The sequence below is a fragment of the Triticum aestivum genome, chromosome 3D, assembly GCF_018294505.1.
Source record: "Triticum aestivum cultivar Chinese Spring chromosome 3D, IWGSC CS RefSeq v2.1, whole genome shotgun sequence".
Lineage (NCBI taxonomy): Eukaryota > Viridiplantae > Streptophyta > Magnoliopsida > Poales > Poaceae > Triticum > Triticum aestivum.
Genome location: NC_057802.1, coordinates 376,216,994 through 376,289,082, shown reverse-complemented (window position 1 = coordinate 376,289,082; position 72,089 = coordinate 376,216,994). Strand labels below are relative to the sequence as shown.

The window sequence follows — 72,089 nt, the reverse complement described above, 5'->3', positions numbered from 1 at the left end:
CGATTTGGTGGAGCAGTTTGGTATTGAGGAGATCATCACGTTCCACCTTGACTATGACCCGGAGACTGTGGCTCAGTTTTTTGCTTCTGTCCACTTCCACTCGGATGTGAAGCGGAGCATGACTTGGATGACAAATGGAAAGAAGATGACTGCTGAGTGTAAGGAGTTCATGGATCTGTTGCACGTTCGTGATGAGGGACTAGATGTGCCTGTTGGTATCCGCCTGCATGCCAACCCAGAGTCTGCTTCCAAGAACAAGCTTCAACCATACCTAGTTGAGAAGACTTTACCCAATGGCAAGAAGTCTTATGTGCTGAACCCGTTTCTCGACATCATGCACCAGATCTTTCGCAACTCTCTTTTTCCTCGCATGGGCGACAAGGACAAGGTGCATTCCTATCTTGTGGACATGATGCTTATTTGTGAGGAAGGGCGTCTTCAACAACCTGGACCACTTGATGTCTCTCACATCATGTGGTGTGAGCTTCAGTCTGTTGTGTTCCATCGTAAGGTTCCCATCTATGGACCCTATTTGTACATCTTGATTCAGAAGACTTGGGAGAAGCTCTTTCCAGGTGAGGAGTTTCATGCTCCCAGCTGGTTTCGCCATGAGCCCATTAAGCTACCGTAGAAGTGAAGGAAATATGCCCTAGAGGCAATAATAAAGTTGTTATTTATATTTCCTTATATCATGATAAATTTTTATTATTCATGCTAGAATTGTATTAACCATAAACTTAGTACATGTGTGAATACATAGACAAACAGAGTGTCCCTAGTATGCCTCTACTTGACTAGCTCGTTAATCAGAGATGGTTAAGTTTCCTAGCCATAGACATGGGTTGTCATTTGATGAACGGGATCACATCATTAGAGAATGATGTGATGGACAAGACCCATCCGTCAGCTTAGCATTACGATCGTTTAGTTTATTGCTATTGCTTTCTTCATGACTTATACATGTTCCTATGACTATGAGATTATGCAACTCCCAGATACCGGAGGAACACTTAGTGTGCTATCAAACGTCACAATGTAACTGGGTGATTATAAAGATGCTCTACAGGTGTCTCCGATGGTGTTTGTTGAGTTGGCATAGATCGAGATTAGGATTTGTCACTCCGTATTTCGGAGAGGTATCTCTGGGCCCTCTCGGTAATGCACATCACTATAAGCCTTGCAAGCAATGTGACTAATGAGTTAGTTGCGGGATGATGCATTATAGAACGAGTAAAGAGACTTGGGTAACGAGATTGAACTAGGTATGAAGATACCGATGATCGAATCTCGGGCAAGTAACATACCGATGGCAAAGGGAACAACGTACATTGTTATGCGGTTTGACCGATAAAAATCTTCGTAGAATATGTGGGAGCCAATATGAGCATCCAGGTTCCACTATTGGTTATTGACCGGAGATGTGTCTCGGTCATGTCTACATAGTTCTCAAACCCGTAGGATCCGCACGCTTAACGTTCGATGACGATTTGTATTATGAGTTATGTGTTTTGATGACCGAAGTTTGTTCGGAGTCCCGGGTGAGATCACGGACATGACAAGGAGTCTCGAAATGGTCGAGACATAAAGATTCATATATTGGAAGGCTACATTCGGACACCGGAATGGTTTAGGTCGTTTCGGATAAGTTTCGGAGTACCGGGGGTTACCGGACCCCCCCCCCCCCGGGAAGTTATTGGGCCTCATGGGCCTAGTAGAGAAAGAGAGGAGGCAGGCCAAGGAGTGGCGCCCCCCTAGCCCAAACCGAATTGGGCTAGGGTTTGGGGGGCGGCCCCCCCTTTCCTTCTCTCCTCCTCCTCCTTGCCCCCTTCTCCTTGTGGGAATAGGAAAGGGGGCGAATCCTACTTGGAGTAGGACTCCCCCCCTTGGGTGCACCACCCTCTGCCGGCCTCCTCCTCCCTCCCTCCTTATATACGTGGCCAAGGGGCACCCCATAGACACACAAGTTGATCTTTTAGCCGTGTGCGGTGCCCCCCTCCATAGTTACACACCTCGGTCATATCGTCGTAGTGCTTAGGCGAAGCCCTGCGCCGGTAACTTCATCATCACCGTCGCCACGCTGTCGTGCTGATAAAACTCTCCCTCGGCCTCAACTAGATCAAGAGTACGAGGGACGTCATCGAGCTGAATGTGTGCTGAACACGGAGGTGCCCTACGTTTAGTGCTAGGATCGGTCGGATTGTGAAGACGTACGACTACATCAACCGCGTTGATAAAACACTTCCGCCTTCGGTCTACGAGGGTACGTGGACACACTCTCCCCGCTCATTGCTATGCTTCTCCTAGATAGATCTTGCGTGATCGTAGGATTTTTTTTTAAATTACTGCGTTCCCCAACAGTGGCATCCAAGCCAGGTCTATGCGTAGATGTTGTATGCACGAGTAGAACACAAAGAATTGTGGGCGATAATAGTAATACTACTTACCAGCATGTCATACTTTGATTCGGTGTTATTGTTGGATGAAGCGGCCCAGACCGTTCATGAGACTGGTTCTACCGCCGTGCTTCGCACACAGGTGGCTAGTGGGTGTCTGTTTCTCCAACTTTAGTTGAATCGAGTTTGACTACGCCCGGTCCTTGTTGAAGGTTAAAACAGCACACTTGACGAAAAATCGTTGTGGTTTTGATGCGTAGGTAAGAACGGTTCTTGCTAATCCCGTAGCAGCCGCGTAAAACTTGCAACAACAAAGTAGAGGACGTCTAACTTGTTTTTGCAGGGCTTGTTGTGATGTGATATGGTTAAGACGTGATGATATATAAATTGTTGTATGAGAGGATCATGTTTTGTAACAGTTATCGACAACTGGCAGGAGCCATATGGTTGTCGCTTTATTGTATGAAATGCAATCGCAATGTAATTGCTTTACTTTATCACTAAGTGGTAGCGATAGTCGTAGAAGCAATAGTTGGCGAGATGACAACGATGCTTCGATTGAGATCAAGGTGTCAAGCCAGTGACGATGATGATCATGACGGTGCTTTGGAGATGGAGATCAAAGGCACAAGATGATGATGGCCATATCATATCACTTATATTGATTGCATGTGATGTTTATCCTTTATGCATCTTATTTTGCTTAGTACGACGGTAGCATTATAAGATGATCTCTCACTAAATTTCAAGGTATAAGTGTTCTCCCTGAGTATGCACCGTTGCTACAGTTCGTCATGCCGAGACACCACGTGATGATCGGGTGTGATAAGCTCTACGTTCACATACAACAGGTGCAAGCCAGTTTTGCACACGCAGAATACTCGGGTTAAACTTGACAAGCCTAGCATATGCAGATATGGCCTCGGAACACTGAGACCGAAAGGTCGAGCGTGAATCATATAGTAGATATGATCAACAGAGTGATGTTCACCATTGAAAACTACTCCATCTCACGTGATAATCGGACATGGTTTAGTTGATATGGATCACGTGATCATTTAGATGACTAGAGAGATGTCTATCTAAGTGGGAGTTCTTAAGTAATATGATTAATTGAACTTTAATTTATCATGAACTTAGTACCTGATAGTATTTTGCATGTCTATGTTGTTGTAGATCAATGGCCCGTGTTACTGTTCCTTTGAATTTTAATGCGTTCCTAGAGAAAGCAAAGTTGAAAGATGATGGTAGCAACTACACGGACTGGGTCCGTAACTTGAGGATTATCCTCATTGCCGTACAGAATAATTATGTCCTAGAAGCACCGCTAGGTGCAAGACCCGCTGCGGGAGCAATGCCAGACGTTATGAACGCCTGGCAGAGCAAAGCTGATGACTACCCGATAGTTCAGTGTGCCATTCTTTATGGCTTAGAACCGGGACTTCAACGACGTTTTGAACGTCATGGAGCATATGAGATGTTCCAGGAGTTGAAGTTAATGTTTCAAGCAAATGCCCGGATTGAGAGATATGAAGTCTCCAATAAGTTCTACAGCTGCAAAATGGAGGAGAATAGTTCTGTCAGTGAACATATACTCAAAATGTCTGGGTACCACAATCACTGACTCAGCTGGGAGTTAATCTTCCGGTTGATAGTGTCATTGACAGAGTTCTTCAATCACTGCCACCAAGCTACAAAAGCTTTGTGATGAACTATAATATGCAAGGGATGGATAAGACAATTCCCGAGCTCTTCGCGATGCTAAAGGCTGCGGAGGTAGAAATCAAGAAGGAGCATCAAGTGTTGATGGTTAACAAGACCACTAGTTTCAAGAAAAAGGGCAAAGGGAAGAAGGGAAACTTCAAGAAGAACGGCAAGCAAGTTGCTGCTCAAGTGAAGAAGCCCAATTCTGGACCTAAGCCTGAGACTGAGTGCTTCTACTACAAAGGGACTGGTCACTGGAAGCGGAACTGCCCCAAGTATTTGGCAGATAAGAAGGATGGCAAAGTGTAAGGTATATTTGATATACATGTTATCGATGTGTACCTTACTAATGCTCGTAATAGCGCCTGGGTATTTGATACTAGTTTTGTTGCTCATATTTGCAACTCGAAACAGGGGCTACTGATTAAGTGAAGATTGGCAAAGGACAAGGTGACGATGCGCGTGGGAAATGGTTCCAAAGTTGATGTGATCGCCGTCGGCACGCTACCTCTACATCTACCTTTGGGATTAGTTTTAGACCTGAATAATTGTTATTTGCTGCCAGCGTTAAGCATGAACATTATATCTGGATCTTGTTTGATGCGAGACGGTTATTCATTTAAATTAGAGAATAATTGTTGTTCTATTTATATGAGTAATATCTTTTATGGTCATGCACCCTTGATGAGTGGTCTATTTTTGTTGAATCTCGATAGTAGTGACACACATATTCATAGTATTGAAGCCAAAAGATATAAGTTTAATAATGATAGTGCAACTTATTTGTGGCACTCCTGTTTGGGTCATATTGGTGTAAAGCGCATGAAGAAACTCCATGCTGATGGGCTTTTGGAGTCACTTGATTATGAATCACTTGATGCTTGCGAACCATGCCTCATGGGCAAGATGACTAAGACTCCCTTCTCCGGAACTATGGAGCGAGCAACAGACTTGTTGGAAATAATACATACTAATGCACTGGTGCGCGTCGGTCCTAAACAAACGGTTTTTTACCCCTTTCCGCGACGGCCTTCGGAACCGTCGCCAAGTGAGTGTGTGTGTGATAGGGGGTCCTTCCCACACGACCCAGAAACTGTCGGGGATATGGAACAGTGATCCAGAGGCCTTCCAAAATGTAATCGTGTGCGATGCAGCACACACTAAATTCTTTCGCACGTGCGGTATCGGTGATTAAGCGTTTCTAATGGTGCAGTGAAACCATACGGTATATCGTAATGAACCGTTTGGGAAACAGTATGTAAGGCACATGGGCCAACATATGAACTGTGTGTGATTTGTGCCCTATCGCACACGAGTTTTCTATGTAACCCGTCTGCCATGCTAGACTCCATCGCACACATTTTCCAACAATTGCCATCTGCGATAATGTTCTATCACAAACGGTTCAGGAGCCCCTTCGCACACATACAATTGCTGCAGACCGTTTGTGATTTGTTAGGTATCACCGACGGTTGCCGCAATAGTGACGTGTGCTTTTCGTTTGGGATCCCACACATTTCCTGAAAAAAATATGACTGGGATTGTATTTTGCATTGGGCACGGTTTACTCCGAGTTCTCGTGTGCGAGAACGCGACATCACAAACGGTTCCGGAGAACCTACGCACACGTAGTAGCGCTGTGAATCATTTGCGATCTATTGTGTATCACCGACGGTTCCAATACGATTGACGTATGCTTTCCGATGTGGATCGCACACACTCATTTAGTTGAACCGTGTGCGGAGCAATTGCCAGGTTAAAAAAATATCCCAATTTGACTTGGCACGCAAAAAGCAAATTCGCCACAATATTCAATTGAACAAATAAACAAAAATATCCCATTTTGAATCGGCAGCAAAAAGCAAATTCACCACAATATTCAATTGAACAAATAGTGTCCACAGGAAGAACATTCATCAGATTTCGCAACAATTGCAATTGAACATATGGTAGCTAAGTTCCAATGATTTGTCCACACATATATGCATTACATAATTAATCATAGTGTACGAAATACGAAGACCTCATCAGATGGAAAATAATGGATCCATGCGTTATATGTTTAGCGGCTAACTCTTACTCAATGTTTCAGGAGAAACCATGCTGAAATCTTCATCATCACCAGTGGGATTGACGTAGTAATCCAGGAAGAAGTCGTTGATAAATCTCCGAACCATCAGCAATTCACCAGCCAGGAGCGGTTCAGGGGTCCTCGGTTTTAAGATGAGCTGCAGTATTTTTAAGATCAGAATGTGCCATATGAGTGGAGTAGAAGATATTAATTAAGATAGACTTACTGGTACTAATTCGCGAGGATCGTCACAACTATCAGCAGATTTGCAGATGGAGATCATGTGTATGCAAACATAGTATCCACAAAGGTTGGTCCCTGCTTCTTGCTGAGGACAATGAATTTTTTTGTAAAAAATTAGTCATGTATTTGTCCTGTTAGGAACAACCTAACCAGTGTTAGATGTATTATTTTTTCTTTGGACAAAATAGAAAGAGGTTTATTTAGAAGCTTGAACATTTGACTAGCGTAAGGAAAGGTATTTGCAGACTGTTGGATAAATTTTCCGAAAATAATGGATTTCGGTGTGTTACCGGAGAAACGATCTCGTGCTACAAAGGTAGTTTCCTCTTGAACAGGTTCCCTGTTTTAGTTTCCCACAATGTGAGCACACTGCAAATGATGATGAATTTTGACAACACCAATTATTGAACCAGATATGAATGCAAATTAATTTCAACATCATAGAATTCAATACCTATCCAAGAATTGCTGAAGATGTGTCAGATCCTGAGCGTTTGTTGACTCTCTGAGAGAATCGATGTAGTAAACTATGTTCTTGTTTGGAACAATGAATACCAATATCCAGTGATTGTTGCATATTAAGAAAGCCATGAACTTACGAATGATGTCGAAATCTGAAAGACAATCAGTGTATGCGTGGTTGTTTACTTGACTTACCGTTCATGATATGGCCAGAGAAATGATTCTGCATGGGACGTGTTTTCGAAGATACGGACGACCGTGTTAACGGCCCAGTCCTGTTGGTCCTTTTCATGTAATGTTGTGCCATTTCCTAATGCAGGATCTGTGAAATACACACTCTCACTTTGTCTTCTCTGCGCGTTCAATCCCCTAAGAGGAATAAAATGCAGTTAGCTGTTAATCATTTACAGCCTTGTATGGAGAAGTTGATCAGAGTTTGTTAAGTACTTACAAAATCACGCTTCTAACAAGAGTGGCATCGAGCACGTTGAGGTTGAAGAAGAGATGTAACTCCTCGAAACTCACAATGATGGAACCAGCATCGTGTCGGAAATGGTCTCTGTTGTAGTGGACTAGCAAATGGTGATGACCTTCTGACATTTGATCCATGCAATATTCATGTAACTCGCGGCAACTGGAGCTGCACTCATCAAAGTATTCGCCAACAAGAAATGGCTGACCATGGACGTAATTGCGTGCTTCAAGTATGTCTGCTTTTCTTTTAGCAAGCAACAATTCTACTTGTTCATCATCCATGGCGTCAGAAATAATATTACTCCCCGATTCAAACAAGTTGTTGTTAATTTGGTTCTGGGCGATGAGTGCTTTGAGTAAGAGGTAATCGTTCTCTTTCCTCTTCACTTTCCCGCTGCGCTTCCTCGTGGTCGTGGGTGTAGCCTTTTTGGCAACTTCCTTCTTGGTACTTGAAGCATTTCTGGCAGAACATCTGGTTGCCTGCACGGTAGACTGCCGAGCAGACGGTGAAGCTTGGACGGACTTCTTAGCAAACTGTTTATCTATGCCGGACCGCTGAGCTGGCAGTGCTGCAGTGACGGACTGCTGGGCTATAGGAGTAGAGGCATCAGACTGCTGACCATGCGTTGAAGCTATGTCGGGTTTCTGCGCAGGTGGTGCCAACTTATCGGTGTGCTGAGGAGGTCGTGCCAACGCGTTGGTTTGCTGAGCAGGAAGTGCTGACGCATTGGTATGCTGATCACGCGCCTGCGGACTGATGGACTGATGAGCAGTCGGTTCTGGACCTACAGACTGCTTAGCAGGCGGTTCCGAAGCATCAGACTGCTTAGCAGTGTGTTCCACCAGGTTGGTCTGCTGAGCATGTGCTGCAGCTGGGTCTCCCCCTGCTACTTCAGCGGCCGGCAACTGAACTGGTGGTGCGTCATCAGCAGTTGTAGGCCTTGCCACTGGCTGCTTTCGGGCGGAGGATAACATGGCATGTACGCCACAAAGTCGGTCCGGCTGATCACAGGTTGATGCATCAGCCCGCGAGAGCTGCTCTAGCAAGGAGAGCGTCACCGGTTGTGGGGCGACAGTGGTTGCTCTTGGCGGGGCTTCAGGAATCTCATCAATGAACTCTATTTCCTTTCATGGCCACTGATGTGATGTAACAGTGTTTCTCCTAAGGTCCTTTCCTCATCGAAGTCTCCTAGGACATTCTTCAGGGCAAATTCATTGAATCCAGGCTTTACTTCAGTCATGTAGCACTTCACATAGCCCGGCTTCAATGGCACATTGTCCAAGAAGAGGCCATCTTCCAAGAAGGGTGGGCAAACCCAGGCTGTTGCACATTTTAATGTACCTTCATAATGTGTAAGCACGCCCTTCAGTCTGTCTTTCATTCCAGATAGATCAGATATAGCATCATCACGAGCAGCTGCAGTCTTAGTGTCGCTGGTGTCAGTTGATGTACATCTACTCTTATGCAGTGTTGTGGCACAATAAGCAACATCATCCATGCCCGCCTCCCCTCCCATCTGCTGGCTATCTGTCAGTGTTAGAGTCTTCTGCATCATCATCATTGACTCCTCAACATTCTTTCGAACAGCCGGATAAATCTCCTTCTTCAACTTTTTAAACAATGCATTCTGCTTCATTTCACTCCTCACTTTTTTCATGTTGAGCCTCTCTTCTTTGCTGAGTGTGAAAGCCCTCTTGTGCGGGACATTAACGCCTATACCCCTTGCATGGCCAGGGGGCTCTTTTGTTTCCAGAGCAATGGACAGAATGTCACATGGCCCTGAGCTCCTGTAGAACCTTCCAGGGATCTTGGAAGCCTCTACCATCACTTCATACAGTTTGGCGTCACGTGCGTTTTCAAAGTAATAAGTTTCGTCGTCACGCCTCTTTGCACGTGCACGCAAGTAGTCTCTGGCGCGTTCGCCCTTGATTTCACTAAAGGCCGGACTCCCACCCGCCGCTACTGCTTCTTTGTCCTCCTGTTCACATATCAGTTTCATGCCGTAGTATCCTGCCACACCCATACGGTGGGGGTGTATGTTCTTCTTCTGAAGTTCCGATTGCTTGAAACTCTTCGCAGGAAACTCTGGAGTTGCCCTGACCCTTTTGAATTCTGCCCAGTCTGCCTTTTTAATTTGGGGGTATGCGGGGATTGGGTCCTGGCCTTCACTCAAGTACTTCTTGTACAGCACGTGCTTCCAGTTTCTCCAAGCATCCCTAGCCTTCTTCAATGCAGCGTGTTCCACCTGCATTCTCCTAAGTTCCTTGAGAAAATTTAGTTGAAAGTTGATAGTAGCAATTATGCGGACTGGGTCCGTAAACTGAGGATTGTCCTCATTGCTGCACAGAAGGCTTATGTCCTTAATGCACCGCTCGGTGTGCTGAACCTCGAGCGTCATGTGTAGATGTTACGGAACATCTAACATACATGTTTTGCTGACTACGTGATAGTTCAGTGTGTGATGCTAACGGTTTAAAATTGTGGCACCAAAGACGGTTTTTTGAAACGTCGCAGAACATATGAGATGTTCCAAAGACTGAAATTGGGATTTCAGACTAATGCCCACGTCAAGAGGTATGAGACCTCTGACAAGTTTCTTAAGCCTACAAACTAAGGGAGAAAAGCTCAATCGTTGAGCATGTGCTCAGATTGTCTGAGTACTACAATCACTTGAATCGAGTGGGAGTTAATGTTCCAGATGAGATAGTGATGGTTCTCCATAGTCACTGCCACCAAGCTATTAGAGCTTCGTGATGAACTATAACATATCAGGGATAGACATGATGATCCTTGAGCAACTCGCGATGTTTGACACCGCGAAAGTAGAAATCAAGAAGGAGCATCAATTGTTGATGGTTAGTAAAACCACTAGTTTCTAGAAGGGCAAGGGCAAGAAGGGATACTTCATGAAACGACAAATCAGTTGCTGCTCTAGTGAAGAAACCCAAGGTTGAACCCAAACCCGAGACTAAGTGCTTCTGAAATGAGGGGAACGGTCACTGAAGCAGAACTACCCTAGATACTTCATAGATGAGAAGGCTGGCAAGGTCGACAGAAGTATATTGGATATACATTATATTAATGTGTACTTTACTAGTACTCCTAGTAGCACCAGGGTATTAGATACCGGTTCGGTTGCTAAGTGTTAGTAACTCGAAATAAAAGCTGCGGAATAAACGGAGACTAGCTAAAGGTGAGATGACGATATGTGTTGGAAGTGTTTCCAAGGTTGATGTGATCAAGCATCGCATGCTCCCTCTACCATCGAGATTGGGGTTAAACCTGAATAATAATTATTTGGTGTTTGCGTTGAGCATAGACATGATTGGATTATGTTTATCGCAAAGGAGAATAATGGTTACTCTGTCTATTTGAATAATACCTTCAATGGTCTTGCACCTAAAATGAATGGTTTATTGAATCTCGATCGTAGTGATACACATGTTCATGCCAAAAGATATAAGATAGTAATGATAGTACCACATACTTGTGGCACTGCCACTTGAGTCATATTGGTATAAAACGCATGAAGAAGCTCCATGTTGATGGATCTTTGGACTCACTCATTTTTGAAAAGACTGAGACATGAGAACCATGTCTATTAGTATATATGCATGAAGAAAGTCCATACAGATGGATCATTTGGACTCACTTGATTTTGAATCACTTGAGACATGCAAATCATACCACATGGGCAAGATGACTGAAAGGCCTCTTTTTCAGTAAGATGGAACAAGAGAGCAACTTGTTGGAAGTAATACATTTGATGTGTGCAGTCCAATGAGTGCTGACGCACGCAGTGGATATCATTATGTTCTTACTTCACAGATGATTTGAGTAGATGCTGAGAATATTTACTTGATGAAACACAAGTCTGAATTATTGAAAGGTTCAAGTAATTTCAGAGTGAAGTTGAAGATCGTCGTGACAAGAGGATAAAATGTCTGTGATATGATCATAGAGATGAATATCTGAGTTACGAGTTTGGCACACAATTAAGAAATTGTAGAAATTGTTTCACGACTAATACCGCCTGGAACACCATATTGTGATGGTGTGTCCGAACATCATAACTGCACCCTATTGGATATGGTGCATACCATGATGTCTCTTATCAAATTACAACTATCGTTTATGGGTTAGGCATTAGAGACAACCGCATTCACTTTAAATAGGGCACCACGCAATTCCGTTGAGACGACACCGTATGAACTATGGTTTAGAGAAACCTAAGCTGTCGTTTCTTAAAAGTTTGGGGCTGCGACGCTTATGTGAAAAAGTTTCAGGCTGATAAGCTTGAACCCAAAGCGGATAAATGCATCTTCATAGAATACCCAAAACAGTTGGGTATACCTCCTATTTCAGATCTGGAAGCAAAAGTGATTGTTTCTAGAAACGAGTCCTTTCTCGAGGAAAAGTTTCTCTCGAAAGAATTGAGTGGGAGGATGGTGGAGACTTGATGAGGTCATTGAACCGTCACTTCAACTAATGTGTAGCAGGGCACAGGAAGTTGTTCCTGTGGCACCTACACCAATTGAAGTGGAAGCTTATGATAGTGATCATGAAACTTCAGATCAAGTCACTACCAAACCTCATAGGACGACAAGGATGCGTACTACTTCAGAGTGGTACGTAATCCTGTCTTGGAAGTCATGTTGCTAGACAACAATGAACCTACGAGCTATGGAGAAGCGATGGTGGGCCCGGATTCCGACGAATGGCTCGAGGCCATAAAATCCGAGAGGATCCATGTATGAAAACAAAGTATAGACTTTGAAAGAACTACTTGATGGTCGTAAGGCTGTTGGGTACAGATGGATTTTAAAGGGAAGACAGATAACGATGGTAAGTGTCACCATTAAGAAAGCTCGACTTGTCGTTAAGATGTTTTCCGGCAAGTTCAAGGAGTTGACTGCGATGAGACTTTCTCACTCGTAGCGATGTTAAGAGTCTGTTACAATTATATTAGCAGTTACTGCATTATTTATGAAATCTTGCAGATAGGATGTCAAAACATTGTTTCCTCGACGATTTTCTTGAGGAAAGGTTGTATGTGATACAACCAGAAGGTTTTGTCAATCCTGAAAGATGCTAACAAGTATGCAAAGCTCCAGCAATCCTTCTAAGGATTGGAGTAAGCATCTCGGAGTTGGAATGAACGCTTTGATGAGATGATCAAATATTTTGGTTTATACAAAGTTCATGAGAAACTTGTATTTCCAAAGAAGTGAGTGGGAGCACTATAGAATTTTTGATGAGTATATGTTGTTAACATATTGTTGATCAGAAATGATGTAGAATTTCTGGAAAGCATCCAGGGTTATTTGAAAAGTGTTTTTAATGGAAAACCTGGATTAAGCTACTTGAACATTGAGCATCAAGATCTATAAGGATAGATCAAAAACGCTTAATAGTACTTTCAAATGAATACATACCGTGACAAGATTTTGAAGGAGTTCAAAATAGATCAGCAAAGAAGGAGTTCTTGGCTGTGTTACAAGGTGTGAGTATTGAGTAAGACTCAAGACCTGACCACGGCAGAAGAAAGAGAAAGGACGAAGGTCGTCCCCTATGCTTTAGACGTAGGCTCTACAATATGCTATGCTGTGTACCGCACCTGAAGTGTGCCTTGCCATGAGTTAGTCAAGGGGTACAATAGTGATCCAGGAAGGGATCACATGACAGCGGTCGAACTTATCCTTAGTATCTAGTGGACTAAGGAATTTTCTCGATTATGGAGGTGGAAAAGGGGTTCGTCGTAAAGGGTTACGTCGATGCAAACTTTGACACTAATCCGGATGACTCTGAGTAGTGAACCGGATTCGTATAGTAGAGCAGTTATTTGGAATAGCTCCAAGTAGCGCGTGGTAGCTGCATCTACAAGATGACATAGAGATTTGTAAAGCACACACGGATCTGAATGTTGCAGACCCGTTGACTAAAACCTCTCTCGTAAGCATAACATGATCAAACCCTAGAACTCACTGAGTGTTAATCACATGGTGATGTGAACTAGATTATTGACTCTAGTAAACTCTTGGGTATTAGTCACATGGCAATGTGAACTTTGAGTGTTAATCACATGGTGATGTGAACTAGATTATTGACTCTAGTGCAAGTGGGAGACTGTTGGAAATATGCCCTAGAGGCAATAATAAAATGGTTATTATTGTATTTCCTTGTTCATGATAATTGTCTGTTGTTCATGCTATAATTGTATTAACTGGAAACCGTAATACATGTGTGAATACATAGACCACAACATGTCCCTAGTAAGCCTCTAGTTGACTAGCTCGTTGATCAATAGATGGTTATGGTTTCCTGACCATGGACATTGGATGTCATTGATAACGGGATCACATCATTAGGAGAATGATGTGATGGACAAGACCCAATCCTAAGCATAGCACAAGATCGTGTAGTTCGTTTGCTAGAGCTTTTCTAATGTCAAGTATCATTTCCTTAGACCATGAGATTGTGCAACTCCCGGATACCGTAGGAATGCTTTGGGTGTACTAAACGTCACAACGTAACTGGGTGGCTATAAAGGTGCGCTACAGGTATCTCCGAAAGTGTCTGTTGGGTTGGCACGAATCAAGACTGGGATTTGTCACTCCGTATGACGGAGAGGTATCTCTGGGCCCACTCGGTAATGCATCATCATAATGAGCTCAATGTGACTAAGGAGTTAGCCACGGGATCATGCATTACGGTACGAGTAAAGTGACTTGCCGGTAACGAGATTGAACAAGGTATTGGGATACCGACGATCGAATCTCGGGCAAGTAACGTACTGATTGACAAAGGGAATTGTATACGGGATTGATTGAATCCTCGACATCGTGGTTCATCCGATGAGATCATCGTGGAACATGTGGGAGCCAACATGGGTATCCAGATCCCGCTGTTGGTTATTGACCGGAGAGTCGTCTCGGTCATGTCTGCATGTCTCCCGAACCTGTAGGGTCTACACACTTAAGGTTCGGTGACGCTAGAGTTGTAGAGATATTAGTATGAGGTTAACCGAAAGTTGTTCGGAGTCCCGGATGAGATCCCGGACGTCACGAGGAGTTTCGGAATGGTCTGGAGGTAAAGATTTATATATGGGAAGTCCTATTTTGGCCACCGGAAAATGTTCGGGATTTTTCGGTATTGTACCGGGAAGGTTCTAGAAGGTTCCGAAGTGGGGCCCACCTGCATGGGGGGACCCACATGAATGTGGGTAGTGGGGGCAAGGCCCCACACCCCTAGTCAAGGCGCACCAAGATCCCACCTTAGAAGGAATAAGATCATATCCCGAAGGGATAAGATCAAGATCCCTAAAAAAGGGGGATAACAATCGGTGGGGAAGGGAAATGATGGGATTTCTTTCCCCCACCTTTGCCAACGCCCCAATGGACTTGGAGGGCAAGAAACCAGCCCCCTCCACCCCTATATATAGTGGGGAGGCGCATGGGAGCAGCACCCCAAGCCCTGGCGCCTCCCTCCCTCCCGTGACACCTCTTCCTCCCCGCTTGCGCTTGGCGAAGCCCTGCCGGGATCCCGCTACTTCCACCACCACGCCGTCGTGCTGCTGGATCTCCATCAACTTCTCCTCCCCCCTTGCTGGATCAAGAAGGAGGAGACGTCCCCACTCCGTACGTGTGTTGAACGCGGAGGTGCCGTCCGTTCGGCGCTAGGATCATCGGTGATTTGGATCACGACGAGTACGACTCCATCAACCCCGCTCTCTTGAACGCTTCCGCGCGCGATCTACAAGGGTATGTAGATGCACTCCCCTCTCTCTCGTTGCTAGATGATTCCATAGATTGATCTTGGTGATACGTAGAAAATTTTAAATTTCTGCTACGTTCTCCAACATGAACTAGGTATGAAGATACCGACGATCAAATCCCGGGCAAGTAACATACCGATGACAAAGGGAACAACGTACATTGTTATGCGATTTGACCGATAAAGATCTTCGTAGAATATGTGGGAGCCAATATGAGCATCCAGGTTCCGCTATTGGTTATCGACCGGAGATGTGTCTCGGTCATGTCTACATAGTTCTCGAACCCGTAGGGTCCGCACGCTTAATGTTCGATGACGATTTGTATTATGAGTTATGTGTTTTTATGACCGAAGTTTGTTCAGAGTTCCGGATGAGATCACGGACATGACGAGGAGTCTCGAAATTGTCGAGACATAAAGATTCATATATTGGAAGGCTACATTCGGACACCGGAATGGTTCAGGTCGTTTCGGATAAGTTTCGGAGTACCGGGGGTTACTGGAACCCCCCCCCCCCCCCGGGGAAGTTATTGGGCCTCATGGGCCTAGTAGTGGAAGAGAGGAGGCAGGCCAAGGAGTGGCGCGCGCCCCCTAGCCCAAACCGAATTGGACTAGGGTTTGGGGGGCGGCCCCCCTTTCCTTCTCTCCTCCTCCTCCTTCCCCCCTTCTCCTTGTGGGAATAGGAAGGGGGCGAATCCTACTTGGAGTAGGACTCCCCCCCTTGGGCGCGCCACCCTTGGCCGGCCTCCTCCTCCCTCCCTCCTTTATATACATGGCCAAGGGGCACCCCATAGACACCCAAGTTGATCTTTTAGCCGTGTGCGGTGCCCCCCTCCACAGTTACACACCTCGGTCATATCGTCGTAGTGCTTAGGCGAAGCCCTGCGCCGGTAACTTCATCATCATCGTCGCCACGCCGTCGTGCTAACAAAACTCTCCCTCGGCCTCAACTGGATCAAGAGTACGAGGGACGTCATCAAGCTGAACGTGTGCTGAACACGGAGGTGCCGTACGTTCGGTGCTAGGATCGGTCGGATCGTGAAGACGTACGACTACATCAACCGCGTTGATAAAACGCTTCCGCTTTTGGTCTACGAGGGTGCGTGGACACACTCTCCCCACTCGTTGCTATGCTTTTCCTAGATAGATCTTGCGTGATCGTAGGATTTTTTTTGAAATTACTGCGTTCCCCAACAAGAAGAACAAGTGGGCTAACACCACTACCAGAGCTGAGGCAAAGGCTACCCGCACGGATGTTGATGAAGATGAGATTGCGGAGGAGGAGGAGGACAGTTCTGAGGAGTATGCACCTCCCTTTGCTGAGCCATCTTCGGCTTCGAAGCTCAAGGACAGGGTGAAGACTCTGTTCTGCATGCAGGCCAAGGGGCAGTACCAGACTCAAGTTGCTCAGAAGGAGAGTCACCAGCGCGACAAGCGGATTTTGAGGAAGCTTGGCGAGCACGTCTTGAGTGGGTCTGAGAAGATCATCACACCTGAGGCTGCTTGGATGAAGAAGAAGGGCTATCAGTGGGTTGAGTCAGATGAGGAGTCCATTCCTGCTGCTTCCGGGGAGGAGATTGTTGGGTGATCACTACAGTGAGAGCTACCACCTGTGTCTTAGGTGTCCTCTCTGCCTTTTTGGTGTCTCGATGCCAGAGGGGGAGAGAGTGTAGGATTTGTGAGTACTATTTTTGTCTCCTTGCTTTCGTTGAACCTTCGTCGTTGCTTTGGTTTGTGTTATTTGCGTGTGAGACCATGAGACTTATTCTATCATATGGTGTGAGACATATGCCTTCACTCTTATCCTTTTATTGTCAAGTATGATTAGTAGCTTGTGAGTTTGTTTTTTCTTGTGTCCTTATCATCATGCTCACTTGCTATACCTTGCTTCCGTGCTTAGTGCCACTTATCTTGTTGCAAGGATTGCCTTCTCTATAAAATATAGGGGGGTGTTGATCCTAGTGTGTGTGTGTTTTGCAGTCCAAAGCATATCTATAGAATGCACACATCTAGGGGAGCCTGTCTATATTTTATAAATTTTGGGTTTGCTTATGCTCATTATATATCTCTATGTGCAAATCCCGTATTGTCATCAATCCACCAAAAAGGGGGAGATTGTAAGGGCATATTTCTCCCTAAGTGGTTTTGGTGATTGATGACAGTGCATTTGCGGACTAATCGTGTGCATTGAGCATTTCAGATATGTCATGTCTAGGCACAAGATGATTCGGTGCCCCTCGTAACCTATCGAAGACGATTGTTCTCTTCGTTTCTTTTCGGTGGATTTGAGTCGTAGGAAAGCCGTACTATTAAGAGGGGGTCCGCTTCGGAAAGGTTAGGGTGGAATCAACATGTACACATCTGTTCCCTTGCACCACCTTTCCTTCACTTCGATGGAGCACCGTCCGTTTATCCTTGTCTTTGCGATATGAAGGCTGCTAATTGCTAAAGCTTCTGTGGCGTGCGGTAGTACTGCTGAAGGGAGCGGTAGTACAGCAGGGGCCGGCAGTAGTACCACTCCTGGTGAGCGGTAGTACTGCTGCCTTCAGCCCTGAAGATGATACATGCGAAAATAGGCGCGGATGTAATTTTTTACATCCGCCCTTATGCGGTAGTACCACGACTGCCGCACTTTTGCACAGTTCCAACCTCAGCGGAAGTTGTTACAGACGTAATTTATTACTTCCGTGCATTTCCAGTGCCAGTTGATACCTGCCTTACTGTTGTACCGTAGGGGCGCGCGGTAGTACCGCTCCGGCGGTTCTACCGCTCATTGCCCTGTGCAACAGGCCCTCATCTGGTCACTACCGCACAAGCGGTAGTACCGCAACCCTATGCAGTAGTACCGCGGCCGAGTGCGGTAGTACCGCGCCGTGCGGGCAGAGAGAGGGGATAACGGTTAGATCTTTTTCCCCACTATATAAAGGGGGTCTTCTTCCCCAAGAAGACTATCTCTTCCCTCCCCAAGCTCCATTGTTGCTCGAACCTCCATTTTCGCCCTATCTCTCTCCCTAGCCAATCAAACTTGTTGATTTTCTAGGGATTGGTTGAGAAGGCCCCGATCTACACTTCCACCGAGATAAATTTGATTCCCCCACTAATCCCTTGCGGATCTTGTTACTCTTGGGTGTTTGAGCACCCTAGACAGTTGAGGTCACCTTAGAGCCATATTCCATTGTGGTGAAGCTTCGTGGTGTCGTTGGGAGCCTCCAATTAAGTTGTGGAGATAGCCCCAACCTTGTTTGTAAAGGTTCGTTCGCCGCCTTCAAGGGCACCAATAGTGGAATCACGACATCTCGCATTGTGTGAGGGCGTGAGGAGAATACGGTGGCCCTAGTGGCTTCTTGGGGAGCATTGTGCCTCCACACCGCTTCAACGGATACGTACTTCCTCTCAAAGGGAAGGAACTTCGGTAACACATCCTTGTCTCCACCGGCTCCACTCTTGGTTATCTCTTACCTTTACTTGTGCAAGCCTTTATTGTGTTGTATCCCTTGCTAGCTTGTGTGCTTGTTGTTGTTGCATCATATAGGTTGCTCACCTAGTTGCACATCTAGACAACCTACTTTGATGCTAAGTTTAGTTTGCTCAAGAAAAGCTATAAATTGTTGGTTGACTATTCACCCCCCCTCTAGTCGACCATATCGATCCTTCCAAAAACGTAACTGGGTGATCATAAAGATGCTCTATAGGTATCTCCGAAGGTGTTTGTTGAGTTGGCATAGATCAAGATTAGGATTTGTCGCTACGTGTTTCGGAGAGGTATCTCTGGGCCCTCTCGGTAATACACATCATAAGCTTGCAAGCAAATGATTAAGGAGTTATTCATGAGGTGATGTATTACGGAACGAGTAAAGAGACTTGCCGGTAACGAGATTGAACTAGGTATGAAGATACCGACGATCGAATCTCGGGCAAGTAACATACCGATGGACAAAGGGAATTACGTATGTTGTCAAAACGGTTCGACCGATAAAGATCTTCGTAGAATATGTAGGAGACAATATGGGCATCCAGGTTCCGCTATTGGTTATTGACCGGAGAGGTGTCTCAATCATGTCTACATAGTTCTCGACCCCGTAGGGTCCACGCTTAACATTCGACGATATAGTGTTATATGAGTTATATGATTTGGTGACCGAATGTTGTTCGGAGTCCCAGATGAGATCACGAACATGACGAGGAGTCTCGAAATGGTCGAGAGGTAAATATTGATATATAGGACGATTGTATTCGGACACCGGAAGGGTTTCGGGATGCACCGGATAGCCATCGGGTCACCGGAAGGGGTTCCTGACACCCCCGGTAGGTGTTATGGGCCTAATGGGCCAAGGGAGGGACATACCAGCCCCTAGTGCACCCCTTCTTTGGACAGTAGGCCCTAAGGGAAGGAAAGGAGGGAGGGCTAGCCCCTCCTGCCTTTCCCTCTCATGGGAGAAAGGAAAGGGGGGGCGCCACCCTCCCCTGCCTTCCCGCCGCACCTATATAAGGCAGGAGGGGGATGCGGCTTGGGAGGGACTCCAAGTAGGATTCCTCCTACTTGGGAGCCTCCCTTGGCTGCTCCTCCCTCCCTCCCACCTATATATATGTGGGAAGGGGGCGCCTAGCACACAACAGACAATTGCCTAGCCGTGTGCGGCGCCCCCCTCCACCGTTTACAACCCCGGTCATATTTTCGTAGTGCTTAGGCGAAGCCCTGCGGAGATCACTTCACCACGACCGACACCACGCCGTCGTGCTGCCGGAACTCATCTACTACCTCACCGTCTTGCTGGATCAAGAAGGCGGAGGACGTCCCCGAGCTGAACGTGTGGAGAACGCGGAGGTGCCGTGCATTCGGTACTTGATCGGTTGGAGCGCGAAGAAGTTCGACTACATCAACCGCGTTGTCAAACATTTCCACTTACGGTCTATGAAGGTACGTACACACACTCTCCCCCTCGTTGCTATGCATCTCCATGGAAAGATCATGGCGTGTGCGTAGAATCTTTTTTGTTTTCCATGCAACGTTTCCCAACATTTGGTACCGTCAAAGACAAGATTCGTAATTGTTTTCACACAATGCCTACTGTATCTTATCATTTCCACAATTTATATCACTTAATATAAGCTATGGAAACACTAAAACAAGCAAACTATGCATTGATAACAGAATATGTCAAAAACAGAACAGTCTGTAATGATCTGAACAACAACCATATTTCTGCTACTCCAAAAATTCTGAAACATTAGGACAGCGTAGGAAATTTGTATATCAATCATGTGTAAAAAATTCAGAATTTTATCACGCTCCAGAGAATTTAAACAATTCTGTTACTGGAAGCAAATGTTTCTGTTTTTGCACAGAATCAACTCAACTATCATCCACACTATCCCAAAGGCTTTACTTGGCACTTTATTGAAACAAAAGCTATAAACATGATTACTACAGTAGCTTAATCACGTGAACACACAAAAACAGTAGGGGTAAACATTGGGTTGTCTCCCAACAAGCGCTTTTCTTTAATGCCGTTTTAGCTAGGCATGATGATTTCAATGATGCTCACATGAAAGATAAGAATTGAAACACAAAGAGAGCATCATGAAGCATATGACTAGCACATTTAAGTCTAACCCACTTCCTATGCATAGGGATTTTGTGATAAAACAATTTATGGGAACAAGAATCAACTAGCATAGGAAGGCAAAACAAGTGCAACTTCAAAACTTTTAACATAAAGAGAGGAAACTTGATATTATTGAGATACGTAGAAGCATATATTCCTCTCTCATAATAATTTTCAGTAGCATCATGAATGAATTCAACAATATAGCTATCACATAAAGCACTCTTTTCATGATCCACAAGCATAGAAATTTTATTACTCTCAACATAAGCAAATTTATTCTCATGAATAGTAGTGGGAGCAAACTCAACAAAATAACTATCATGTGAGGCATAATCCAATTGAAAATTAAAATCATGATGGCAAGTTTCATGTCATCACAATAATCATCATAGATAGCAACTTTGTTCTCATAATCAATTGGAACTTGTTCCAAAATAGTGGATTCATCACTAAATAAGGTCATGACCTCTCCAAATCCACTTTCATAATTATTACAATAAGATTCAACACCCTCCAAAATAGTGGGATCATTACTAGAGTTGACACTCTTCCAAACCCACTTTCATCAACATAATCATCATAAATAGGAGGCATGCTATCATCATAATAAATTTTCTCATCAAAACTTGGGGGACTAAAAATATCATCTTCATCAAATATAGCATCCCCAAGCTTATCGCTTTGCATATCATTAGCATCATGGATGTTCAAAGAATTCATACTATCAACATTGCAATCATGCTCATCATTCAAAGATTTTATGCCAAACATTTTATTGAATTCTTCTTCTAACACTTGAGCACAATTTTCCTTTCCATCATTTTCACGAAAGACATTGTAAAGATGAAGCATATGAGGCAACCTCAATTCCATTTTTTGTAATTTTCTTTTATAGATAAACTAGTGATAAAACAAGAAAACTAAAAAATTCAATTGCAAGATCTAAAGATATACCTTCAAGCACTCACCTCCCTGGCAACGGCGCCAGAAAAGAGCTTGATGTCTACTACGCAACCTTCTTCTTGTAGACTCGTGTTGGGCCTCCAAGCGCAAAGTTTTGTAGGACAGTAGCAAACTTCCCTCAAGTGGATGACCTAAGGTTTATCAATCCGTGGGAGGCGTAGGATGAAGATGGTCTCTCTCAAACAACCCTGCAACCAAATAACAAAGAGTCTCTTGTGTCCCCAACACACCCGATACAATGGTAAATTGTATAGGTGCACTAGTTCGGCGAAGAGATGGTGATACAAGTGTAATATGGATAGTAGATATAGGTTTTTGTAATCTGAAAATATAAAAACAGCAAGGTAACTAGTAACAAAAGTGAGCAAAAACGGTATTGCAATGCTTGGAAACACGGGCTAGGGTTCATACTTTCACTAGTGCAAAGTCTCTCAACAATGATAACACAATTGGATCATATAACAATCCCTCAACGTGCAACAAAGAATCACTCCAAAGTTTCTATCAGAGAACGTAGGACGAAAACGTGCATCAACCCCTATGCATAGATTACGCCAATGTCACCTTGGGAATCCGCGAGTTGAGTGCCAAAACACACATCAAGTGAATCAATAGAACATCCCATTGTCACCATAGATATCCAATCGCAAGACATACATCAAGTGTTCTCAAATCCAATACACAATCCAACATAACGAAACCTCAAAGAGCAAGACTCAATTCATCACAAGAAGGTAGAGGGGGAGAAACACCATAAGATCCAACTATGATAACAAAGCTCGTGGTACATCAAGATCGTGCCAAATCAAGAACGCGCGCGCGAGAGAGAGAGAGAGAGAGAGAGAGAGATCAAACACATAGCTACTGGTACATACCCTCAGCCCCGTGTGACGGCCCCGATTTGACCGTACACTAATCATGCACGCAAAGGTGTATGATCAAGATCAGGGACTCACGGGAAGATATCACAACACAACTCTAAAACATAAAAGTCATACAAGCATCATAATACAAGCTAGGGGCCTCGAGGGCTCGAATACAAGTGCTCGATCATAGACGAGTCAGCGGAAGCAACAATATCTGAGTACAGACATAAGTTAAACAAGTTTGCCTTAAGAAGGCTAGCACAAACTGGGATACAGATCGAAGGAGGCACAGGCCTCCTGCCTGGGATCCTCCTAACTACTCCTGGTCGTCGTCAGCGGGCTGCACGTAGTAGTAGGCACCTCTAGTGCCGTAGGTGTCTCGTCGACGGTGGCGTCTGGCTCCTGGACTCCAGCATCTGGTTGCGACAACCAGGTAGAAAGGAAAGGGGGAAAAGAGGGAGAGAAGCAACCGTGAGTACTCATCCAAAGTACTCGCAAGCAAGGAGCTACACTACATATGCATGGGTATATGTGTAAAGGGCCATATCAGTGGACTGAACTACAGAATGCCAGAATAAGAGGGGGATAGCTAGTCCTGTCGAAGACTACGCTTCTGGCCATCTCCATCTTGCAGCATGTAGAAGAGAGTAGATTGAAGTCCTCCAAGTAGCATCGCATAGCATAATCCTACCCGGCGATCCCCTCCTCGTCGCCCTGTTAGAGAGCGATCACCGGGTTGTATCTGGCACTTGGAAGGGTGTATTTTATTCAGTATCCGGTTCTAGTTGTCATAAGGTCAAGGTACAACTCCGGGTCGTCCTTTTACCGAGGGACACGGCTATTCGAATAGATAAACTTCCCTGCAGGGGTGCACCACATAACCCAACACGCTCGATCCCATTTGGCCGGACACACTTTTCTGGGTCATGCCCGGCCTCAGAAGATCAACACGTCGCAGCCCCACCTAGGCTCAACAGAGAGGTCAACACGCCGGTCTAAATCCTATGCGCGCAGGGGTCTGGGCCCATCGCCCATTGCACACCTGCACGTTGCGAGGGCGGCCGGAAGCAGACCTAGCCTAGTGGCGTTCCAGTCCAATCCGGTGCGCGCCGCTCCGTCGCTGACGTCAAGAAGAGCTTCTGCTGATACCACGACGTCGAGTGCCCATAACTGTTCCCGCGTAGCTGGTTAGTGCGTATAGACGGGATGGCCAGACTCAGATCAAATACCAAGAACTCGTTAAGCGTGTTATGTTGAAGTAACCGCGGACGCTGTCCAGGGCCAGGCCCACCTCTCACCTCGGCGGTCTCAACCTGCCCTGTCGCTCCGCCACAAAGATCCACTTGCGGGTACTCCTATGAGGCGACCCGACTTTAGTCACCACCGGTATCATGTATAGAGTATATAAGTATATACCCGTGATCACCGCCCAAGTGATCACGGCCCGATAGTATAGCACAGCAGACGGACAAGAATGTAGGGCCACTGATGGAAAACTAGCATCCTATACTAAGCATGTAGGATTGCAGGTAAAGGTAACAACAGTAGAAGCAAGGACAGGCTATGCATCAGGATAGGATTAACGGAAAGCAGTAACATGCTACACTACTCTAATGCAAGCAGTATGGAGAAGAATAGGCGATATCTGGTGATCAAGGGGGGGCTTGCCTGGTTGCTCTGGCAAGTAGGAGGGGTCGTCAACTCCGTAGTCGAACTGGACAGCAGCAGCGTCGGTCTCGTAGTCTACCGGAGAGAAGAGGGGGAAGAAACAGTAAATACAATGCAAACATAAGCATGACGATGCGTGACATGACAATGAGCGGTGCTAGGTGTGCCCTAACGCGGCAGTAGGTGGTACCGGCGAAGGGGGGAACATCCGGGAAAGTATTCCCGATGTTTCGCGTTTTCGGACAGACGGACCGGAGGGGGAAAGTTCCATGTTCGCTATGCTAGGAACGTGTGACTGACAAACGGACTACGTATTCGAATTCGTCTCGTCGTTCTGAGCAACTTTCATGTACAAAGTTTTTCCATCCGAGCTACGGTTTATTTTATATTAAATTTTAAAGATTTAAATCATTTTTAGAATTTAATAAATTAATTTAATTCGAAATTTAATTAATGCATCAGCATGACGTCAGCAATCAACGTTGACCGTTGAACTGGTCAACCTGACAGGTGGGTCCCACCTGTCAGGGGCTGTTAGCTAATTAATAGTAGTTAATTAGGTTAATTAGTTATTAGGTTAATTAATCTTAATTAGTTAATATTAACAGGATTAATTAAGTTAATTAATTATCTTAATTATCTATTTATTTATTTATTTTATTAATTTAATTAATTTTTTAATCATTTTTTAAACGTTCTCTGGGCGGGGCCCATGTGTCATAGGGCCGGGGGGCACTGGCCCAGTGGTCAGTGGCCCATAGGCCAAAGCGGGTCGGGCGCAACGAGCGCCAGGAGTGGGCGCTCGCTCGCCGGGAGCGCGGCGGGGCGAGGCCAGTGGCCAGGACGGCCTGCCAGCGGCGGGCACGACCGCGCGTGGAGGGGGAGGGGCCGTGGCCGAGCCAGACGGGCGCGAGCGCGTAGAGGGAGAACGGGGGGAGCGAATGGGGCGCGGGGTGAGCAGGGGGCAGCCACGCGCGAGGCGCGAACGGCGCGGGCGGGCGTCGAGCGCGGCAAGGACGGCGAGGTCGGGGTGGACGAGGGAGTAGCGGGACAACGCGGCGACGGGCGTGCACGGGGCGCAGGCGTGCGGTGGTCGCGGCGACGAGCGCGCGCAGCACGGGAAGGCGGGCAGGCGCGAGGGAGAGGGGAGGAAGCGGGGCACGGCGTAGGGCTCGGGTGCGCGTGTGCGGCAGCAAGCCGGCGCGAGGCACGGCAGCGGGGCAACCAGCGCGGCGACGGCGCGCGTGGGAGGCGGGCGAGCAGCGGCAGTGGGATGCGCGGTCGGGGTGCCGCGAGCGCGGGTGCAGGACGCGCACGGGCGCGGCGAGGCGTGCGCGAGCTCGGGCGCGGGTCAGCGGCAGCGGGCGCGGTGAGCAGGGGCATGGGAGAGAGGAGGAGGGGCGCGGGGCGTGCTCACGGGGGGGCGTAGGGATCGTGGCAGCGGTGCCCGAGGAGGGTGACGGGGACGACGGCGCCGGAGAGAGAGCAGGCCGGCGAGGGAGCGCGGGCTCCAGGTGGCGGCGTCCAACGGCGACGGGCGAGGGGGCGGCCTCGATCCCCTTCCCCGATCCAGATCGAATCGGGAGGTGGGGGGCTGACGAGGGGGAGTGAGTGAAGTGGGGGTAGTGGGTTAGGGTTTGCGGGGGGAGTGGATAAGGGGAGAGTGGGGGTGGGCCGGCCGGCTGGGCCTTTGCCCAGTTGGGCTGGCCAGCTGGGCCACAGTTGGCCCAGTGGGGGGGCTTCTCTTTTCTTTTCTTTTCTTCTGTTTTCTGTTTTGCATTTCTTTTATTTATTTCTCTTTTCTGTTTTATTTTATTTTAAATTATCTAGGCATTTTATAAAAATGTGTTTATTACACCATATTTACTTATCCAAAATATGGCACCATTTTGTTTTAAATTTTGAAAAACTTTTATTATTGACATTAATTGAATTTAAATTATGAAACGGTTTTGAATCATCGCACAGTTAACAACAGTAACCGAGGTGACGTGGCATGATTAGCGGGGGATTACTGTAGCTTGATTATCCGGGCGTTACAAAACTCCTCCACTACTAGAAATCTCGTCCCGAGATTTAGGAGGTAGAAGGAAATAGTGCGGGGTATTCATAACGCAGGCGATCCTCGCGTTCCCAAGTGGCTTCATCTTCAGAATGGTGCGACCACTGGACTTTGAGGAACTTGATCGCCTTCTGACATGTGCGGCGTTCAGCTTGGTCGAGAATGCGGACCGGATGCTCCTTATAGGAGAGGTCCTGCTGCAATTCGAGCACTTCATGATCCACTGCTCGGATTGGGTCCTTGAAGCAACGGCGGAGCTGTGACACATGGAACACATCGTGAACCTGAGAAAGGTTCGGCGGAAGCTCCAGTTGGTATGCCACTTTTCCACGCCTTTCGAGAATAGTGAATGGGCCAATATATCGAGGAGCTAGTTTGCCCTTGATTCCGAAGCGGTGAGCACCCTTCATTGGTGTGACTCGAAGATAAGCCTTTTCGCCAGGTTGATAGACCATGTCTTTATGATGACGGTCATACTGACTTTTCTGACGTGACTGAGCAGTCTTGAGATTCTCACGAATAATGCGGACTTGTTCTTCGGCGTGTTGGATAATATCCGGACCGAAGAGTGGACGTTCCCCGGTTTCTGACCAGTTCAGAGGGGTTCGGCACTTTCGTCCATATAACACTTCGAAGGGGGCCATCTTCAGACTAGCTTGATAGCTATTATTATAAGAGAACTCAGCATACGGGAGAGATTCCTCCCATTTCTTGCCAAAGGAAATAACACAAGCTCGAAGCATGTCTTCGAGAACTTGGTTGACGCGTTCAACTTGCCCTTGCGACTGAGGATGAAACGCAGTACTGAATGACAAATGAGTTCCCATAGCTTCTTGGAAACTTGCCCAGAATCTTGAAGTGAATAAGCTGCCACGGTCTGAGCTGATAACCAATGGAATACCGTGGAGTGAAACAATCCTGGACATATAGAGCGTTGCCAGCTGACTAGCAGTGATCGTTTCTTTGACTGCTAGGAAATGTGCAACTTTGGAAAGCCGGTCAATGACGACAAGAATAGCATCATTACCTTTCTATGATTTGGGAAATCCAGTGACGAAGTCCATCTCAACATGGTCCCATTTCCATTCAGGAATAGAGATAGGTTGCAGAGTTCCAGCAGGCCTTTGATGTTCTGCTTTGATACGAAGGCAAACGTCACACTCAGCAACATAACGAGCAATGTCTTGCTTCATATTAGACCACCAGAATCTCTGACGGATGTCTTGGTACATCTTTGTACTACCAGGATGGATACATAGAGGCGTATCATGAGCTTCTTTCATAACTTCCTGTGTCATATCCAGGTTTTTCTCTGCACATGGCACCACTAGGCGGCCCTTGAAGTACAAAGTGCCATCTTCAGCAATAGTGAAGAATGAGGGCCTTCCTTCTGCGAGGTAGCGCTTAATCTTGTGCGCTTCAGAGTCATATCCCTGTATTCTCCTGATGGAGTCCAAGAGATCTGGCTCGACAGCCAGGGTATTGAGGGAACCCTGGGGAACAACACGGAGGTTCATCTTGCGAAACTCCTTAGGAGGGGGAGCGAGTGCACCCGGAGGAACAATATGGAGGTTCAGCTTCCTGAATTCTTCGACAAGGGAGGGCTGAACTTTGTGAACCTGGAGGTGGTTGCAGTAAGACTTGCGGCTCAAGGCATCAGCCATTACATTAGCCTTGCCTAGCGTATAGGAAACACCCAAGTCAAAGTCTGCAACAAGCTCCATCCATCTCTGCTGACGGAGGTTCAGGTCTGGCTGAGTAAACAGATACTTCAGACTTTGGTGGTCAGTGAAGATCTCGCAACGATTATCGAGAAGGTAATGTCGCCACTGCTTCAGCGCATGAATGACAGCAGCAAGTTCGAGGTCGTGAACTGGGTAGTTCTCTTCGTGAGGGCGCAATTCCCGAGAGGCATAAGCAACCACTTTGCGGTCTTGCATTAGGACACGGCCTAATCCTTGACGGGAAGCGTCGCAGTAAATGACGAAGTCCTTCTTAGTATCAGGTGGAGCTAGAACTGGGGCAGAAGTCAACTTGTCTTTGAGTGCCTGGAAACTTTCCTGACATTTGTCTGTCCATTGGAACTTGACTCCCTTATGCAACAGGTTAGTCAGAGGCCTGGCGATCTTGGAGAAGTTCTCGACGAATCGACGGCAATAGCTGGCGAGACCGAGAAAACTTCTGACTTGCTTAACGTTCTTGGGAGGAGTCCAATCAAGGATAGCCTGGACTCGTTCAGGGTTGACGGCAATACCATCCTTAGAGATGACATGCCCAAGATAGGTTACTTCGGGTAGCCAGAATTCACATTTGGAGAACTTGGCATATAGTTGATGCTCTCGTAGCTTTTCCAGCACAAGCCGAAGATGTTCAGCATGTTCCTCTTCGTTCTTGGAAAATACCAGGATATCATCCAGATAAACCACGACGAACTTGTCGAGGTAATCCATGAATATATAGTTCATCAAACGAGAGAAGGTGGCTGGAGCATTGGTTAAACCGAAAGACATGACGGTGTACTCGTATGAACCATACCGAGTCACGAAGGCGGTCTTTGGGATATCCTCTTCGCGAACACGGATCTGGTGGTAACCCAACCTCAAGTCGAGCTTAGAGAACACTGACGAACCCGCCAGTTGATCATACAGATCATTGATCCGAGGAAGAGGGTATTTATTCTGAATGGTAGCTTGGTTTATAGGCCGGTAGTCTTGAACTAATCGGTTTGTCCCATCCTTCTTCTTGACAAAGAGAGAAGGTGCTCCCCAAGGAGAGCAACTTGGGCGAATGAATCCTTTGCGAAGAGATTTGTCGATTTCCTCCTTAAGCTCAAGGAGTTCATGCGGCGGCATCTTGTAGGGTCGCTTGGCTATAGGAGTGGTGCCTGGTTTCAAGTCGATGATGAATTCGACAGCTCTAGCAGGGGGAATCCCTGGAAGTTCTTCAGGAAAGACGTCGAGGAATTCACGCACGACGGGAATGTTTTCAATGCCCTCGAGTGGTGCAGCGTTCAATGCATTAATGCATAGAGCCTCGCCTCGGCATTTTGCACCAGATGGGCTTGGTAAGTAACTATTTCATCTGAAGGGTGTAGCAGATGGACGATCTTAGTGGTGCAAACGATTGAAGCAGTATGCGCTTTTAACCAATTCATTCCCAGAATGAGATCAATGCTACAGGACTTCAGTACGATGGGAGAGACAAGAAATTCCAGTCCTTCGATTTCAACGGGGACGTCGTTGCAAATCATGGAGGTTCGACATTGGCCCACAGGGGTGTGTACTAATAGTGAAGCATTCATGTCTTCGCTTCTAATGCCATGCATGAATGCAAAATCTTCTGACATGAATGAATGCGATGCACCTGTATCAAATAAAACGGATGCTGGTACTGAATTTACGAGGAGTGTACCCATCACAGTAGCAGGCTGGTCTTGAGCTTCGTTGAGATCAATGTGGTTGGCATGAACACGACCATAAGACTTGGCCTTGTTGCTGCGGGGCTGGTTGCTTCCATGGCCAGTTGCTGGAAGGGCCAGTTGATTCTGGTTCTGGTTGCATTCTCTAGCACGGTGTCCTGGTTGACCACACCTGAAGCACAGGCCATTATTGGGAGTGGGAACAGGAGCTTGGGGTGGTGGAGCTGGAAGTCTTGACTGCCTAGATGGTGGTGGAGGCAGACGAGGTGCAGCACAGGTCTGCCTTGGGGCAGATGCATTTGGACGGTACATGCTGTTCGGGATCCATATCTTACGCTTCTATGAGGGCGGGCCCGAAGATGAGCCCGTGTCACGGTTGTGCCTGTGAGAGCTCTGGTATTCCTGCAGACCAGTTTCAACATTGATGGCCTTGTTCACCAAGGTGGCAAAATCAGCAAAGTCATGCACTAGAAGTGCGAGCTTGATGTCAGCTTGAAGGCCATCACGGAACTTCTCCTGTCTGCGTGCATCAGTTGCAATGTCCTCTTCAACATAGCGAGACAAGTCCAGAAACTCCCACTGATAAGCTTCAACAGTTTTGTTGCCTTGGGTGAGGTTGCGGAACTCACGCTTCTTCCGGTCCATGACTCCCTGAGGAATGAAGCGGGCACGGAAAGCAGCTTGGAAGTCTGGCCAGGTGATGATTGTTCCAGCTGGCAGAGTATGCCTGTGGCTGTCCCACCATTGAGCTGCGGGTCCCTTCAGGAAGAAGGAAGCAAAGGTGACATAGCTGGCAGGGGCTACATCGGCAGACTCCATCTCATAGGTGATGTCACGGAGCCAATCATCAGCATCCAGAGGCTGAGTTGAACTGCGGTACACAGTTGGATTGAGGCGCATGAAATCCTGTAGAGTTATTGGGGTTGGTTGCTGGTCCATATTGGGACGAGGAAACTGAGCCATCATATTTTCCATGAATTGGCGGTTCAGTTCGAACTGTTGGATCATACCAGCCATGTACTCAGGTGGTGGTGGGGCATTGCCACCACTACCACGACCACCTGGCCTAACCATCCTGCTAATATATAACAGGGGTAGTTCAGCATTGAGAAATTTGCAAAGACAAGAATCATTCATGATGAAACATGCATAATGAAAGGAGCACGATAGCTGCTACATAGTAGTCGGCATAACTTACAAAAGGGGTCATGCATAGAGTTCAGTACACAGAGTTCAGTACACAGAGTTCAGTACATAGACTAAAACAACATAGGCGGCACACAGGCTCGCGGCGAATGCATCTAACACTAATAAGCAAGCCTACATCAGTCCCAAGAGGTACTGTGGAGGTAGGTGTAGCCTGAAAGCTGGTAGTGTTGCATCGGGAACTCCACATCAGCAACCTGGGGTCCGCGAATACTCTGGTGCAGAACCTGACGCTCAGGTGGCAGAAGAGGTCCAAGTGCGGGAGAGTGGCCTCCCACACCTGGCCAGCCGACACCCTGGGGCATCACAGTCCTGGCTGGGTAGATCGCAGAACGGGGCAGCTCCCTAGATCGGACAAAGGGGTGCAACAGCGTCAGAGCATGGTAAAGGTGCTGACGGTGGTGTACAACTCGTGGCGAAGAGCTCGGTTAGCTCGATCCAGCCCATCAGCATGCAGAACCAGGTTCTGATGGTAGAAGGGCTCTCGGGTGACAGTGGAGTAGGCAGCAGTATAGTATCCCTCCGCACCAACATCAGATGCGATAGCAATGTGCCTGAAAGGGGAGGTGTCCAACTCCCGATACTCTCCACGAAGGCATGTCAGAGCAGCATAAGTTAAACAAGTTTGCCTTAAGAAGGCTAGCACAAACTGGGATACAGATTGAAGGAGGCACATGCCTCCTTCCTGGGATCCTCCTAACTACTCCTGGTCGTTGTCAGCGGGCTGCACGTAGTAGTAGGCACCTCCAGTGCCGTAGGTGTCGTCGTCGACGATGGCGTCTGGCTCCTGGACTCCAGCATCTGGTTGCGACAACCAGGTAGAAAGGAAAGGGGGAAAAGAGGGAGAGAAGCAACCGTGAGTACTCATCCAAAGTACTCGCAAGCAAGGAGCTACACTACATATGCATGGGTATATGTGTAAAGGGCCATATCAGTGGACTGAACTACAGAATGCCAGAATAAGAGGGGGATAGCTAGTCCTGTCGAAGACTACGCTTCTGGCCATCTCCATCTTGCAGCATGTAGAAAAGAGTAGATTGAAGTCCTCCAAGTAGCATCACATAGCGTAATCCTACCCGGCGATCCCCTCCTCGTCGCCCTGTTAGAGAGCGATCACCGGGTTGTATCTGGCACTTCGAAGGGTGTATTTTATTCAGTATCCGGTTCTAGTTGTCATAAGGTCAAGGTACAACTCCGGGTCGTCCTTTTACCGAGGGACACGGCTATTCGAATAGATAAACTTCCCTGCAGGGGTGCACCACATAACCCAACACGCTCGATCCCATTTGGCCGGACACACTTTTCTGGGTCATGCCCGGCATCGGAAGATCAACACGTCGCAGCCCCACCTAGGCTCAACAGAGAGGTCAACACGCCGGTCTAAATCCTATGCGCGCAGGGGTCTGGGCCCATCGCCCATTGCACACCTGCACGTTGCGAGGGCGGCCGGAAGCAGACCTAGCCTAGTGGCATTCCAGTCCAATCCGGCGCGCGTCGCTCCGTCGCTGACGTCAAGAAGAGCTTCGGCTGATACCACGACGTCGAGTGCCCATAACTGTTCCCGCGTAGCTGGTTAGTGCGTATAGACCAAATGGCCAGACTCAGATCAAATACCAAGAACTCGTTAAGCGTGTTATGTTGAAGTAACCGCGGACGCCGTCCAGGGCCAGGCCCACCTCTCACCTAGGCGGTCTCAACCTGCCCTGTCGCTCCGCCACAAAGATCCACTTGCGGGTACTCCTACGAGCTGACCCGACTTTAGTCACCACAGGTATCATGTATAGAGTATATAAGTATATACCCATGATCACCGCCCAAGTGATCACGACCCGATAGTATAGCACAGCAGACGGACAAGAATGTAGGGCCACTGATGGAAAACTAGCATCCTATACTAAGCATGTAGGATTGCAGGTAAAGGTAACAACAGTAGAAGCAAGGACAGGCTATGCATCAGGATAGGATTAACGGAAAGCAGTAACATGCTACACTACTCTAATGCAAGCAGTATAGAGAAGAATAGGCGATATCTGGTGATCAAGGGGGGGGGGGGGCTTGCTTGGTTGCTCTGGCAAGTAGGAGGGGTCGTGAACTCCGTAGTCGAACTGGACAGCAGCAGCGTCGGTCTCGTAGTCTACCGGAGAGAAGAGGGGGAAGAAACAGTAAATACAATGCAAACATAAGCATGACGATGCGTGACATGACAATGAGCGGTGCTAGGTGTGCCCTAACGCGGCAGTAGGTGGTACCGGCGAAGGGGGGGAACATCCGGGAAAGTATTCCCGATGTTTCGCGTTTTCGGACAGACGGACCGGAGGGGGAAAGTTCCATGTTCGCTATGCTAGGAACGTGTGACTGACAAACGGACTACGTATTCGGATTCGTCTCGTCGTTCTGAGCAACTTTCATGTACAAAGTTTTTCCATCCGAGCTACGGTTTATTTTATATTAAATTTTAAAGATTTAAATCATTTTTAGAATTTAATAAATTAATTTAATTCGAAATTTAATTAATGCATCAGCATGACGTCAGCAATCAACGTTGACCGTTGAACTGGTCAACCTGACAGGTGGGTCCCACCTGTCAGGGGCTGTTAGCTAATTAATAGTAGTTAATTAGGTTAATTAGTTATTAGGTTAATTAATCTTAATTAGTTAATATTAACAGGATTAATTAAGTTAATTAATTATCTTAATTATCTATTTATTTATTTATTTTATTAATTTAATTAATTTTTTTAATCATTTTTTAAACGTTCTCTGGGCGGGGCCCATGTGTCATAGGGCCGGGGGGCACTGGCCCAGTGGTCAGTGGCCCATAGGCCAAAGCGGGTCGGGCGCAACGAGCGCCAGGAGTGGGCGCTCGCTCGCCGGGAGCGCGGCGGGGCGAGGCCAGTGGCCAGGACGGCCTGCCAGCGGCGGGCACGACCGCGCGTGGAGGGGGAGGGGCCGTGGCCGAGCCAGACGGGCGCGAGCGCGTAGAGGGAGAACGGGGGGAGCGAAGGGGGCGCGGGGTGAGCAGGGGGCGGCCACGCGCGAGGCGCGAACGGCGCGGGCGGGCGTCAAGCGCGGCAAGGACGGCGAGGTCGGGGTGGACGAGGGAGTAGCGGGACAACGCGGCGACGGGCGTGCACGGGGCGCAGGCGTGCGGTGGTCGCGGCGACGAGCGCGCGCGCAGCACGGGAAGGCAGGCAGGCGCGAGGGAGAGGGGAGGAAGCGGGGCACGGCGTAGGGCTCGGGTGCGCGTGTGCGGCAGCAGGCGGGCGCGAGGCACGGCAGCGGGGCAACCAGCGCGGCGACGGCGCGCGTGGGAGGCGGGCGAGCGGCGGCAGTGGGATGCGCGGTCGGGGTGCCGCGAGCGCGGGTGCAGGACGCGCACGGGCGCGGCGAGGTGTGCGCGAGCTCGGGCGCGGGTCAGCGGCAGCGGGCGCGGTGAGCAGGGGCATGGGAGAGAGGAGGAGGGGCGCGGGGCGTGCTCACGGGGGGGGCGTAGGGATCGTGGCAGCGGTGCGCGAGGAGGGTGACGGGGACGACGACGCCGGAGAGGGAGCAGGCCGGCGAGGGAGCGCGGGCTCCAGGCGGCGGCGTCCAACGACGACGGGCGAGGGGGCGGCCTCGATCCCCTTCCCCGATCCAGATCGGATCGGGAGGTGGGGGGCTGACGAGGGGGAGTGGGTGAAGTGGGGGTAGTGGGTTAGGGTTTGCGGGGGGGGGGGGGGGAGTGGATAAGGGGAGAGTGGGGTGGGCCGGCCGGCTGGGCCTTTGCCCAGTTGGGCTGGCCAGCTGGGCCACAGTTGGCCCAGTGGGGGGTTCTCTTTTCTTTTCTTCTGTTTTCTGTTTTGCATTTCTTTTATTTATTTCTCTTTTCTGTTTTATTTTATTTTAAATTATCTAGGCATTTTATAAAAATGTGTTTATTACACCATATTTACTTATCCAAAATATGGCACCTCCCGAACATTTTGTTTTAAATTTTGAAATTTTTTTATTGTTGACATTAATTGAATTTAAATTATGAAACGGTTTTGAATCATCGCACGGTTAACAACAGTAACCGAGGTGACGTGGCATGATTACCGGGGGATTACTGTAGCTTGATTATCCGGGCGTTACACCCCAAGAGTGAACTACTCCCTCCTCGTCATGGAGACCGCCGGGGTGATGAAGATGGTCTTGGTGATGGTTTTTCCCTCCGGAAGGGTGCCGGAACAGGCTCCCGATTGGTTTTTCATGGCTAGAGAGGCTTACGGCGGCAGACCTTTCGATCTAGGGTACTTTTCGGAGGTTTGGGTATTTATAAGAATTTTTGGCATCGGTCTCACGTCAAGGGGGTGCCCGAGGGGCCCACATGCCGTGCGGGCGCGCCCTGGGGGGGGGGTGGGCCCGTCCCCTAGGCTTGTGGCCTCCTCGGTTACTTCCTAGCCTAGCTCTGGTGCTTCGGGGGTCTCTTTTGGTCCATAAAAAAATCACCGTAAATTTTCAGCCCATTCCGAGAACTTTTATTTCTGTACAAAAAACGACACCACGGTAGTTCTGCTGAAAACAGCGTCAATCCGGGTTAGTTCTAATCAAATCATACCAAAACCATATAAAATTGTTGTAAACATGGCATGCATATTTCATAAATTATAGATACATTGGAGACGTGTCACCTAGCCACGTTTAAATAACGGGAAGACGCGAGGCGCCAGTAGGAGAGGTGTTTAATGCCGGGCAGCACAGGGACGGACGTGTGGCGCTCGGGGCACCAGAGTAGTTTCCTTTACACACATGCTGATTTAATGGCGGTAGGGGGACTGACGGATGCTGTTTCAATGCAGCGAGAAGGCGTGCGTAGCGGGCGATGCTCTTGGCCGGCGCACCGCTCCAATGCCGGCTCTAAGCATCTGCTCTGGGCATGCATGAATGCGAAGCTGGCATTCTGGTGGGAAAGGAGGTGAGGGAGAGTGGTTTTGTGTAGGCCAGGTTTGTTGGACGCTTGCATGCCAGCGGTTCGGACTCCTGCAAAGCCGTGTGGTTTGGTTTCGTTTGCAAAAAAAGGACGTTAGGGTCGGCTCGCAGGACCACGCGGTCCGGACGGTTGCGGGTGGTCGGTGTTGGGGATGCTGCCGGAGACGAAGGGGCACACTTTTGCAAATTTTCAATTTGTTTGTGTAGATCTGAAGTTTCATTTTTGTTGAGCGAATCTGAAAGATAATATTTTAGAAAGAATCGAAGAGACAATGATGTGAAAGAAGGAATAACAGGCCATGGGCCTTGAGTGATCACAATCGGGCAACGCCATTTTTGGGCCCGTCGGGTAAAGAATCGAAGAGACAATGATGTGAAAGAAGCACGCGCAGCCGAGCACCCCTTCCTTCCCAGCTCCCTCTCTCCCCCGCCCCCCGAAGAGGAGATAACGCAGGACAGGAAGGTACTCGCGCTCTGCCTCCTCTGAATCCATCTGCCTCCGTCAAAGGATTCCTGCCGTGCTCTTCCAGCGGCGCCCTGCGTCCCCCAGCTAGGGCCGGCCGAATTTTCCTGTTTTTTTCTTCTTCTCATTTCATTCAGTTCTGCCACCTGCCGAATTAGCGAGTTTCTCGGTGGAGGCTGCCACCACAAGAATGCGGTAGGGGCTGCGAACCCACCGGCCGACCAGGGACGATGGCGGCGGTGCCGCCAAGCGCGAGCATGGGGCTGCTCAATCTGGGCGGGTGCGGGGTTTTTCTCCCCTCCCTGCAGCCTAATTCGAGCGCCGGTCACTGCTTTTTGGCCCCGAGGAGGGACGTCTCCGCGTTGGGTTTGGTGAGAAGAGGCAGGTTTCTTGACGCCGGGTTCGGGGCTGCGGGTGCCTTGGCCAGCGGCGAGGCCGGCGCCGGTTCGTCGGAGCTGCGGCACATCGAGAAGGAGCTCACTTTTAGCCCCACATTCACCGACTATGTGAAGATGATGGAGTCGGTGAAGTTGGACAGGAGCAAGAGTTTGCAGGGAGGCGATTCGGATGGCCGGAGTTCCAGGAGGAGGTTCACGGGCGATGGCGATGCATCAGCTGGTGGACGAGGGGATAGAGAGTCAGTTGATCCAAGGAAGAAGTCATTTGAGAGGAATAGAGGGGCTCAAAGGGACAGAGGGGGTGACCAAGTCAGGGGTGGGAGGTTAGCGATGAATGACAGCGCAGAAGAATTTACTGGATTGGTGGGAAAAGGAATGGTGGGTGATGTTAAAAATAGCAGTGATGGTCAGAGGAAAGTTGAAGAGTATGTACAGAGAAGAATAGTTCGAGGCGAGCGAAGCAGAATTGGGGACAGTACTGATAGCGACGACCGCAAGCAGTTTTCATCAGCATCATATGTGAAGACTAGAGACAATAAAGGTGGTGTGGTTGTTCATGAATCAGTAGGGAACAGAAATGCCCAGTCAAATGCACGGAAGGATTCACAAGGACGGGCAACTTCTGTTGTAAGCCGCACTTCTGTGACTCGGGATAGCAGCGTTATATTGAGGAACACCAGGTCTACCAATGCAAGAAGTAATATACACGAACATGACTTCAAATATCCTAGAGAGGGAAAAGTTTCCAGCAGCAAGGTCAATGCTGACAGTAAATTTCAAAGATACCAGCAAAGAACAGAGAATTCAGGAAGAAATCGTGTAGGTAGTTTTCGATATAATGATGTGGACTATAGCAAACCTACTGTAAGCAAAAGATACGGCCATGCACATACAGTTTCTGGGAATTATGGTCATCGGAGTGATAGTTTGGAGCATGGAAAACCTGAAACAATTCGAATGCACAGAGGAGAAAATGTTCAACAGGGGAAGTTTGTTAGAAGAGATTCAAATGCTGTCGTTGATGATAGGGCTGCTTTCAAGACTTTTGAGGCATTCACTGATGTCAGGAACAGACCACGGGCTCTTCAAATGGAAATAGAAGAGAGGATTCAGAAATTAGCTAGTCGGTGAGTCTTCATATGATTGCTTGTATTCTAATGCTTTCTGCTATATAAGTTGAACATAGTTTCCTCTTATTTTTGTTTGACACGCACAGTAGCCTCTTTTAATTTGGAAAAATATTGTCCATGATGCTAGTTTACATGTACTCATTAATATTATCATTTTTTATTCAAATTGTATTTAAACTGCTTTGTATCTTCACTAGAGGCACAATTTACCATCATCATTTACATCAAATCTACGATAATTCTAAAGGTTTAACCTACTTAGCTTACATTCCCGCTGATCCTTAGAAAATACTATATGATAAATAATTCTAGTGATAATACTGAACTTCTAGAAAGATCACGCTCAAATATATTCTTCTGACGTTTAGTGGTTATATGTACAGGTTATAAAGCGGGAATATGTATTCCTTAATCATTATCAGATCGTTCCAATGATAAAAATTACTACCAAGCTATTACTTACATTGTGATGCCTAGATGCAAACTATTATTTACAGTTTGTCTTGGAGAATTGTTGTATACATTTATGCAGATAATTGTTTGAAAAGTTCATTACCGACTGTAACCCAGCAATGGAACTTGTAAGCTGAGCTGACTACGAAAATATTTTTGTATTTCGTGCTTTCCGCATAACTGATTATGATTAATCACGATGAGTCACCATTATCATATTTTTTTAGTTAATTTCGTACAATTCTATATTTTGAAGGCTCAATGCTACAGATGTAAATACTCCAGAGTGGAAATTCTCCAAGATGATTCATGATGCACAGATCAAATTCACTGATCACTCTATCCTAAGGGTTGTTCAGATATTGGGTCGATATGGAAACTGGAAACGTGTTCTGCAAGTTGTCGAATGGCTTCAATCACGTGAAAGATTCAAGTCCTACAAGAGCAGGTAGAATAGCTGCCCACTTATATGTTTCTATGTTTTTTACCGATCTTAAATCTGCATTTTTTGTTTTTGTAGCATGCATTTTAAGTTTTTAACTGCTTTGATATATGTAGCACAATTATAGTGCTACCAAGTTGTTAACCATATGAATAAGTTGGTTGATCTATGTGCGCATGCTTAAAGTAGTTTCTTGGATTAAGTTTCCTTGGTACCTCCACATGATCTCATTAAACGGGGTACACTGCTTAGTATATGAAGTGCATATGATCTTTATAAGCACCTTCTGATGTAGGTATATTTATACAACAGTCCTTGATGTTCTTGGGAAGGCAAAGAGACCTTTCGAGGCATTGAATGTATTTTACACCATGCTGGTATAACTTGTATCTTCATCTTATTTGATGCAAAAATACTAATCGTCATCTTATGGTCATCTTATTTAGATGCTGTTCCTATATTTCATTTGCAGGACCAATTATCTTCTTATCCTGACATCGCAGCTTATCATTGTATTGCTGTGACTCTCGGGCAAGCTGGTCTTGTGAAAGAACTATTTGATGTGATTGATTGCATGCGTTCCCCTCCTAAGAAGAAGTTTATGGTGGGCCCCGTTCAGAATTGGGATCCTCGGTTGGAACCAGACCTCATTGTATACAATGCGGTTAGTTCATTTGTAGCAAACGTGATATTTGCGTAGAATCAGCACACCATGAGCATGGTGAAGTTTATCAGTTGAACATAACTGCTTCTGCTCATATGTAGGTTTTGAATGCTTGCGTTCAACAAAAGCAGTGGGAAGGGACATTCTGGGTACTGCAACAGTTGAAAGAGAAGAATATTCGCCCAACTAATACAACATATGGTCTTGTAATGGAGGTAAGCTGATCATGATACACATACAAATACTATTACACATACTCTTTGTATTCTCTCCCACCCAACTATGCTGGGCACTGAAGGGGAACTTCTACAGACCTCTAGATTTTCGGCAACATAACAAATCATTTATTATTATATTTTTTTGATTGAACTAGACATGAAAGTGTCCTGGTTTCCTAAGAGCAGCTCATTATACAGAATGTTTCACCTGTAATTTTTTTACTTACGCTTGGTTCTTTTCTGATTTCCACAACACCATGTTATATATAGTGAGCACAATTCTTGTGCAACGTACATTTTTAGTCTAGTTTAATTTCGTGGCAGTGCAGGTAATGCTTGTTTGCGGCAAGTATAACTTGGTGTATGAGTTCTTCGACAGGGTGAAGCAAAAATCAATACCTGGTGCATTGAACTATAAAGGTAATAACTATAAGTTGAATAAATGAGTAGTTTAAAGTTCAGGTCTGAGACATCATGCTGGTTACAGTTCTCGTAAATGCACTCTGGAGAGAAGGAAAGATTGATGAAGCAGTCATGGCCGTGAAGGATATGGAAAATCGTGGAATTGTTGGTTCAGCTAGTCTCTATTATGACCTTGCTCGGTGCCTTTGCAGTGGAGGGCGGTGCAAAGAAGCACTTCTCCAGGTTTGGCTTATACAAGTGCAGTTAATGAGTTAATGTGTAATAACATTTGCCACAGCCCAGCGAAATTCCTTTCGTTAGCTAATTTCATCTTGATTTACTTGCAACTGTTAATTGTTTTTTTAATGTGTAAGAATAAGTTTACATTGGGCACACTGACGGTTAAGTATTTCAACGAAGTTTAAGAGTCAATGAGTTATATATTTTGTTGGTTTGACTGATTTATTGTGATTTTACAATGCAATATTTGCTGTCATGGCCTTATGAGCAGAATCAGTGTCATTCTTGATTGTACACTTCACAAGACATATATGGTTTTTTTGTGCTCGAGCTAGTAAAGACCTGATTGCATACATTATATTTTGGTTGAAGTAGGCATTGGGATTTGGGACATGGAACTTCTAATATTTAGATGCGAAGCAAGCAGTCAGAACATATGTAATTCGGTTCGGCCCTCTAATTTTCATTGCGGAGCTTTTGATTTGAGGGTAATTTCTACCAGCTACTAATACTCTTTAAGAAACATGTAGACGCAACTTAGGAAATGAGATTCAGGGATTTTTTTATTCAAATGATTCAGGAATTTTAGGATTCAAATCTTTAGGAAATTTTCCTGTGTGGATTGTTTGGTTTGTAAGGATTGATGCTTTTGTAGTTTTCCCAAGGATTTCTTCGCACAACATTACAAAGGAAATTTTCTATTGACTCTTGAATCACTTGGAAAGGACCCTTTGTTTCCCCTATGGTGCAATCAAACAAACTTTGGTTTAGATCCAATCTGTAGGACTTCAGTGAGCATTAAATCCTGTGTTTTCCCTATTCCCATGTTTGGAAAATCCCGCGATTATAACTTGCGGTTACTTCCGTTTCATTTTGTTAGTGTTTAAGTTTTTTGCTAGCCTAGTTCTTGCTCTTCTTCTAATACAAACTGGCACATGTTTGGGCGATTGTTCGACAAAAAAAAAAAAGAAAAAAACTTTGTGGTCATAAACTTGTAAGAGTTGACAGAGCACCACTACATTCGAGCCTCTGTATCTATATTGATAACCCCGTAACCTGTCTAAGTGTCTATGCACTATTTGTGTAATGTCCTCAGACTGTTTGTTAACTCTCAACTATCTTAACAACTGTACTCAGGTTGAGAAGATATGCAAGGTCGCGAACAAACCGCTGGTTGTAACCTACACAGGACTTATTCAAACTTGCATAGATAGTGGAAGCATAGAAAATGCTACATACATATTCAAAGAAATGTGCAATTACTGCTCACCTAATAATGTGACTTGCAACATTATGCTGAAGTCATACGTTGATCATGGAAAGTTTGAAGACGCGAAAGATCTACTGGAGAATATTCTAAATGGCAGGATAAGGAGCAAAGCGGATTTGGGTCAACAAGCAGTTGCAGACAAGTTTACTTTCAATACTTTCTTGGATGCTTGTGCTGAAGCAAAAATGTGGAATGACTTCGAGTACGCATTTCGTGAAATGCTATCTAACGGTTACCACTTTGACGAACGAAGGCACCTACGTATGGTACTTGATGCCTATAGGAGCGGAAAGGTACTTATCTTCTTCTTCTTCCTTTTCTTTTGCGGGTGGAAAGGAACTTATCTCATATGCTCATGGTTTTGATTACCTGTGGATGTTCTTAAAAAGTCTAGCATATAAAGCTAGAATATTCGTTTCACATAATTATTCAGGTCTAAAGCAAGTACTCTGGTCAGCCAGTGATAATGTAGGTCATGTTAGACTTGGTGATAGGAGCATGTTGCCTACACAAAGGCCATATCATAGCTCCTGCTATTCAGTTTGAAGCGTATGTTAAACCTTTTTTGGGTGTGTTTACGTGCAGACATTTAGGCCCTCATGACAATATGCCTCACTAGGCAGGCCTGGCGCAGTGGTGAAGTCTGTTAGAGTTATAATATAGGTCATGTACCCCTTTGTATTTATCCCGTTGTATAAGGGGTTTCCTGCATATGTTCCACACCTGTACATGTATATATATCGGCCTATGGCCTCATGGGAATACAAGTTGCTTATTCCTAACATGGTATTAGAGCTTTAGGTCTTTTTTTTGCACGCGCAACTCGTGCTTCGATCCACTCCCGCCGTCGCCGCGTTCTCCCTTCGCTCGGCGTCGCTGCTACATCCCCTCCCGCCAGGCGCCTCTCCTCCTCGATCGCCGCAGGGAGGCCCCCGATCGATCTCCAGGCGCCCAGCTGGTCCCGCTCGGCGCAGCTCCCAGCCGGCCTGCTCCCGCCTCGCCGGCACCGATTCGCTCGGCCCGATCGATCTCCAAGCGCCCAGCCGGCCCTGATCGACGCAGCTCCCAGCCGGCCTGCTCCCGCCTAGCCGGCCCCGCTCGAGATCCCCTACCGCCCGTGCCGGATCCCGCTCCCAGCCGCCGTCCTCGTCCGGCTTCTGCTGCTTTCGGATCTTTGCCAAAAAAAAAGGTCTGCTGCATCGGGCTATGTCGCTGTCCCTCGCTGTCCGGTGATCTTCGATGGTACTAACTACACCGAGTTCGCTGGCTTCATGCGCATTCACATGCGTGGCATCCGTCTCTGGGGTGTTCTTTCTGGCGAGGTCTGCTGTCCGCCACGTCCGGTTCCTCCGGTGGCCCCTACTCCGCCGACTCCACTGGTTCTTCCTACGGACGCTAATCAGGCCGCCAAGGATGCGGCTAAGCTTGCTGATGAGGCTGCTGATCGTGCCTATGATGAGAGGGTTTTGGCCTATGAGGAGGCTCTCCAGACGTATCATGGTGCTTTGTCTGTTTACACCCAGTGGCTTGATGATGATGCTCGTGCTGCAGCTGTTCTCACTGCTAGTGTTCTGCCTCAGTTTGCTTCTGAGTTTCTGGGCCTTCCTACTGTCTTTCAGATGTGGACCTGTCTTCGTCAGCGCTATGAGCCCTCTGGTGATGCCTTATACCTTTCTGTGGTTCGTCAGGAGCATGCTCTTCAGCAGGGTGACTCTACTGTTGATGACTTTTATGCACAGAGTTCTGCTATCTGGCGCCAGCTTGATTCTCTCCGCAGTGCTGGTTGTCGTACTTGCCCCTGCTGCCAGGCTGTCCAGGCCAATTTGGAGTTTCATCGCGTCTACGAGTTCCTGTCTCGGCTCCGTAAGGAGTTTGAGCCCCGGCGTGCTCAGTTGTTTGCTCGTGGCCGTATTTCTCTCATGGAGGCGCTTTCAGAGATTCGTGCTGAGGAGACTCGCCTACGTGGTGCTGGTTTGCTGGAGGTTCCCTCTGTGCTCGCTACTCGGGCTTCTTCCACTCCACCTGCTGCACCGCCCCATTCTCGCTCGAGTGCTCCGCCGCTCTTGCCCACTCCTTCTGGAGGCTCAGGTCGCCCCCGTTCACATTGTGACTACTGCAACAATGATGGTCATATTGAGTCCCAGTGCTACACAAAGCGGAAACACCTGCGCAAGGCGCGATCATCCTCCTCAGGGACTTCGTCATCTCCCTCGCCAGCTTCAGCCATTGCTTTGACTGAGCAGGATATTCTGAGACTTAAGCGTCTGCTCGCGGCTTCAGGTTCTTCCTCGACGGGTACTGCTGGTTCTGTGACTGATGCTTCCCGCACTGAGCACCCGCCCTCTACACAGTCAGGTACATCCCCATGGGTTCTGGACTCTGGAGCTTCTTTTCATATGTCTTCTCATTCTTCCGCTTTGTCCTCTCTTCGATCGCTGGATTCTCCTGTTCATGTCTTCACTGCTGATGGTACTCCACTTTCTGTTGCTAGTAGAGGCCATCTTTCCACTCCTTTATTCTGTTCCTGATGTTGCTCATGTTCCTCGACTTACCATGAATCTGTTTTCTGCCGGTCAACTTACTGATTCTGGTTGTCGTGTCATCCTTGATGTTGACTCTTGTTCTGTCCAGGATCGTCGCACGCACACTCTGGTTGGGGCTGGCCCTCGCCGCCGTGATTCTCAGGGTCTTTGGGAGTTGGACTGGCTTCATGTTCCTTCCGCTGCCACCACCATCGCCAGTCCCTCCGCTGCTGTCGCCTCTGTTACTGGTTCCTTCAAGCAGTGGCATCATCGACTTGGTCATCTGTGTGGTTCTCGGTTATCGTCTTTAGTTCGTCGAGGTCTTCTGGGGTCTGTCTCAGGAGATGTCTCTTTAGAGTGTCAGGGTTGTCGTCTTGGCAAGCAGATTCAGTTACCATATTCACATAGTGAGTCAGTGTCTAAGCGTCCTTTCGATTTAGTCCATTCTGATGTATGGGGTCCGGCTCCTTTCGCTTCGAAAGGTGGTCATAAATACTATATTATTTTCATCGATGATTTTTCTCGTTACACATGGCTTTATTTCATGACTTCACGTAGTGAGGTGTTGTCTATTTATAAGCGTTTTGCTGCCATGGTTCATACTCAGTTCTCTTCACCCATTCGTGTTTTTCGTGCTGACTCCGCTGGCGAGTATATCTCTAAGATGTTGCGTGGTGTCCTTGCTGAGCAGGGTACTCTTGCCCAGTTCTCTTGTCCTGGTGCTCATGCTCAGAATGGCGTGTCTGAGCGCAAGCATCGTCACCTTCTTGAGACGGCTCGTGCTATGATGATCGCCGCCTCTCTTCCGCCTCATTTTTGGGCCGAGGCTATCTCCACTTCCGCCTATCTCATCAACCTTCAGCCGTCCGCTGCTTTGCAGGGTGGTGTTCCTTTTGAGCGTCTTTTTGATCGTTCTCCCGATTATTCGATGCTTCGCTTGTTTGGTTGTGTTTGCTATGTTCTTCTTGCCCCTCGCGAACGCACCAAACTGACCGCTCAGTCTGTTGAGTGTGTCTTCTTAGGCTACAGTGATGAACATAAGGGCTATCGTTGTTGGGATCCTATCGGTCGTCGGATGCGTATCTCTCGAGACGTGACTTTTGATGAGTCTCGTCCTTTCTACCCACGCCCATCTTCCTCGTTTTTTCAGTGGAGGATATCTCTTTCCTCACTTTTCCTGACTCACCTATCACCCCCGTCGCGTCTGTGCCTATTCGTTCCACTCCCTCTGCTTCTCCACCCCTCGTCGATTCGCCGCCACCATCTTCCCCGGTCTCCTCACCTAGCATGTCACCGGATTCTACACCTTCATCTCCGGTGACTTCTTCGTCGCCACCCCCCGATTCTACCTTGGCGATTCCTCCTTCTCTTGTTCCATCTTTTCCTCAGCATTACACTCGTCGTTCACGACCTGTGGATGCTTCCTTGGATGAGTCGTCCTCTTCCTCTCAGCCTACTTATGGCTTGCGTTCTCGTCCTCGTCCGCCTATTGATCGCTTTGGATTTCCCACCGCTGGTGCTGCTGTTCTTGAGCCGACTTCTTACCGTCAGGCTGTTGTTCATCCTGAATGGCAGTTTGCGATGGCAGAGGAGATTGCTGCTCTTGAACGCACTGGTACCTGGGATCTTGTTTCTCTTCCTCCCGGAGTCCGTCCCATCACTTGTAAGTGGGTCTACAAGGTTAAGACTCGCTCGATGGTTCTCTTGAGCGTCACAAAGCTCGTCTCGTGGCTCGTGGTTTTCAGCAGGAGCATGGTCGTGATTATGACGAGACTTTTGCTCCTGTGGCCCATATGACCACTATTCGTACACTTCTTGCCGTTGCCTCTGCACGCCACTGGTCTATATCTCAGCTTGATGTTAAGAATGCCTTTCTTAATGGTGAGCTGCGTGAGGAGGTGTACATGCAGCCACCACCTGGGTATTCTGTTCCTGATGGCATGGTGTGTCGTCTTCGTCGCTCTCTCTATGGCCTTAAGCAAGCCCCTCGCGCCTGGTTTGAGCGTTTTGCCTCTGTGGTCACTACTGCTGGTTTTTCAGCAAGTGCTCATGATCCAGCATTGTTTATTCACCTTTCTCCTCGTGGCCGGACTCTTCTTCTTCTCTATGTTGATGATATGGTCATCACTGGGGATGACCCCGAGTATATTGCCTTTGTAAAGGCCCGTCTTAGTGAGCAGTTTCTTATGTCTGATCTTGGACCTCTTCGCTACTTTCTTGGGATTGAAGTCTCTTCTACCTCTGATGGCTTTTTTATATCCCAGGAAAAGTATATCCAGGATCTTCTTGCTCGTGCTGCTCTTACTGACGAGCGCATTGTTGAGACTCCTATGGAGCTCAATGTTCACCTCCGTGCTACTGATGGTGATCCTCTCCCTGACCCGACGCGTTATCGTCATCTTGTTGGCAGTCTTGTCTATCTAGCTGTCACTCGTCCGGACATCTCTTATCCGGTTCATATTCTGAGTCAGTTTGTCTCTGCTCCCACATCGGTTCACTATAGTCATCTCCTTCGTGTTCTCCGATATCTTCGGGGCACGATCTCTCACCGTCTATTCTTTCCTAGCTCCAGTTCTTTACAGCTTCAGGCCTATGCGGATGCTACGTGGGCTAGTGATCCTTCTGATCGCCGTTCACTTTCTGCTTACTGTGTTTTTCTTGGCGGTTCTCTCATTGCCTGGAAGACGAAGAAACAGATTGCAGTTTCCCGTTCGAGTGCTGAGGCTGAGTTGCGAGCCATGGCTCTTTTGACGGCAGAGGTGACTTGGTTACGGTGGTTACTTCAGGATTTTGGTGTTTCTGTCACTACACCGACTCTGCTCTTATCTGACAGTACAGGTGCTATTAGCATTGCGCGCGATCCTGTGAAGCATGAGCTCACCAAGCATATTGGTGTTGATGCTTTCTATGTGCGCGCTGCTGTGCAGGATCAGGTTATTGCTCTTCAGTATGTGCCTTCCGAGTTACAGTTGGCGGATTTCCTGACGAAGGCCCAGACTAGAGCACAACATGGCTTTTATCTCTCCAAACTCAGTGTTGTTCCTCCACCATGAGTTTGAGGGGGGGTGTTAGAGTTATAATATAGGTCATGTACCCCTTTGTATTTATCCCGTTGTATAAGGGGTTTCCTGCATATGTTCCACACCTGTACATGTATATATATCGGCCTATGGCCTCATGGGAATACAAGTTGCTTATTCCTAACAGTCCTCCCACTTGTGCCAAGAGGTCCTGGGTTCGAACCAGCCTCTCTGCATTGCACTTTGCAGGGGCAAGACTAGGTTCCTATAATCCCTCCCCAGACCCTATAATCACTGGGTCTGTCCTTTATGACAATATGCCTCACTAGATTGTATCCGTAGCCTTAAAAAGGAATTTCAAGTAAAAGAGTAGCATGATAGAATAGGCATTTCGAATTGAAATTACATTAGGCATGACCACATGCACGACAGGTGTCGAACTGCTTGTTTTAATCCATCTGGTGTGTCTGTTCTCACCCTTGCTATCTGTTTGTCCGTCATTATTCAGGAGCAGCTGCTGGAACACATATGGGACTACCTGTGTCACAATGGCCGGGTTCCACCGGCTGCCATGATAATGGAAAGATTCTGCCTAAAACTGAGACAAGGCCATACGACGGCAGCACTCTCCTGCATCAGCAGCTTCGAGGAGAGCAAGATAGGCAGCATTTCCTCCAAGTCGTGGTCGAATCTTCTGAACCGGAACGCGGACCTCCTGAAGGAGGAGAGCATCGCCAAGCTTGTCCATGAACTCGATGACCTCTCAAGGCCAGGGAGTTCCTGCCATTCCTTGTACGAAAATGTTCTGAGCAGCTGTACAGAATTCCTTGGTGGTTCTGGTGGAAAGGCGGCTTCTGATGGACGGATGCCTTTGTGTAATTCTTGACTGCTATGTTAGGCTCCTATCCTGTCGTCGTTCAAAGTTTGGTTATCAGTGGTAAGGGAACTGGTCTGCTTGTGGCTTTCATGCTCTTTTCCAAGAAGACCAACTTTGATGATATACTACTGTACCAGAGTAGGAGTAGCATTTTGGTTGGGTTGGTTGCTGGTAATTGGCAGAAGCAACCTTTGGCATTGCCATCGTCACCCTTGGCGATGCGTGGCGTAAGCATGTTTGCTTGTTGTTTCATCATCTAATTGTGTAACAGTGACAGTGCGAATAGCTGGTATCACTATGACAGGATACATGGACGATAGTGCATGTTGATAGCTATTTGTTCAGTCAGACAAAAATTTCCGAGTCTGTCTAGTTGCACTGGATTTGCAGAGTCTAAAACTATGTCCGCCGCTTGTTTGGAAGGGCTGGTACAAATGTTCTTGTCTCCGGAAGGCTCCATCTGGTGCCAGTTACCAGCCACACCGCAGGACAAGAGTGATTTAACTGTAGACGTTCATGTCGTGCCATACTAGTCTATCACTCTCCACTCCATGTTAAGATCCGAAGAAAAATCTACCACTCCTCTGATCAGACGGTGATAGCTTTGGACCATGTAGATGTAGCCGCCTTCTCCTCTCCTCTCTAACTTTGGTCGTTCTTACTACTCCCCTAAATGTGCGTCAATTAATATGAATCAGAGGGAGTAACTGTTTTCACCGGTGAACACCATCACCCCACCTTTGACAATCTCTATGGCGTCGTAAGGTTGGGGAGGCTATTTTTTCTGTCTTCATATTTTTAGGCATGTCACTGTTCGTTGTCTCGGCAATGACAATGACAATATTGGCTTGCATAATAATTGTCATCATTCTCCCTCCACATGGTATCGCCTCCAATGTCAATCGAGATGTGAGTTTTGTGCCACATTGATTTGGAGTTCCAGATCGTGTAGTCCGGTCAACCATGGCATGACTTGTTTACAACTCCTATGGGCTCAGATGGATGTGTGGTGTGGATCCTGGTTTTCGGGAGCGGCGACAATTGATACCTCCCTGCCAAGCTTTGCTGCCCCGACCTATGCGTGAAGATTATCTTTTTGTTGTTGTTCTACCTCACACGACAAACCTCCTTTCGTGGTGGGTTTCGACGGACTTTATGTCTATCGATGTTTAATGCACCGTCGATCTTATGATCTACTTGAAGATGTGGATAAATAGAGAGAACGATGGTACCTAAAGGGATCTCGTTGGCGTTGATGATGTCACAATAGTTTTTACTTAGGTTCAGACGATCCCTGATTGGTAAAATTCATATCTCCTACTGATGGTGTACTTGATCAATGGAAAATTGCTACAACGGAGTATATCCTATTGGGGAACATAGTAATTTCAAAAAAATTCCTACGCACACGCAAGATCATGGTGATGCATAGCAACGAGTGGGGAGACTGTGTCCACGTACCCTCGTAGACCGAAAGCGGAAGCGTTAGCACAACACAGTTGATGTAGTCGTACGTCTTCACGATCCGACCGATCAAGTACCGAACGCACGGCACCTTCGAGTTCAGCACACGTTCAACTCGATGACGTCCCTCGAACTCCGATCCAGCCGAGTTTTGAGGGAGAGTTCCGTCAGCACGACGGCGTGGTGACGATGATGATGTTCTACCGATGCAGGGCTTCGCCTAAGCACCGCTACGATATGACCGAGGTGGATTATGGTGAAGGGGGGCACCGCACACGGCTAAGAGATCCAAGGGGTCAATTGTTGTGTCTCTAGGGGGTGCCTCCCTCCCCGTATATAAAGGAGTGGAGGAGGGGGAGGGGGCCGGCCACCCTTGGCGCGCCCCATGAGGAGTCCTACTCCCACCGGGAGTAGGACATCCCCCCCTTCCATGTTGGAGTAGGAGAGGAGAGGGAAGGAGAGAGAGGGGGAAAGGAAAGGGGGGCGCCGCCCCCCTCCTTGTCCAATTCGGACTTGGGGGGGGGGGCGCGGCTGCCCCTTGGCCGCTCTCCTCTTCCACCACTTGGGCCCATGAGGCCCAATAACCTCCGGGGGGGTTCCGGTAACCCCCCGGTACTCCGGTATATATTCGATAACCCCCGGAACCATTCCGGTGTCCGAATATAGTTGTCCAATATATCAATCTTCATGTCTCGACCATTTCGAGACTCCTCGTTATGTCCGTGATCACATTCGGGACTCCGAACTACCTTCAGTACATCAAAACACATAAACTCATAATATAACCGTCATCGAACTTTAAGCGTGCGGACCCTATGGGTTCGAGAACTATGTAGACATGACCGAGACACGTCTCCGGTCAATAACCAATAGCGGAACCTGGATGCTCATATTGGCTCCCACATATTCTACGAAGATCTTTATCGGTCAAACCGCATAACAACATACGTTGTTCCCTTTGTCATCGGTATGTTACTTGCCCGAGATTCGATCGTCGGTATCTCAATACCTAGTTCAGTCCCGACCCACCCCTCCCGCGTCGCCCCTGCAGGCGATGGGGAGGGAACCCTAGCCGCCGTCGGTCTCCTCCCCTCCTCCCGACCCCTTCCTCCCCTGCCGCCGCCACAGGGCGCGCCCAGGCAAAGCCTGGCTGGCGCCGACGGCGGCGGGTCTTCTTGTCCCCTCGCGTGTGGCGCCGGTGCGGGCCGCTTCCACGGGCCAGGGCGCCACGGTTGGTGGGTCGCGGCGGCGCGGCGGGTCCCCTCCCGACGACGACAGCTGGTGGCTTCCGCGGCGTGTCGGGCTGCCGGCTGGAGGGGCGCGCTTGCTGCTCCTGCGCCCCGATCTGGCGCCGGGAGCTGTGGGCGGCGCGGGCCGTGGGCGGCACGGGGTCGCGGCGCGACAGAGGTGGGCGCCCTCCTTCTTCCTCCTCCGCTCGTTGGCTAGGTGGAGCTTGAGGGCGTGGCTGGTGGGTGCTTGTTGCGACATGGTCAGATTCGGCCGGATCTGGCCCTGCTCGCCGGCGGGCGGCCTGAGGTGCTGGCAGCGGCCGGTTGGGTCGCTGCACGGATGTGGGCCGCCACAGCGTGGTTTTGGCTCATGGCGATGATTTGGGTCGTTTCACGACAGCGGCCGGACATCTTCGGCGTCGGCTCGTCGGGAAGCGGCCTGTTTTGGCCTTCGATTCCTCTCCTCGTCGTTCGGACGCTACCCTCGTCGAAGGGTTGGCCCTCTCCCAGCTGCGGTCCATCTCCCATCTCGCGCCCGGTGTTGCGGGACGGATCTCGTCTCGCGCCCGGCGGCAGGACCGAGCTCGTCTCGCGCCCGGCAGCAGGACCGAGCTCGTCTCGCGCCCGGCAGCAGGACCGACCTCGTCTCGTGCCCGGCTGCAGGACTGAGCCCGTCTCGCGCCCGGTGCCGCAGGACAAGGAGATGGAGGCCCGTTCCGGCCGGCCTCTTAGGTCTCGGCGCTGGGGGTCGCACAGGGATGCGAAAGACGGGACCTTTCCATTCGTCTCTTTGGGTGGAGTAGTGTGCCGGTCTCGGGTGAGGTGGTGTCAAGGTCCTGGATGCCAGGGCGGCGACCCTGGAGGTGGTAGCGCGGTGCTCATGGGCAGAGCTCGTGGCTTGGTGCTGTCTGGTGACCATGGCCGTGTAGGCGGCATGGATGCCGGGGTGTGGCGTTCGGTGGTGGTGATTGGTGGCCGGGGTGAAAACCTGCTCTATCTTCGGACGGACCGGCGGCGGCGAATCGTTCCCTTCTTGAAGGCGCCGTCGCGGCCTTCATTGCCCGTCGGGTTGCTCCAGGGGAAACCCTGACCATCGTGTCGGGCGGTGGCGGCGCTCCGGTGTCGTTCCCTTCCTGAAGGCGCCGCCTTGGAGCCCTCGGTTCGCCATATGCGGCTTCACTTCTTCGCGGTGGCGTGTTCACGGCTTAGATCTCCGGTTACTCTTGTAGTGCTAGGGGTGGTGTTGCTGCGCTCAACATCTTTGTATCATGCCTTGGGTGTGTGGGTTGTGTTGGCGTGCGGTTGTACCGGGTTTGTTGTGGATCTTTGCTTTATTTATAAAGCGGGGCGAAAGCCTTTTTCGGTAATACCTAGTTCAGTCTCGTTACCGGCAAGTCTCTTTACTCGTTCCGTAATACATCATCCCGCAACTAACTCATTAGTTGCAATGCTTGCAAGGCTTAAGTGATGTGCATTACCGAGTGGGCCCAGAGATACCTCTCCGACAATCGGAGTGACAAATCCTAATCCCGAAATACGCCAACCCAACAAGTACCTTCGGAGACACCTGTAGAGCACCTTTATAATCACCCAGTTACGTTGTGACGTTTGGTAGCACACAAAGTGTTCCTCCGGTAAACGGGAGTTGCATAATCTCATAGCCATAGGAACATGTATAAGTCATGAAGAAAGCAATAGCGACATACTAAACGATCAAGTGCTAAGCTAACGGAATGGGTCAAGTCAATCACATCATTCTCCTAATGATGATCATTCTCCTAATGATGTGATCCCGTTAATCAAATGACAACTCTTTGTCTATGGCTAGGAAACATAACCATCTTTGATCAACGAGCTAGTCAAGTAGAGGCATACTAGTGACACTCTGTTTGTCTATGTATTCACACACATGTATCATGTTTCCGGTTAATACAATTCTAGCATGAATAATAAACATTTATCATGATATAAGGAAATAATCAATAACTTTATTATTGCCTCTAGGGCATATTTCCTTCAGTCTCCCACTTGCACTAGTCACAATAATCTAGATTACACAGTAATGATTCTAACACCCATGGAGCCTTGGTGTTGATCATGTTTTGCTCGTGAAAGAGGCTTAGTCAACGGGTCTGCAACATTCAGATCCATATGTAATTGCACCAGTATTGTCATAAAAGATTTTCATTGGACCCGATGCACTAGGTATGACACCTAGATCGGATATGAACTCCTTCATCCAGACTCCTTCATTTCTGCTTCCGAAGCAGCTATGTACTCTGCTTCACATGTAGATCCCGCTACGACGCTTTGTTTAGAACTGCACCAACTGACAGCTCCATCGTTCAATAAAAAGACGTATTCGGTTTGCGATTTAGAATCGTCCGGATCAGTGTCAAAGCTTGCATCGACGTAACCATTTACGACGAGCTCTTTGTCACCTCCATAAACGAGAAACATATCCTTAGTCCTTTTCAGGTATTTCAGGATGTTCTTGAGCGCTGTCTAGTGATCCACTCCTGGATTACTTTGGTACCTCCCTGCTAAACTAATAGCAAGGCACACATCAGGTCTGGTACACAGCATTGCATACATGATAGAGCCTATGGCTGAAGCATAGGGAACATCTTTCATTTTCTCTCTATCTTCTGAAGTGGTCGGGCATTGAGTCTTACTCAACTTCACACCTTGTAACACAGGCAAGAACCCTTTCTTTTGCTTGATCCATTTTGAACTTCTTCAAGACTTTGTCAAGGTATGTGCTTTGTGAAAGTCCTATTAAGCGTCTTGGTCTATATCTATAGATCTTGATGCCCAATATATAAGCAGCTTCACCGAGGTCCTTCATTGAAAAACTCATTCAAATATCCCTTTATGCTATCCAGAAATTCTATATCATTTCCGATCAATAATATGTCATCCACATATAATATCAGAAATGCTACAGAGCTCCCACTCACTTTCTTGTAAATACAGGCTTCTCCAAAAGTCTGTATAAAACCATATGCTTTGATCACACTATCAAAACATTTATTCCAACTCCGAGAGGCTTGCACCAGTCCATAAATGGATCGCTGGAGCTTGCACACTTTGTTAGCTCCCTTTGGATCGACAAAACCTTCTGGTTGCATCATATACAACTCTTCTTCCAGAAATCCATTCAGGAATGCAGTTTTGACATCCATTGCCAAATTTCATAATCATAAAATGCGGCAATTGCTAACATGATTCGGACAGACTTAAGCATCGCTACAGCTGAGAAGGTCTCATCGTAGTCAATCCCTTGAACTTGTGGAAAACCTTTTGCAACAAGTCGAGCTTTATAGACAGTAACATTACCGTCAGCGTCAGTCTTCTTCATGAAGATCCATTTATTCTCGGTGGCTTGCCGATCATCGGGCAAGTCAACCAAAGTCCACACTTTGTTCTCATACATGGATCCCATCTCAGATTTCATGGCCTCAAGCCATTTTGCGGAATCTGGGCTCACCATCGCTTCTTCCTAGTTCGTAGGTTCGTCATGGTCTAGTAACATAACCTCCAGAACAGGATTACCGTACCACTCTGGTGCGGATCTTACTCTGGTTGACCTACGAGGTTCAGTAACAACTTGATCTGAAGTTTCATGATCATCATCATTAATTTCCTCACTAATTGGTGTAGATGTCACAGGAACCGGTTTCTGTGATGAACTACTTTCCAATAAGGGAGCAGGTACTGTTACCTCATCAAGTTCTACTTTCCTCCCACTCACTTCTTTCGAGAGAAACTCCTTCTCTAGAAAGGATCCATTCTTGGCAACAAATGTCTTGCCTTCAGATCTGTGATAGAAGGTGTACCCAACAATTTCCTTTGGGTATCCTATGAAGACACATTTCTCCGACTTGGGTTCGAGCTTATCAGGTTGAAGCTTTTTCACATAAGCATCGCAGCCCCAAACTTTAAGAAACGATAACTTTGGTTTCTTGCTAAACCACAGTTCATAAGGCGTCGTCTCAACGGATTTTGATGGTGCCCTATTTAACATGAATGCGTCCGTCTCTAAAGCATAACCCCAAAACGATAGCGGTAAATCAGTAAGAGACATCATAGATCGCACCATATCTAGTAAAGTACGATTACGACGTTCGGACACACCGTTACGTTGTGGTGTTCCAGGTGGCGTGAGTTGCGAAACTATTCCGCATTGTTTCAAATGTAGACCAAACTCGTAACTCAAATATTCTCCTCCACGATCAGATCGTAGAAACTTTATTTTCTTGTTATGATGATTTTCAACTTCACTCTGAAATTCTTTGAACTTTTCAAATGTTTCAGACTTATGTTTCATTAAGTAGATATACCCATATCTGCTTAAATCATCTGTGAAGGTGAGAAAATAACGATACCCGCCACGAGCCTCAACATTCATTGGACCACACACATGAGTATGTATGATCTCCAATAAATCAGTTGCTCGCTCCATAGTTTCGGAGAACGGCGTTTTAGTCATCTTGCCCATGAGGCATGGTTCGCAAGTACCAAGGTATTCATAATCAAGTGATTCCAAAAGTCCATCAGTATGGAGTTTCTTCATGCGCTTTACACCAATATGACCCAAATGGCAGTGCCACAAATAAGTTGCACTATCATTATCAACTCTGCATCTTTTGGCTTCAACATTATGAATATGTGTATCACTACTATCGAGATTCATCAAGAATAGACCACTCTTCAAGGGTGCATGACCATAAAAGATATTACTCATATAAATAGAACAACCATTATTCTCTGATTTAAATGAATAACCGTCTCGCATCAAACAAGATCCAGATATAATGTTCATGCTCAACGCTGGCACCAAATAACAATTATTTAGGTCTAATACTAATCCCGAAGGTAGATGTAGAGGTAGCGTGCCGACGGCGATCACATCGACTTTGGAACCGTTTCCCACGCGCATCTTCACCTCGTCCTTAGCCAGTGTCCGCTTAATCCCTAGTCCCTGTTTCGAGTTGCAAATATTAGCAACAGAACCAGTATCAAATACCCAGGTGCTACTGCGAGCTCTAGTAAGGTACATGATACGTCCATTTTGCATCATGCTTTTGTATCGATATTTATTGCATTTTGGGCTGTTATTACACATTATGTCACAATACTTATGCCTATTCTCTCTTATTTTACAAGTTTTACATAAGGAGGGAGAATGACGGCAGCTGGAATTCTGGGCTGGAAAAGGAGCAAATATTAGAGACCTATTCTGCACAACTCCAAAAGTCCTGAAACTCCACGAAAGTTATTTTTGGAAATAATAAAAAATACTGAGAGGAAGAAATACCAGAGGGGGCCCACACCCTGGCCACGAGGGTGGGGGCGCGCCCTACCCCCCTGGGCGCGCCCCCCTGCCTCATGGGCCCCCTGTTGGCCCTCCGGTGCCCATCTTCTGCTATATGAAGTCATTCGTCCGAAGAAAAATCATAAGCAAGCTTTCGGGACGAGACTCCGCCGCCACGAGGCGGAACCTTGGCGGAACCAATCTAGGGCTCCGGCGGAGCTGTTCCGCCGGGGACACTTCCCTCCGGGAGGGGGAAATCATCGCCATCATCATCACCAACGCTCCTCTCATCGGGAGAGGGCCAATCTCCATCAACATCTTCACTAGCACCATCTCATCTAAAACCCTAGTTCATCTCTTGTATCCAATTCTTGTCTCTAAGTCTGGGATTGGTACCTGTAGGTTGCTAGTAGTGTTGATTACTCCTTGTAGTTGATGCTAGTTGGTTTATTTGGTGGAAGATCATATGTTCAGATCCTATATGCATATTAATACCCCTCTGATTATGAACATGAATATGCTTTGTGAGTAGTTACGTTTGTTCCTGAGGACATGGGAGAAGCCTTGCTATTAGTAGTCATGTGAATTTGGTATTCGTTCGATATTTTGATGAGATGTATGTTGTCTCTCCTCTAGTGGTGTTATGTGAACGTCGACTACATAACACTTCACCATCGTTTGGGCCTAGAGGAAGGCATTGGGAAGTAATAAGTAGATGATGGGTTGCTAGAGTGACAGAAGCTTAAACCCTAGTTTATGCGTTGCTTCGTAAGGGGCTGATTTGGATCCATATGTTTCATGCTATGGTTAGGTTTACCTTAATACTTCTTTTGTAGTTGCGGATGCTTGCAATAGGAGTTAATCATAAGTGGGATGCTTGTCCAAGTAAGGACAACACCCAAGCACCGGTCCACCCACATATCAAATTATCAAAGTACCGAACGCGAATCATATGAACGTGATGAAAACTAGCTTGACGATAATTCCCATGTGTCCTCGGGAGCGCTTTTCTCTATATAAGAGTTTGTCCAGGCTTGTCCTTTGCTACAAAAAGGATTGGGCCACCTTGCTGCACTTTATTTACTTTTGTTACTTGTTGCTCGTTACAAATTATCCTATCACAAAACTATCTGTTACCTATAATTTCAGTGCTTGCAGAGAATACCTTGCTGAAAACCGCTTATCATTTCCTTCTGCTCCTCGTTGGGTTCGACACTCTTACTTATCGAAAGGACTATGATAGATCCCCTATACTTGTGGGTTATCAGTACACATCAATAACATGTATATCACATATACCTTTGTTCACCTTGCCATCCTTCTTATCTGCCAAATACTTGGGGCAGTTCCGCTTCCAGTGACCAGTCTGCTTGCAGTAGAAGCACTCAGTCTCACGCTTAGGTCCAGACTTGGGTTTCTTCTCTTGAGCAACAACTTGTTTGCTGTTGTTCTTGAAGTTCCCCTTCTTCTTCTTCCCTTTGCCCTTTTTCTTGAAACTGGTGGTCTTATTAACCATCAACACTTGATGCTCTTTCTTGATTTCTACCTCCGCAGCCTTTAGCATTGCGAACAGCTCGGGAATCGCCTTATCCATCCCTTGCATGGTATAGTTCATCACGAAGCTCTTGTAGCTTGGTGGCAGTGATTGAAGAATTCTGTCAATGACGCTATCATCCGGAAGATTAACTCCCAGTTGAATCAAGTGATTGTTATACCCAGACATTCTGAGAATATGCTCAGTGACAGAACTATTCTCCTCCATCTTGCAGCTGTAGAACTTACTGGAGACTTCATATCTCTCAATCCGGGCATTTGCTTGAAATATTAACTTCAACTCCTGGAACATCTCATATGCTCCATGACGTTCAAAACGTCGTTGAAGTCCCGGTTCTAAGCCGTAAAGCATGGCACACTGAACTATCGAGTAGTCATCAGCTTTGCTCTGCCAGACGTTCATAACATCTGGTGTTGCTCCTGCAGCAGGTTTGGCACCTAGCGGTGCTTCCACGACGTAATTCTTCTGTGCAGCAATGAGGATAATCCTCAAGTTACGGACCCAGTCCGTGTAATTGCTACCATCATCTTTCAACTTTGCTTTCTCAAGGAACGCATTAAAATTCAACGGAACAACAGCACGAGCCATCTATCTACAACAAACATAGACATGCAAAATACTATCAGGTACTAAGTTCATGATAAATTAAAGTTCAATTAATCATATTACTTAAGAACTCCCACTTAGATAGACATCCCTCTAATCATCTAAGTGATCACGTGATCCAAATCAACTAAACCATAACCGATCATCACGTGAAATGGAGTAGTTTTCAATGGAGAACATCACTATGTTGATCATATCTACTATATGATTCACGCTCGACCTTTCGGTCTCAATGTTCCGAGGCCATATATGCATATGCTAGGCTCGTCAAGTTTAACCTGAATATTCTGCGTGTGCAAAAACTGGCTTGCACCCGTTGTAGATGGACGTAGAGCTTATCACACCCGATCATCACGTGGTGTCTGGGCACGACGAACTTTGGCAACGGTGCATACTCAGGGAGAACACTTCTATCTCGAAATTTAGTGAGAGATCATCTTATAATGCTATCGTCAATCAAAGCAAGATAAGATGCATAAAAGATAAACATCACATGCAATCAATATAAGTGATATGATATGGCCATCATCATCTTGTGCTTGTGATCTCCATCTCCGAAGCACCGTCATGATCACCATCGTCACCGGCGCGACACCTTGATCTCCATCGCAGCATCGTTGTCGTATCGCCACCTATTGCTTCTACGACTATCGCCACCGCTTAGTGATAAAGTAAAGCAATTACAGGGCGATTGCATTGCATACAATAAAGCGACAACCATATGGCTCCTGCCAGTTGCCGATAACTCGGTTACAAAACATGATCATCTCATACAATAAAATATAGCATCATGTCTTGACCATATCACATCACAACATGCCCTGCAAAAACAAGTTAGACGTCCTCTACTTTGTTGTTGCAAATTTTACGTGGCTGCTACGGGCTGAGCAAGAACCGTTCTTACCTACACATCAAAACCACAACGATAGTTCGTCAAGTTAGTGCTGTTTTAACCTTCTCAAGGACCGGGCGTAGCCACACTCGGTTCAACTAAAGTTGGAGAAACTGACACCCGCCAGCCACCTGTGTGCAAAGCACGTCGGTAGAACCAGTCTCGCGTAAGCGTACGCGTAATGTCGGTCCAGGTCGCTTCATCCAACAATATCGCCGAACCAAAGTGTGACATGCTAGTAAGCAGTATGACTAGTATCGCCCACAACTCACTTATGTTCTACTCGTGCATATAACATCAACGCATAAAACCTGGCTCGGATGCCACTGTTGGGGAACATAGTAATTTCAAAAAAATTCCTACCCACACGCAAGATCATGGTGATGCATAGCAACGAGAGGGGAGAGTGTGTCCATGTACCCTCGTAGACTGAAAGCGGAAGCGTTAGCACAACGCGGTTGATGTAGTCGTACGTCTTCACGATCCGACCGATCAAGTACCGAACGCTCGACATCTCCGAGTTCAGCACACGTTCAACTCGATGACGTCCCTCGAACTCCAATCCAGCCGAGCTTTGAGGGAGAGTTCTGTCAGCACGACGGCGTGGTGACGATGATGATGTTCTACCGATGCAGGGCTTCGCCTAAGCACCGCTACGATATGACCGAGGTGGATTATGGTGGAGGGGGGCACCGCACACGGCTAAGAGATCCAAGGGATCAATTGTTGTGTCTCTAGGGGGTGCCTTCCTCCCCATATATAAAGGAGTGGAGGAGGGGGAGGGGGCCGGCCACCCTTGGCGCGCCCCATGAGGAGTCCTACTCCCACCGGGAGTAGGACTCCCCCCTTCCATGTTGGAGTAGGAGTGGAGAGGGAAGGAGAGAGAGGGGGGGAAAGGAAAGGGGGGCGCCGCCCCCCTCTTTGTCCAATTCGGACTTGGGAGGGGGGGAGGGGCGCGCGGCTGCCCCTTGGCCGCCTCTCCTCTTCCACCACTTGGGCCCATGAGGCCCAATAACCTTCGGGGGGGTTCCCGTAACCCCCCGGTACTCCGGTATATATCCAATAACCCCCAGAACCATTTCGGTGTCCGAATATAGTCGTCCAATATATCAATCTTCATGTCTCGACCATTTCGAGACTCCTCGTTATGTCCGTGATCACATCCGGGACTCCGAACTACCTTCGGTACATCAAAACACAAAATCTCATAATATAACCGTCATCGAACTTTAAGCGTGCGGACCCTACGGGTTCGAGAACTATGTAGACATGACCGAGACACGTCTCCGGTCAATAACCAATAGCGGAACCTGGATGCTCATATTAGCTCCCACATATTCTACGAAGATCTTTATTGGTCAAACCACATAACAACATACGTTGTTCCCTTTGTCATCGGTATGTTACTTGCCCAAGATTCGATCGTCGGTATCTCAATACCTAGTTCAATCTCGTTACCGGCAAGTCTGTTTACTCGTTCCGTAATACATCATCCCGCAACTAACTCATTAGTTACAATGCTTGCAAGGCTTATAGTGATGTGCATTACCGAGTGGGCCCAGAGATACCTCTCCGACAATCGGAGTGACAAATCCTAATCTCGAAATACGCCAACCCAACAAGTACCTTCGGAGACACCTGTAGAGCACCTTTATAATCACCCAGTTACGTTGTGACGTTTGGTAGCACACAAAGTGTTCCTCCGGTAAACGGGAGTTGCGTAATCTCATAGTCATAGGAACATGTATAAGTCATGAAGAAAGCAATAGCAACATACTAAACAATCAAGTGCTAAGCTAACGGAATGGGTCAAGTCAATCACATCATTCTCCTAATGATGTGATCCCGTTAATCAAATGACAACTCTTTGTCTATGGCTAGGAAACATAACCATCTTTGATCAACGAGCTAGTCAAGTAGAGGCATATTAGTGACACTCTGTTTGTCTATGTATTCACACATGTATCATGTTTCCGGTTAATACAATTCTAGCATGAATAATAAGCATTTATCATGATATAAGGAAATAAATAATAACTTTATTATTACCTCTAGGGCATATTTCCTTCATATCCGGCAAGGCTTGACCTATGTCAAGGCTAGGCCTATGGAGAGCAAGGCCTGACTTTTATATGGTTTGGCATGTGCTAGTAATTAGGTAGTTTTCCTCAGAGAGATACGACACGATCTGGTGATCCCGCAGTTACATGGAACATATCTCCCGTAACGAGCATATTCCAGACTGAACGCGCGCAATGTTATCTCTTCCGGGTGCATACTCACACGAAATGTTATCCCCTTTGAGTGCATACTCGTAGGTGGACTTGGTTTGTGCGCGCCCATAGGGTATACCACTCCGACTATATACCTATACACATAGACAATGCCCTATTCTGGCTAGAGCGATAATTCAAGAGTTTGGTTTTGTTGAAGATGAAGGCTTTCAATGATTTGTTTGATCTTAGTTTGTGTGTTTGATGGGAGCCTTTGTGTGAAGATCACTTCACTATCCTTCAGACATGACACTTCCAAGTCTTGTATTTCATTTCATAAACGACATTTTGCCTGGTTTATCAGTTTAATGGAATCCATGGTTTTTGTAAAAAAAAGAAACTTTGAGCTAGGGATGAAAATGGAGTGGAAACTTTCCGTTTTTCTGGAGGAAAAATGGAAACAGAGAGGAAATACGAAAACAAAAATGGAAATTTGCAAAATGGAAGTGGAAGTGGATTTTTTTTATGCGGAAACGGAAACAAAAACGGAACGGTGTTTTTTCGGTGGAACAGACGTGGAAACGGAACTTTCCGTTTTCGTGAATATGGAATTTCCCGTTTTACTATAGACCTATGGCTGTTTTGTGGTCCAACCACCAAACAATACACAATTATACAATGGGTAGAATGGATCATTTGAACCCAACTTGTACTACCAGAAATGTACTCGGCTTGACCCTATACTCAATTGTCCAGTACTACTACAATACTATGCTAAGTTGCTAACATAATGATATTATTTTGTAGCCATGTTAACAATTTATTAAAATTGTTGTGTTTTGTGTTTATTTCTCTATGATTCAAGGGTTTTTAAGTTCCGGTCAACACACACTTCTGTTTCCGTGTCCGCTTTGTATTCGCTCCGTGTCCGTTTCCGGTAGTATTTGTTTCCGTATTCATTTTCAGGGTTTCTGTATTCGTTTCCGCTTCTGCAAAAAATATGAAAACAAATATGGTAGCACTTAGTTCCGTACGTTTCCGCTCCGTTTTCATCCCTACTTTGAGCCATGTAGAATTATATTTATTTAGTTATAAAACCCCTATGTTAATGAGTCAAATATGTCTAGTAATTTAAAATGGATGGTGTATGATGCTAGAGAATATTAACTTTATTTTCATGAATATTCCTTGATTTATGGGCATTAGCTTCGCTGTTAGCACTCCCTTTGCAAAACACAGGGAACACAAGATGTACTTTCACAATGTGTTTGGTTGGGGGTAATTAGAGTTAGTGAAAGGATAAGTACGGTCAACTAGGGGGGATGAATATGCAACTAATAATTTTTATCCTCTTTTAACTTCCTTTGCAATTTTAGGGAAACAACAAAAATATATGTTATCTAGTATGCAACTAGATGTACAACCTATATGCCATGCTCAAGAACAACAACAAGCTAGAAAGATTAACACCAAAACAAGCTTGCAACAAGTAATTCAAGGAAAGAAGTAACCGCAAGTGAAGACGTGGATGTAGTTTCCGGAGTTTCCTCCTTTGGGGGAGGTACGTCTTAGTTGGAGAGGTGTGGTGGCACGATGCTCACCAAGCACCACAATGGCTCACCTTATTCTCCTCACGCCCTCGCATAATGCAAGGTGCCACAATTCCACTATGCGATGCCCTTAGAGGCGGCAACCGAAACCTTCACAAACAAGGTTGGGGCGATCTCCACAACTTAATTGGAGGCTCCCAACAACACACGAAGCTCCACCAAAATGATTTGAGATCCAAGGTGACCTCATTCATATAGGTTGCCCGAATACCAAAGAGTAACAAGATCCACAAAAGAAAGTAAGGGAAAATCAAATTTCCTCCGGTGGAATTGTAGATCTAGGTCGTCTCCCTCAAATCCTAGAAGCTCAAGAAGTTTGAGTGGCTAGGGAGTGAGATTGGGCAAGATAAAGCTTTGGGCAACACTGATGGGGGGGCAGAGAGAGACCAAAGGGGTGAGTGAGTCAACTTGGTAAGAAGAGATGTGGTCCTCCCCCCCCCCCCCGCGCCGCCCCCCGCTCGCGCGACTCGGGGGGCAAAAAAACTAGCCGCGCTGTCGACCCTCCCCTCCCCTCCGGCCTCCCTCGCCGCCGCCGGAGGTGGCCACAAGGCAAGCCCGGGCACCGTCAAGGATGGTGGCGGCGGGGCCTCCTTGCTGCCCTGCTCTCCCGCGGGGAGCTCTAGATCTAAAGCGGCGGCTCCCCTGGGGAGACATTGCCGGCTCTGCGGCGAGTCGCGGTGCGGGCATTGGTCCCGTTGCCCCTGGTCGCGCGGGCGGCTGGAGCTTGGTGGACGTGGGCGGCGCACCGTGGTTGCTTGGCTGCCGGCGGCGCCAGATCTGGCGACTCCCTTCCCTCCCCTGCTTGGCGCGCGTCCCCTCCTGGCCTGGCCGCGCTTCCATGGGTTGCCGGTTCTCAGGCAGCGGTGTTGTTGGTGGCGGGGAGCTCTGGCTAGGAGAAATCCCAGGCCGGCCATGGCCGACCGCGACGGCAACGACCTGTTAGGGAACGTAGTAATTTCAAAAAAATTCCTACGCACACACGGGATCATGGTGATGCATAGCAACGAGAGGGGAGAGTGTGTCCACGTACTCTCGTAGACCGAAAGCGGAAGCGTTAGCACAACACGGTTGATGTAGTCGTACGTCTTCCCGATCCGACCGATCCAAGTACCGAACGTGCGGCACCTCCAAGTTCAGCACACGCTCAGCTTGATGACGTCCCGCGAACTCCGATCCAGCAGAGCTTCACGGGAGAGTTCCGTCAGCACGACGGCGTGGTGACGGTGATGATGATGCTACCGACGCAGGGCTTCGCCTAAGCACCGCTACGATATGATCGAGGTGGAATATGGTGGAGGGGGGCACCGCACACGACTAAGAGATCAAGAGATCAATTGTTGTGTCTCCAAGGGGTGCCCCTCTCCCCGTATATAAAGAAGTGGAGGAGGGAGAGGGCCGGCCCTCTCTATGGCGCGCCCTAGGGGAGTCCTACTCCCACCGGGAGTAGGATTCCCCCTTTCCTAGTAGAACTAGGAGCCCATCCAAGTAGTAAGAGTAGGAGAGAAGGAAAGGGAAAAGAGAAGAGAAGGAAGGAGGGGGCGCCGCCCCTCCCCCTAGTCCAATTCGGACTAGGCCTTGGGGGGGGGCAGCCTCTCCTCTCTCTTTCCCCTAAAGCCCAAAAAGGCCCATCTACTCCCCGGCGAATTCCCGTAACTCTCCGGTACTCCGAAAAATACCCGAATCACTCGGAACTTTTCCGATGTCCGAATATAGTCGTCCAATATATCGATCTTTACGTCTCGACCATTTCGAGACTCCTCGTCATGTCCCCGATCTCATCCGGGACTCTGAACTACCTTCGGTACATCAAAACACAAAAACTCATAATATAACCATCATCGAACTTTAAGCGTGCGGACCCTACGGGTTCGAGAACTATGTAGACATGACCGAGACACGTCTCCGGTCAATAACCAATAGCGGAACCTGGATGCTCATATTGGCTCCCACATATTCTACGAAGATCTTTATCGGTCAAACCGCATAACAACATACGTTGTTCCCTTTGTCATCGGTATGTTACATGCCCGAGATTCGATCGTCGGTATCTCAATACCTAGTTCAATCTCGTTACCGGCAAGTCTGTTTACTCGTTCCGTAATACATCATCCCACAACTAACTCATTAGTTACAATGCTTGCAAGGCTTATAGTGATGTGCACTACTGAGTGGGCCCAGAGATACCTCTCCGACAATCGGAGTGACAAATCCTAATCTCGAAATACGCCAACCCAACAAGTACCTTCGGAGACACCTGTAGAGCACCTTTATAATCACCCAGTTACGTTGTGACGTTTGGTAGCACACAAAGTGTTCCTCCGGTAAACGGGAGTTGCATAATCTCATATTCATAGGAACATGTATAAGTCATGAAGAAAGCAATAGCAACATACTAAACGATCAAGTGCTAAGCTAACGGAATGGGTCAAGTTAATCACATCATTCTCCTAATGATGTGATCACGTTAATCAAATGACAACTCATGTCTATGGCTAGGAAACATAACCATCTTTGATCAACGAGCTAGTCAAGTAGAGGCATACTAGTGACACTCTGTTTGTCTATGTATTCACACATGTATCATGTTTCCGGTTAATACAATTCTAGCATTAATAATAAACATTTATCATGTAATAAGGAAATAAATAGTAACTTTATTATTGCCTCTAGGGCATATTTCCTTTAGTCTCCCACTTGCTCTAGAGTCAATAATCTAGTTCACATCGCCATGTGATTTAACACCAATAGTTCACATCACCATGTGATTAACACCCACAGTTCACATCGTCATGTGACATACACCCAAAGGGTTTACTAGAGTCAATAATCTAGTTCACATCGCTACGTGATTAACATCCAAAGAGTACTAAGGTGTGATCATGTTTTGCTTGTGAGAGAAGTTTAGTCAACGGGTCTGCCACATTCAGATCCGTATGTATTTTGCAAATTCCTATGTCAACAATGCTCTGCACGGAGCTACTCTAGCTAATTGCTCCCACTTTCAATATGCATCCAGATTGAGACTTAGAGTCATCTGGATCAGTGTCAAAATTTGCATCGACGTAACCCTTTATGACGAACCTTTTGTCACCTCCATAATTGAGAAACATATCCTTATTCCACTAAGGATAATTTTGACCGCTGTCCAGTGATCTACTCCTAGATCACAATTGTACTCCCTTTGTCAAACTCAGTGTAGGGTATACAATAGGTCTGGTACACAGCATGGCATACTTTATAGAACCTATGGCTGAGGCATAGGGAATGACTTTCATTCTCTCTCTATTTTCTGCAGTGGTCGGGCATTGAGTCTGACTCAACTTCACACCTTGTAACACAGGCAAGAACCCTTTCTTTGCTTGATCCATTTTGAACTTCTTCAAAACTTTGGCAAGGTATGTGCTTTGTGAAAGTCCTATCAAGCGTCTTGATCTATCTTTATAGATCTTGATGCCTAATATGTAAGCAGCTTCACCGAGGTCTTTCATTGAAAAACTCCTTTCAAACACTCCTTTATGATTTGCAGAATAATTCTACATTATTTCCGATCAATAATATGTCATTCACATATACTTATCAGAAATGTTGTAGTGCTCCCACAGACTTTCTTGTAAATACAGGCTTCACCGCAAGTCTTTATAAAACTATATGCTTTGATCAATTTATCAAAGCGTATATTCCAACTCCAAGATGCTTGCACCAGTCCATAGATGGATCGCTGGAGCCTGCACATTTTGTTAGCACCTTTAGGATCGACAAAACCTTCTGGTTGTATCATATACAACTCTTCTTCAAGAAAACCATTAAGGAATGCAGTTTTGACATCCATTTGCCAGATTTCATAAAATGCGGCAACTGCTAACATGATTCGAACAGACTTTTAAGCATCGATACGAGTGAGAAAATCTCATCGTAGTCAACACCTTGAAATTGTCGAAAACATTTTGCGACAATTCGAGCTTTGTAGATAGTAACACTACTATCAGCATCCGTCTTCCTCTTGTAGATCCATTTATTCTCAATGGCTTGCCGATCATCGGGCAAGTCAACCAAAGTCCATACTTTGTTCTCATACATGGATCCCATCTCAGATTTCATGGCCTTAAACCATTTTGCGGAATCTGGGCTCATCATCGCTTCCTCATAGTTCATAGGTTCGTCATGGTCAAGTATCATGACCTCCAGAACAGGATTACCGTACCACTTTGGTGCGGACCGTACTCTGGTTGACCTACGAGGTTTGGTAGTAACTTGATCTGAAGTTTCATGATCATCATCATTAATCTTCCTCACTAATTGGTGTAGGCATCACTGGAACTGATTTCTGTGATGAACTATTTTCCAATTCGGGAGAAGGTACAATTACCTCATCAAGTTCTACTTTCCTCCCACTCACTTCTTTCGAGAAAAACTCCTTCTCTAGAGAGGATCCTATTCTTAGCAACGAATATTTTGCCTTTGGATCTGTGATTAGAAGGTGTACCCAACAGTCTCCTTTGGGTATCCTATGAAGACGCATTTCTCCGATTTGGGTTCGAGCTTATCAGGTTGAAACCTTTTCACATAAGCATTGCAACTCCAAACTTTAAGAAACGACAACTTTGGTTTCTTGCCAAACCACAGTTCATATAGTGTCATCTCAACGGATTTAGATGGTGCCTAATTTAACGTGAATGCAGCTGTCTCTAATGCATAATCCCAAAATGATAGTGGTAAATCGGTAAGAGACATCATAGATCGCACCATATCTAATAAAGTACGGTTATGACGTTCGGACACACCATTACACTGTGGTGTTCCAGGTGGCGTGAGTAGTGAAACTATTTCACATTGTTTTGACTGAAGGCCAAACTCCTAACTCAAATATTTTACCTCTACGATCATATCGTAGAAACTTCTATTTTCTTGTTATGATGATTCTCCACTTCACTCTGAAATTCTTTGAAATTTTCAAATGTTTCAGACTTATGTTTCATTAAGTAGATATATCCATATCTGCTCAAATCATCTGTGAAGATCAGAAAATAACGATACTTGCCACGAGCCTTGACCGCATACATCAGTATGTATTATTTCCAATAAGTCAGTTGCTCGCTCCATTGTTCCGGAGAACGGAGTCTTAGTCATCTTGCCCATGAGGCATGGTTCGCAAGCATCAAGTGATTCATAATCAAGTGATTCCAAAAGCCCATCAACATGGAGTTTCTTCATGCGCTTTACACCAATATGACCTAAACGGCAGTGCCACAAATAAGTTGCACTATCATTATTAACTTTGCATCTTTTGGCTTCAATATTATGAATATGTGTATCACTACGATCGAGATCCAACAAACCATTTTCATTGGGTGTTTGAGCTTAGAAGGTTTTATTCATTTAAACAGAACAACAATTATTCTCTAACTTAAATGAATAACCGTATTGCAATAAACATGATCAAATCATATTCATGCTCAACGCAAACACCAAATAACATTTATTTAGGTTCAACACTAATCCTGAAAGTATAGGGAGTGTGCGATGATGATCATATCAATCTTGGAACTGCTTCCAACACACATCGTCACTTCGCCCTTAACTAGTTTCTGTTTATTCTGCAACTCCCATTTCGAGTTACTACTCTTAGCAACTGAACCAGTATCAAATGCCGAGGGGTTGCTATAAACACTAGTAAAGTACACATCAATAACATGTATATCCAATATACCTTTATTCACCTTGCCATCCTTCTTATCTGCCAAATACTTGGGGCAGTTCCGCTTTCAGTGACCAGTCCCTTTGCAGTAGAAGCACTCAGTCTCAGGCTTAGGTCCAGACTTGGGCTTCTTCACTTGAGCAGCAACTTGCTTGCTGTTCTTCTTGAAGTTCCCCTTCTATCCCTTTGCCCTTTTCTTGAAACTAGTGGTCTTGTTAACCATCAAAACTTGATGCTCTTTCTTGATTTCTAAACTTCGCCGATTTTAGCATCGCGAAGAGCTTTGGAATTGTTTTCGTCATCCCTTGCATATTATAGTTCATCACGAAGTTCTATTAACTTGGTGATAGTGACTAGAGAACTTTGTCAATTACTATCTTATCTGGAAGATTAACTCCCACTTGATTCAAGCAATTGTAGTACCCAGACAATCTGAGCACATGCTCACTAGTTGAGCTATTCTCCTCCATCTTTTAGCTATAGAACTTGTTGGAGATTTCATATCTCTCAACTCGGGTATTTGCTTGAAATATTAACTTCAACTCCTGGAATATCTCATATGGTCCATGACGTTCAAAACGTCTTTGAAGTCCCGATTCTAAGCCATTAAGCATGGTGCACTAAACTATCAAGTAGTCATCATATCGAGCTTGATAAACGTTCATAACGTCTGCATTTGCTCCTGCAATCGGTCTGTCAGCCAGCGGTGCATCAAGGACATAATTCTTCTATGCAGTAATGAGGATAATCCTCAGATCACGGATCCAATCCGCATCATTGCTACTAACATCTTTCAACTTAGTTTTCTCTAGGAACATATCAAAATAAAATAGGGGAGCTAAAACGCGAGCTATTGATCTACAACATAGATAAGCAAAATACTATCAGGTACTAAGTTCATGATAAATTTAAGTTCAATTAATCATATTACTTAAGAACTCCCACTTAGATAGACATCCCTCTAATCATCTAAGTGATCACGTGATCCAAATCAACTAAACCATGTCCGATCATCATGTGAGATGGAGTAGTTTTCAATGGTGAACATCACTATGTTGATCATATCTACTATATGATTCACGCTCGACCTTTCGGTCTCAGTGTTCCAAGGCCATATCTGCATATGCTAGGCTCGTCAAGTTTAACCCGAGTATTCTGCATGTGCAAAAACTGGCTTGCACCCGTTGTAGATGAACGTAGAGCTTATCACACCCGATCATCACGTGGTGTCTCGGCACGACGAACTTTGGCAATGGTGCATACTCAGGGAGAACACTTCTATCTTGAAATTTAGTGAGAGATCATCTTATAATGCTACCGTCGATCTAAGCAAAATAAGATGCATAAAAGATAAACATCACATGCAATCAATATAAGTGATATGATATGGCCATCATCATCTTGTGCTTGTGATCACCATCTCCGAAGCACCATCATGATCACCATCGTCACCGGCGCGACACCTTGATCTCCATCGCAGCATCGTTGTCGTCTCGCCAACTATTGCTTCTACGACTATCGCTACCGCTCAGTGATAAAGTAAAGCATTACAGGGCGATTGCATTGCATACAATAAAGCGACAACCATATGGCTCCTGCCAGTTGCCGATAACTCGGTTACAAAACATGATCATCTCATACAATAAAATATAGCATCATGTCTTGACCATATCACATCACAACATGCCCAGCAAAAACAAGTTAGACGTCCTCTACTTTGTTGTTGCAAGTTTTACGTGGCTGCTTCGGGCTGAGCAAGAACCGTTCTTACCAACGCATCAAAACCACAACGATAGTTCGTCAAGTTAGTGCTGTTTTAACCTTCTCAAGGACCGGGCGTAGCCACACTCGGTTCAACTAAAGTTGGAGAAACTGACACCCGCCAGCCACCTATGTGCAAAGCACGTCGGTAGAACCAGTCTCGCGTAAGCGTACGCGTAATGTCGGTCCGGGCTGCTTCATCCAACAATACCACCGAACCAAAGTATGACATGCTGGTAAGCAGTATGACTTGTATCGCCCACAACTCACTTGTGTTCTACTCGTGCATATAACATCTACGCATAAAACCAGGCTCGGATGCCACTGTTGGGGAACGTAGTAATTTCAAAAAAAATCCTACGCACACACAGGATCATGGTGATGCATAGCAACGAGAGGGGAGAGTGTGTCCACGTACCCTCGTAGACCGAAAGCGGAAGCATTAGCACAACGCGGTTGATGTAGTCGTACGTCTTCACGATCCGACCGATCCAAGTACCGAACGTACGGCACCTCCGAGTTCAGCACACGTTCAGCTCGATGACGTCCCGCGAACTCCGATCCAGCAGAGCTTCACGGGAGAGTTCCGTCAGCACGACGATGTGGTGACGGTGATGATGATGCTACCAACGCAGGGCTTCTCCTAAGCACCGCTACGATATGATCGAGGTGGAATATGGTGGAGGGGGGCACCGCACATGGCTAAGAGATCAAGAGATCAATTGTTGTGTCTCCAAGGGGTGCCCCTCCCCCGTATATAAAGGAATGGAGGAGGGAGAGGGCCGGCCCTCTCTATGGCGCGCCCTAGGGGAGTCCTACTCCCACCGGGAGTAGGATCCCCCTTTCCTAGTAGAACTAGGAGCCCTTCCAAGTAGTAGGAGTAGGAGAGAAGGAAAGGGAAAATAGAAGAGAAGGAAGGAGGGGGCGCCGCCCCTCCCCCTAGTCCAATTCGGACTAGGCCATGGGGGGGCGCGCAGCCTCTCCTCTTTCTTTCCCCTAAAGCCCAAAAAGGCCCATCTACTCCCCGGCGAATTCTCGTAACTCTCCGGTACTCCGAAAAATACCCGAATCACTCGGAACTTTTCCGATGTCCGAATATAGTCGTCCAATATATCGATCTTTACGTCTCGACCATTTCGAGACTCCTCGTCATGTCCCCGATCTCATCCAGGACTCCGAACTACCTTCGGTACATCAAAACACAAAAACTCATAATATAACCGTCATCGAACTTTAAGCGTGCGGACCCTACGGTTCGAGAACTATGTAGACATGACCGAGACACGTCTCCGGTCAATAACCAATAGCGTAACCTGGATGCTCATATTGGCTCCCACATATTCTACGAAGATCTTTATCGGTCAAACCGCATAACAACATACGTTGTTCCCTTTGTCATCGGTATGTTACTTGCCCGAGATTTGATCGTCGGTATCTCAATACCTAGTTCAATATCGTTACCGGCAAGTCTCTTTACTCGTTCCGTAATACATCATCCCGCAACTAACTCATTAGTTACAATGCTTGCAAGGCTTATAGTGATATGCATTACCGAGTGGGCCCAGAGATACCTCTCCGACAATCGGAGTGACAAATCTTAATCTCGAAATACGCCAACCCAACAAGTACCTTCGGAGACACATGTAGAGCACCTTTATAATCACCCAGTTACATTGTGACGTTTGGTAGCACACAAAGTGTTCCTTCGGTAAACGGGAGTTGCATAATCTCATAGTCATAGGAACATGTATAAGTCATGAAGAAAGCAATAGCAACATACTAAAC

The 72,089-nt window shown here is 46.9% G+C and overlaps 1 protein-coding gene across 1 annotated transcript; it reads left to right on the top strand.

Moving 5' to 3' along the window:
- The first annotated feature begins 36,252 nt into the window (after nt 1-36,252).
- On the top strand, nt 36,253-48,328 carry LOC123078999 (pentatricopeptide repeat-containing protein At1g30610, chloroplastic). Its single transcript, XM_044501664.1, has 9 exons — nt 36,253-37,851; nt 38,564-38,755; nt 39,045-39,126; nt 39,222-39,413; nt 39,515-39,628; nt 39,961-40,051; nt 40,119-40,276; nt 41,411-41,836; nt 47,594-48,328. Exons 1-9 carry the CDS (start codon nt 36,557-36,559, stop codon nt 47,969-47,971), a joined length of 2,928 nt encoding a protein of 975 aa, XP_044357599.1. The 5' UTR covers nt 36,253-36,556; the 3' UTR covers nt 47,972-48,328.
- The last annotated feature ends 23,761 nt before the right edge of the window (nt 48,329-72,089 follow it).

Excerpts from the sequence above, each read along its gene's own strand:
- LOC123078999 (XM_044501664.1), top strand. The coding sequence starts at position 36,557 with ATGGCGGCGGTGCCGCCAAGCGCGAGCATGGGGCTGCTCAATCTGGGC. Across the intron at positions 39,127-39,221 it reads ATGTATTTTACACCATGCTG|GACCAATTATCTTCTTATCC; the intron begins GTATAACTTGTA and ends TTTCATTTGCAG. Across the intron at positions 39,629-39,960 it reads CATATGGTCTTGTAATGGAG|GTAATGCTTGTTTGCGGCAA; the intron begins GTAAGCTGATCA and ends GTGGCAGTGCAG.